This window comes from Colletes latitarsis, chromosome 1 (genome assembly GCF_051014445.1).
Source record: "Colletes latitarsis isolate SP2378_abdomen chromosome 1, iyColLati1, whole genome shotgun sequence".
Lineage (NCBI taxonomy): Eukaryota > Metazoa > Arthropoda > Insecta > Hymenoptera > Colletidae > Colletes > Colletes latitarsis.
This window is the reverse complement of record NC_135134.1, coordinates 51,648,151-51,720,239: the sequence shown is the minus strand read 5'-3', so window position 1 is coordinate 51,720,239 and position 72,089 is coordinate 51,648,151. Positions and strand designations below refer to the sequence as shown.

At 43.2% G+C, this 72,089-nt stretch overlaps 2 protein-coding genes across 2 annotated transcripts; both read left to right on the top strand.

Annotated features, from left to right (window-relative positions):
* Positions 1-36,413: 36,413 nt before the first annotated feature.
* On the top strand, positions 36,414-38,919 carry LOC143345036 (uncharacterized). The gene is made up of 4 exons (XM_076771749.1): positions 36,414-36,706; positions 37,386-37,600; positions 37,752-38,033; positions 38,468-38,919. The coding sequence occupies exons 1-4, from the start codon at positions 36,414-36,416 to the stop codon at positions 38,917-38,919; spliced, it is 1,242 nt and encodes a 413-aa protein (XP_076627864.1).
* Positions 38,920-46,001: 7,082 nt separating this feature from the next.
* Positions 46,002-54,709, top strand: LOC143342457 (fatty acyl-CoA reductase 1). Its single transcript, XM_076766375.1, has 4 exons — positions 46,002-46,224; positions 49,809-50,285; positions 51,596-51,823; positions 53,909-54,709. Exons 1-4 carry the CDS (start codon positions 46,040-46,042, stop codon positions 54,240-54,242), a joined length of 1,224 nt encoding a protein of 407 aa, XP_076622490.1. The 5' UTR covers positions 46,002-46,039; the 3' UTR covers positions 54,243-54,709.
* The last annotated feature ends 17,380 nt before the right edge of the window (positions 54,710-72,089 follow it).

The following is a 72,089-nucleotide window of genomic DNA, read 5'->3' as shown; positions in this document are numbered from 1 at the left end:
ACTCTACTAAAGTTTCAACCGCGCTCTCATATAAATATCTATAGACGGTAGCACGTAACAACAGACCACAGTGAAATTCCATGATCGAGTAATTATGTAATTTGGTCGTCTATAAATTAGCGGTATCGCTGTGTGCATTCCAGCGCAAACCTTGTGGTTAACTATAATTTAGCTAAGGTCATTAGTCAGCCGCGATCCTTGCTCTATGAAATAAACAGCACGTAACGTAGACGTAACTTTTCATTTTTCGACGTGCATAATTACTCTACGGTGCATCGTACCGTCGCGATGCTATCGATACACCCTCACGGTTGAAATCGATGCTTTTGTATCGATTCGTGTTAAGGCACGGTTAGCAAGGGTAGAGGGATCAAAGCGTCTAATCGAGTTCGCTCGAGAAAGTATCGACGATGGTTGACTCACGGCTGATCTCACCGCAACTTTCAGCCTCGTGCAGCCCTCTCGGGGAGTCCTTTACCTTTCGGCAGATTTCGGATGTTTCAAGGGTAAAACGGCGGGGTCCGTGTAATTTTTAACGGACAAGGGTCGATCCCTTCGAAAGCGTTTCAGGACAATTTTCCAGGGAACCACGGGGCTCAAACGAGAGCAATATCTGCACTGAAACCCACCCCCTGGCTTTAATCGTATCCTTTGCCGGGGCGTTTCAAACTTTAAATTAAATGACTACGAAGAGTAATTTTACGTAATTAAACGGGAAATATTGCGTCCTTTTATGCTAAACGCGCAGCTAATAAGTTTCTATGACGACGTGATTGTATCGGTCGCTCGGTGAGTCCCGGAAGTTTGTTGCCGCGAACGATTCTCCGAACGGGAGCACGACCTTTTCTTCCCTTACATTTTTATATTGCGCGCGTCGGTCGTTTGGATTACCGAGGGCCCTTAATACCCGAACATTAACCGACTTTTCCCGGGCTTCTTGTTTAGACGTTTTAAAGGATTTCCGTAACGAATATAACGAATCAAATATTTCTCTACCTGTTTCGCCCCGTTTCTAAAGAAGCGAGAAACAATTTTTAATTCATGGAAAGCCTGTTCGTTTAAATTTCACGCAAGACTAAAAATACCTGCTGACGAAATGGTAGTGCCGAACGATACGTCCGAAGATGGAGAAAATCCGCGGCGGGCATTTTGATAGTGTACCTTGTAAGTAATTCGCATCGAGCGAAGTTGTTCCCGAACAGGGTGAATGTTCGACGGGCGGTCTCTTCCCTCTTAAGCCCTCTCGTTATGAGAAAACGCGATAACGAGTCCTCGAATGGAACTCGATCGATTTATTGGCGTTTAAAGCCGCCTCTGGCTTTGCACGTCAAACGGCTCTATCCGCGAGAGAAGTATTACGAGCCGCATCTTCCCTAGAAAATTACGTCTCGTTAATCGATTGCATCTTAATTCCCGTAATTATCGAACGTTGAAGGGCCATCGGTCAATCCTGACTCGATGGAGATTGTTAAATCTTGGCGGTGATGTAGTTACGACGCGTAATTACCAGGCGTTTCCAGCTTCTGCGTTCAATCCATTTGTGTCGCGGCCGCAACCGCGTTTCCGCGCCCAGCTGCTCGATCCACTGCGTAATTGATTACTGTTTCGCGCTCCCTTTCTTTCTACGCTGTGCCGCACCTTTGTTAAGACGGTCCTTGTTTATTTCACGACTAGCGAGATGCACGCGATCGAGCGATTACACCGGCCGCTCGATCTTTCCTTTCCTTTTCTCCCCGCACGAATACAATTTTATCGATCTATTTATCTTTGCAGTTTCTTTTATCGTTTGTCAAATAATTCCTAACTCGAAACTTTTATAAAATAAATAACGAATTTATCCCTTGGCAAACCGTACAAGTTTTTAGTCGAAACATGTTTTCATACAGCAAATTAGTTGAGTTGGACGAGAGTTATTATACACTTTGCTCGCGCATAAAGGTTGAAACCAGTGGTTTTTAACTTTGTTAATCCAGCGTAAAAATCCAACAGAATACTCGGACTTGCGGTATAAATTTTGTTTCGCGTCGAGAGTTTCTACAGAAAATACGTCGCGAGACGAGAAACATTTTTAACATTGCGATCGTCGCTATAATCTGCACGAAAGAGAAGTTACAAGCGGTCGGCTGAACGAAAGCACGGATAACTAAAAATTATCCTCTGACCAGAGGCATCGAAGCATCTATAGTCAAAGCGCATTATTTCATACAACGTTCGATCGAGTTATCTTCTGCTCGGTACACTCGTTAATAAGCATTACGAAACGTCCGTTCGAACGAACTTATCTCGTCGACGTAACAAGGTCCTCTTACAATTAGTTGATCGCTACGATTTTAGTTCCTAATGATTCGCTCGGCGATAGCCTTTCCCATATTTATCAATAGGAACGTTCCACAAACTGGACGCGTATAAATACTAGATACGGGCTTTGATACAGAACGATTTAAAAATATATCAGAAGCAACTCTGCCGGACTGAGAGATTATCCAAGTATTTAAAGGACCTTTTTAAACGGAGAAAACGATGCTTTGAATAGAAAAATAATTGTATACGTTCGTTCTTAACGAAATTGAAAAATAATGTGTTGATTTGAAAATCCAGTACAACTAAAACTCAATTCTGGCTCACATTGCGACGCGGTCCGTACAATACTGAGAAGTTTCGTGTTGCCAGTTTGGTCTTCTTGTTCTCTGGCTGTTCGTCGGCCAACTCGCTGGATGACGGGTCTTATAGTCGTTACGCAAACAAACAGACGCAAACAGATTAAAATAAGACAACTACAATTCGAGCAAGGCATTTATATAAATACTAATAACAAACTAAATTAAATCGCACGGATTATTCGCCAGATTTTGTTTCGGTATACCCTGCTGCATTTTAAATAATAAATATTAAAGGATGTAGCTCCCGAGGAACGCGCGTTGCGAGGAGTAAGAGGTACATCAAAGTGCTTCGTTACGATCCGAGAAAACTAAGCTCGTTTTTCGTAAAAGAGTCGTTCCACGAAAAACGGACTTCGCGGTTTGCTTTGCAAACGCTCGTGGAATCCACATAAATTCCATCGGTGGAATTTAGGAAATTCCGGCACCGTATCGTCGTACACGTTTTCCCTTCTTGCGTCGCAGACCCGAAGCGCGCCGTATCGATTCACCCTGAGCACGGGGACTCGCGATCGGCTGATCCAAACAATCCAAACCACGAGACCAGGATCGTAAAACAAGACAGAGAGACGTAGGAAGGCGACCGTCGCGAACTTTCAACGTAAGTTAGGGCCTGTCTTAAAAATGTTCCCTGCCAGCGGGCCGAGAAGTTCGGGACGTGACGAGAAATCACGACTGGCTCCGGCGCCATCGATCAACCCGCCGAAAATACCAAAGTGCAATCCTCCGACCAGAGATTCCGCGATAAAGTAAATTGTACGTCGGGATAGACCAATTTCTTCGTCACCGGGAGGAACACCTTTGGTATTCCGGATCACGATTCCGCGCCATTTCTCCATTCAAATTTATTTAGACGCCGTACGTAGCGCGGAAGCTCGAACGACAACGCGCGATACGATTATTTACAAAAATTAGGTACGCTCGCAAAGCGCAATTTTCTTACTCGTGGTCGTTAGGACAATCCCGTCGGACGCTTTGCGGAATTTGTAAGTGTCGCGAGGGCGATTTCGTATTATACTAATCGCCCGAGTTGCTCGGGCTTCGCAACCGCTGTTAGACGTACGGGTGAATAATTTACAGGTAATAAAATAACACGAAACTAATTACGCGTATAGGGAAAGCTCGTTGTCGGCGTTGCGGACGCGTGCAAATGAAAAATGCCTTCCGAGTTTTTCGAAAGGAGGGACGCGCGTTAGCTCCAAGTTCGCCGGTGGCAGTAATTTGCATATAAACCATATTTTACCGTGGCTACAGGCGTCACACGTCGTTCGGTATTGTTTTAATACGGGAGGTGTCATCCAGGGTAGCGCGACATAACGAAACCCGCTCGCGTACAAAACAGATGGCCCGGTCGCGCGCGTTGCAACTGCACCAACTGCAACTGCAACCAAGAAAATAGTACGGTCGGCGGAACGTTTGCCTGCCTCTCTCTGCTCCGATTTAATTTCTTATAGCTTCGCATTACACCAACAGTGGAATAATAACGCGCGAAATTCTACGCCTCTTCCACGCGTTGCAGAACTTAAATAAATGCTTCTATCGGCGGTTGATCGTTCGATCTTTCGAATTTGCGCCGTTAATAAAGGTTCCAAGGACCACCGGAGGTCCCGAGAGTTTGATTTCGCCGTTGATCGTGAATTTTTTCGCGCGTATCGCTTCTCGATACTCGTCGAGGGAAGGAACACACGAGCAACGGATGATAAATCCGCGAAAAAATATGCAACGTACGAACGAAGTCGAGTACCAGGGTGAATCATCGTTTAGACTCCATTACCAACCGGTGTAGATAGTTGGTTGGTAGGTTGGAGAAAGATAGAATTCGCGCAGCGTGTTAGTCGTTGATAAATTGAAGCGGCGCGTAGCGTCTGCCGTGACTGGGCCGGCTCCGGCTCCAGCCCCGGTTCCAGCTCCGGCTCTGGCAGCTTTTATTTATGCAACCCCTTTACACCGAGATGTATTATTTCGCGACAACGTCAACCGTTGAGTTCCTCTTTCTTCTCGCGCGATTTATTCTCTGCTGATGCTAAGAAGCTTGCGACACCGCCGGAACGCCGGATTTCCCGCGGCGATTCTTCCTCGCTAGCAGATACCCAGGCATTCTCGGAATACGCCATTCCGCGCCATCGTTCCATTTACGGTGCTTTCCTCGCTCTTGCCGCGTCGCATTGGCTTCTCCCTATTATCTTGACACGGTCCCGCGATATTCTTCCGCGATGATCGATGCGAATATTTCCGCGCGCGTACGAGCAAATCGCGCTGAATGATAAATTACTTGAGATACAAGTTCACTGTAAAATAGGTACGCTACCAAGGCGTTGGTATTGTTTCAAATTGAAACCAGTTGGCTCTTTTTTTGAAACGCAACGCGGGCCTGACTCTTAAAATAAACGAACCGAAGACCGTACAAGTTGTTAGTGGACAAGGATTCGATTTACTGCTTTTGCAAAGGAATTGTATGGTTTTTATAAGAAAGGGCAGACTCCGGACTTGGAGCAAGTCGAAAAAAATCCATCGAAAGAATATTTCATTGGGTGCTGACGTTTCAATTTACCGAATAGACGGTGTCATCAAATTCCGAGCGGAAAGGCACAGTCATTGCGGTGAAATGCAATGGTGCGACGCATCGACTCGTGGAAATTTCGACAATGCCGACCAATTCCGAGCTGATTAGCGGTTGCACGACCCGTTATCTCTACGCACACCGAACGCTGAACATTCGAACTTTCCCGTTTTCCTACTTTCCCGATAAACTCCCTCTCTCTCTCTCTTTTTATTGCTACCTTTTCACCCGAGCATAACCCGCAATAATACTCGTCGCTTTCGATAAAAGCAATCCCAGCATCTTTAAGAGATACTCATCGCTACCAAAGGAGATATTGGTTCTTTTACCATTTCGGAACGTTCGATCAAGAACTCTTCTACGACTTCGCGTATAGTTCCCTTTTGGTGAGATCCATTTTTCGTACAGGAATAAAAACAGCGCTCGTAACCGTTCATTTTTGTTACATTTTCTCTTCTTTTCACCTCCTATCGAACTTTTCTTTTATATTACCAATAACCTCACTATTATGATTTAATTATAGAACTATGGGACGCGTTATCGCATGCTGTATTATTCCATGTCGATACCACTGTATTGCAATTTTAGTTGTACAACTCGCATTTGTAATATGGAAAGTTTATTCAGCAATAAAATCGATTTATTTTCCGGATCATCGGAGTCATTAATGTGTAATTTTCTCTGTTACTACGATTCTCTTTCCCATGTTACACCTATATGTACCGAAGAGTCATCCTTTGTATATCGAACTTCCGTGTTCGATATTACATGGTTCAAATAAAAATTCTGTACATTTCGTCGACGAAGCACATAAGTATATTGCAAAATGCAACTCTTTTGTATAGCGATCGCTGGAACGAGCCTTTGTGTCGGTATATAAGCGAACAGAACGTACAATGGTGTACGTAACGTGTAACAATGTATTAGTTTCGAAGTAGTGTTGACGCGCGTTGCTGAATTCGAGACTCATTCGGTCTCTTTGCGAAGTAAATTCGAGGCGTGTCGTTAATTAAAAGCGTTCCGCTTTCTACTGGAAATTTCCGCGGCGTGTCTGATTAAAATAATTTGCGGCCTTTTCAGCGGTATTACTCCGGAATTTAATACGATTTTACATCCGCAACCGCACTTGGTGCAGAGACATTACCCTGAATTGATTACGCCCGCGATCGAAACTAACGCTTGGAAAGGAATTTCGCGCGGAAAGACGTCGCAAAGAAATCGATTAACTAAATTTTCTATTTCTTCGAACCGAGAACAAGAAGATACCTCCTTCGGCGTGCTAGCCGTCGCCATGATTCTGCATCGATCGTGTGACGCGGGATTTTTAAAATTTATTATGGCACAGACTGGAGCTCGGTCCTACTTCGCGGAGATTAATGCCTCGAGGATGTAATTGAAGGAGATGTGGAAAATTGAGATTGCACCTTTGACCTCGTCCGACCCGCGGCTACTAATGAATCCGTTCCTTTAAAAGAAAAAAATCCCCAGACCGTTTCGAGATTTCAAACGGGCACCGCAATCGGCAAATTACTACCCTGCTAAAAAGCCGAGTGTTTATTACAGAGAAGCCCCGCTGTAAAGGAATATTAATATGCCTTTGACGTCTTTAATCGCGTTATGCTTGGAAACGAAGGATTATTCTGAATAATGCAAAAACGAAGATTGCTACGTCGATGGTTAATTATGTGGGATTGAAGTAAAATCCGTATAGAACGATAGTATTTCGACGCTATCGATTCCTCGTACCCTTTAAATTGTTCCTTTTATCAAGGGAATTCAAAGTAATACGGGTACACTTTGTACCTGCCGTAACTTTAACGATATAATTGCGGATCGTCGCTACGTTCGCTGTTCCTAAGATGATTAGTTCTTTTATTTTTTATATTGCTTCTTGTTAGGCACAATTATGGCTCCGTCGAAGCAATGAAATTGGCAAGGAAGTTTTTTACACCGATAGTAACAGCGAGATATTAACATTCTATCCGTTTCTCTAAGTACAGAAACCTCCATAAAAAAATCAGTTTCTTTAAGGGAAGCCCATTTGGAAGAATATAGGCACCGACAATTGGGATAATATGGTTTTATGTCAGAAATACTGGGAACCCGGTAACGGGCAGTATAAGCAGCATTATGGCAATTTTACATGAAAAGATGAATAAAAAATATATCGATGCTAGTCAAAGTGAAAGCTTATAAAAAGTTTCGGTGTGAACTGTTGCTATAAACAATGTAACAAGATAGTTGTACTCCCGTTACTCTTTTTTTACTTTGGAGAATAAATTCACCTATGCCCATATTACCTCGAGCTCCTTTCTACGTAAACTATTCGCGTTATCGCACATGTTTTTTATCTTCTATATGGATGAATATTATAATTTTGACAAGGGTCAATATTCTTCGCGGGGCGAAAAGAGTCGACAACGGTTCGAACGAGCGATATTTAAATTAGACTGCGCCTGAAAGAAGCGAAAGAGGGCACGGATGAACGTTATAAAGCGCAGATTTAAATGGGAATTTGAAGAAGGATCGCGTTTTACTTGTCCTAGATAGCTATAAGTCTCGACAAAAGAAGTTTATAACGGGAGATTTATTTTGAACCGAAAAACGGCTCGTAAAGATATTTAACCGACCTTTAAATGTTTTTTACGAATCTACCTTCCAGTTCTTCTATCAAGACACTGGGAATTCCTATTAGAAACTGTTGGACTAAGCGAATTAGTATCTCGGTCGATTCTCTTGTTGTTCAGCTTCTCCCAAAAACAATCCTTAAAGTCGGTGAAAGATTAATGTCCGTATACGTGGCTGCGGCGCTGTATAAAACGAAAATTCCGTGCGAACGATAACGAGTAGTCGACAAAAACCCGCACCTTTTTCTCGTTATTGCTTGAATACAAATGGGAGAGCGTTGTACCATGAAGCATCGATTACTGTCGTTTTTCTACCTCCTCCTTGTCTCGTTGAAATTATGTTTACTCGGTCACTTTTTCTACGTCCGATCATTAGCTCCGCTTAAGGGGTGGTCGTAAAAGGTTTCACCGAACTTTGGCTAACTATTCGTTCGTGATAAGTAAGACGAGGTTATAGAAACGCGTGTTGCAAAATGTTCTCGTTTCGAATTATCATTCCGCGTTGGAATCCATTTCTCAAGCTTCGAGAGTTCTGTGTAATTTTCTTTCTTTTAAAGTGCCAGACACCCCTTGCAGAAGCCGGGTTTCGCTTCTCTGCGATGACTTTGCGAAGTTACATCATCGAATTTCACTAGACCGAGCTTCATCATCCGAGCTTAAATTTCCATTTCGAAATCGCGAGAATCAATATTGAGCATTCCTTATTTTAAAAGTATCCATTTTCCCTACTTTATTGATATTCCCGGTAGCTTGGCTAACGCTTACTATTTTATTAAACTCGAAAACCAGTGAGTTTTACTCAAACTCGGACGTAATTGGCAAATACGGATTGGCTTGTTCACTCCTATACGCTTAAAAAATGAAATAAATCGAAATATAGTTTGATCTACGGATTGCAAGGATCGTGAAGAATCGTTTCGATCGATGGCTGGTAAATAGGCATAGAAGGAATTACGGAAACGAGTGCTTTTAAAATTATTCAAGCCGATTCGTGGCATCTTACGAGGTTTTAGCCTCGAGGGATCTCTACTTATTCCGTCTCGAACGATTCCAATTTGAAGGGTGAATAATTTTCGACACGATCGGAGCTGCTTCGCAATCTTTAACGGAAATACGTCATTTCGTTTTTCCCGCTGCATACGGCGGCGAAAACGTTGGAAAGGCAGCATACATTTTTCAGCCGTGCCCAACCCGCATTATGTCGATCGGAACAAGTCGAGGTCCCTCGGCGATCGTTCGACTGTTCGATCCTCCTTGTCGGTTATATGGATTTTTCAGCCAGACACCCGCTATTTAAAATTGATCTCGCTCAAGGAGTTACCCTGGGAATCCTTTCCGCTTAAAGTTTAAGTGGCACCGACTCAGCACCGAATTAGGAACGGTGATTGATCGAATTTGAATTTAATTCGGATTTAAACATGCGCTTCGACTCGCCGGAACTGGAATTCGAACCGAGGTTATCCAAAAGTTTGCGACTCGCTCGACGTCCCCGCAGTGGGATTTCTTCCCAACTAAACGCTTCCGCAATTCATTCGTTCGTGAAAGAAGACTTAGCAAATCTTCCGTTGAAACGGACTTATCGACGCGCTCGAACTGCAATCGATACGCTCGACCATGCTAGACATTCTTCTCTTAAAAAATTAAACGCATTAGACGTCTCCGCGAAATCCTATCTTTTTACAGATATTCGGGAATATTTAACATACCACGCCATGAACAATGTCGTTTGCAACCGATTCAAATTTTCTACGGACCAGCAACGCAAATTCCTGATGTTTATTCGTGAACGTCGAATCGTTCGTAAACAACACTTTATCGAAAACTGGAACCCCGGTCTGTACTCGTGCAATGTCCACCGACAAAATACTACACAATTATGAAAATCGTTCCTACCAATGTAGCCACATAATTGCGTGCAATTCGATCGAGTCTAATATGTAGATCGTTCGCCACAGAAAACAGTACGCATATTTGCGTTATTGGTTTCGATTTTTGGACGGATTTAAACTGTTAGTCTCTCGAAGTGTTAATTTCCCGTTCGAATATGCAACGCGACGGGTGTTTTTTATCGGGATATCGTTCAGCGTATAACTGCTGTGCCAACACTGAATTACACCCATACTCTTCGTAAATCTAGACCATTTCAATCTTTTCGTCGTTAAACCATACTATACAACGTAAACAAAATTTTCGATCGGTCCACCGACAACAAAATAATCTACATTTTACGTTCATCTAATAAGTTAAAAAGAAAAACGTTCTCAACGGTAACAGTTGGTACTGATTTAACGACATTGTCGAATCGGTATTTCAATTATGGCCATACGCGGTGCATCATGGACGTTCGAATGTTATCGTTGCATTGCTACCAAATACATTCACTTTTATTATTTTACCCGAGGCGTACGAACGACCGGTTACCCGAACTACTACACCCGATTATACGATCCCCGGGAAGATTTTTAACGTTTCTCCGCGCATCACGCTTTATAGACTCTTTTACGACGCCATCTAGCAAAATAAAATTCGGGCAACATGCTGATTTGCAGTTTTCAGACTTATGGCAGTCGCGATCGAAATATCCGTTGAAACTTTTAATATTATGTTCCCTATCGCGTCGAATGATCGTTCCCTTGGCTTGGAAAGTTTCTAAGAGCACCGTTGTTCCTGCTAGAAACGCCGTGTTGAACACTGGCGATCGTTTGCTTACGTATACGTCACATTGCAATTTCTAAATTGCGTATATTGTTCCAGGAGGCTTGTGAAAATATTCAGTCTTCGTTGACTAGACGAAATGAGTTCGTAATTTAAATAGTACAGGTTTCGATAAAACTAATTGCACGTTTCATTTGATCGTTCTTTTATACTTTGATTTGCACGCGCGTTAATTATGCATTTATAGGCATAGCAATTGATGGGTATTTTGCTCGTGAAAGCTTCGAATCCGTAGCGACGTGACATTCGCGAACCGCGCGCAATACTCAAAGAGGCCAGTAGACGCGATGATTTTAAAACGCCGTCGAGTTCGGCAATATACATACGTAGGTACATACGTATGTAGGATGTGCAATCGACTGATCGGTCACCGAGCAAACGGCCGAAACAGTAAACACTCGCGATCACCTGTTCAGCCAAAGTCCCTCGCTAGTGTTTGCGACAAAAAAACGACGTCGACGGCCCGGATGTATGACTGTTGAACCAACACACATCCGGTGAGAGTTGCGAAGGCTCTCTTTTATGACATGGTTTATAATACGATCGCAGAGAGCATCCTCAACCTTTTATTCTTTTTACTTGGACACGTTGTTCGAACAGACCCTGTATAATATTAAAGCGTCGAATAAATCAAAGTGCGTTTTTCGCTACCCGAGGCTATCGTTTTACTAGACACCTTCTATCTCCCGAGAAATTTATTCATAATTATTCTACCGCGGTCCGTTAATAAATTTACAGCTACGAAATGACTAGAATTCTTTAATTTATGAGCGCGGCCAAGCAATTAACGTGCACCGTAGCTCGCCGTGAAATTCTGTAACAAAGATAATTAGAAAATTGGAGTCCCTAAAACGTTCAGAGAGGATTCTGTTAAAGTACATTGACGAAATGTCTAGTAACTCTGGTACGACAATTACTGTCAATTAATTAGTAGCATTAGGCAGCCGATTTTAGTAACGCGAAACATTTTCGTTGAAATAGGATTAACGCAGAGCATTAGCGAGATTACATTAGCTTCGCGCACGACGTTGCCGAGCAGTGTAGTTATTATTACAGCGGCAAGCTTACCGACGCGAAAAAGTGAACGTTTCGGCGTTGGAAAGCCGTTTCGTAGACTCGGGACGAGTGTATCGCCGACTATAGCGAGTCCACGTCGATTCAGTGAAAATTTCAACGCGACTTTGTTCAGAATTTTTAAGCGTCCTTTCGTCCTGGCAATGATTTGGCAATGATTGTTTCGCTGCGGCTCCGGAGTCCGCGAGCGAGCGTCGAGTTAACAATAAACGAGCGTTTGGTGCCGCGCGGTCTCGACATTTGCGCGAACTTTTGGATACCCTCGAGAAGAGGAATCCGTGCATTATTCGTTCCAGTTTACCGGAATGTGTGCGCATGGTATACAAAGATAACCACTCGTACGAGTCCAGTCGCATACATGTGTTACGTGTGTGCGAGCAGGAGAGTTAGGGACGCAGTTGTCTCGGGAGACCCCGCAATGAACAATATCCACCGACAACCTCTATTGGACGAACTGCTGAGACCACAAGTCCGGGAATATTCGTCCAAGTTTTCGCCATCGACCTCGTCCGTCACTTCTCGCGCGATACGAATTTCACCTATTCGGGAAACCTTGGATGGATAACAGAGAAACACCGCGCGATAACAAACGACCACCTACCGCATCGTTCGCAAAACACGTCGACGACTGGCTCGCCTCGATGGACATTCCCCAAATTAAATCTCTGGGAAACGACTTCGCGTTGTCTTCCCAATTCCACATTTTGCGTATGCGGACTCGTTTTATCGTTGCAGACAAACGTACCACTCTCGACGAGATTGTCCGAGCAAATGTTTGTACGACCGTTGTGTACTTAGGTAAACAACTGTCCTCGAACCTGCGATGTGCAACAATTATGTACGCAAATATGGAACGTTCTCGAGGCAGAACTAAATTCATTATTTCCTAACACCGTAACGATTAATTGGATTCGTCATTTTCTCCGATAATGGTATGTTAGGTAGAAATAATTCTTTACGATCATGTAGACACGAAAGTTTTAGACCCTATCAAAAAGATGCTTAGGGAATATCCATAGAAGACGTCATCGTTTAGTAATCTAGCTTGTAAGAATATAAAAGGGAGATCGATGGAACTTTGATTTGAGACCTGGTAATCGGTGTTACCCACGATGAAAAGTTATTCTTCGTGGGTAACACCGAGCTAATGGCTACGAATTAAAGCTAGTTCCTCAAAATATCGAATAAAATTATTAATAATAGCAACTCTGTAAAGGAAGAAAAACTTATTCTACGTTTGCTAGCTCGACCGATTTCAGTAGTTTAGTTAGCTACAATTCTTTAAACGAAAATATTGGTCCGAAACCACTGATATTTTGAACGTTAAGTACGCAAGATGCACCAGCTGCCGGGATATGGATTTTTGGAATAAGCTTCTTTTCTTGTACTGCGGAACATAACCCGAGGGCATCGGTGCTCGAGACATTCCGGACATATTCCAATGTCTCTGCGCACCCTCTTCTTTTCCGTGATTCTTTCGAAATACAGTAGTGCCTCGATAAATGCAACCACGATGTTTGCGTTACATCGACAAGTCGAAGAGATGTTCGATCACCTCGATTAGTGCAAGAATTTCAATACTCGTAAAAATATTCAGTCCTATTTCTCTCTAATTATCGATGTCCTACTGTACCGAAAATTAATTATATAACGCGTATTCAATGTTAATTATTTTGCTCAAAACGATGTCCAGCGGAACCACTTTGTTTTAATAACTTCGTAATGCAATTCTATTTTCATTTTCCACAGTCGTGGTCGCGGAATTCTATTTCGAGCTTCTTCCTCGTTCGTTACGAATCTCGACTTATCGTTAATTTGGCAGAAAGCATTCAATATCACGTTTATCACTTTCGCGTGATATCGATTGCTTATTTTTTGCTTCCCCCACCGCGCTCGGACGCTTCTGCCTCGAATGGTTTATTTTAGAGTATCCAATCATGATAACGTATGTACCGTAAAATATGAGTAAAACAAGCGACAAATATAGGTCGAGCTTCAAATGGATACGACATCGGTAAGATTCTTAATTAACCCGACGTAAATAAGACTGTAATTACTTTTACGCTAACGACGTCGAACAGTGAAATCGGATTTAACGTCTACTTTCTTTTATTGCGTTAAAATATTCTTGTAATTCCAACCTTTCGTTGAAATATAATCCCCTTTGTCCCCTACACTTTTGCTTCTATCGTAAAAACCTTCAAAGTCCTGATCACTCGGGGACAAATTATTCGTTTAACAATGGATACGCTTATACGGAATAAGACGATCGTAGTTTCCGTCTCGATTTAAGAGATTCTATGCGTTTCAGCCTTGTTACGTCCTATTGGAACCAAATAACTTATCCATTTTCTATTTCATAATTGAATCCTCTATCCTCTACCATCATAGATCACGAATGAAAGTTTATTCTCTTATAATTATCCTTTACCCACAAATTTCCGCGCGTTACTCGCACGTCGTAGGGTTTCAAACGTTCGCAACGCGACGTAGCCTGTTCTTTTTTGAAAGCGTGACTTAATAAACGTAAGTTGAGTCTCTAAGGTGACTGAGAAGGTTGCTGGAGCTGCAGTTTCGACTATACGTACACGATGACCGTATAAATCACGTCCATACACGAGATGAAGCTCAGCGGCCCGACTGACCGTCCCGTTTTCTGATTTACGACCCGAACTTCGTCCCTGGTCTTATCTTCGTAGATATTTTCGCCTGCGAAAAACCGTCCACGCTAGGTATATAACGTCCGATAGCGGCGACAAAGAATTTATAGTCCTGATTAACATTTTAACGATCTATCTTTCGCGACTCGTCCTTCCGTGGCATACATCATTTGCCTTCAGAGATTGCACGTTGCCCGTTTATTGGATGTAATTTTCGCTCCCAGCAGCCCTCCCGTGTTGCTTACCAGAGTTATTTACCGACACAACTTGTTGGGATTATTGATTCTACAGAATCGTTGGCGTATCTTCGTAATTACTTCTACATTACAAAACTAACGTTCACGATCAATGCATCGCTATCGCTCGTTTCACCGAACGTGTTCGTTTTATCGAAGGCAACAGAGAAATTTAACCGATTCGCCATACCTCGCTCAGTATATTTTGCGGGTTTCTGAATTGCTTCTCCGCGCGCGTTTCCATTCCCAAGTTTTCGCGCTCGACTCGTACGTTTCCAAGCTCGAAATCGCGAAAGCTAGCCGTCGAGTGGCACTTCATCTTTTATATTCGTAGGCTGCCGTGTGCTCGGTCCCGAATATTAGCAAATGATTGAGCGCAGTATGTCAGCGGCACGCAGGTGTGCCCACTCGCTCGTTGGTTATGTTACGTTCGATCCAATTTAAACGCAGAAACTATGGTCCGTGGATCCCGCGGTACACGCCAAGATTAATGAAAATCTTAATCATCCGGAGCCCGTTCACGACGAAACGACAACTTGGCGGAAACGTTTTCCACGACAATGCCCCGTCGCGGCCATCTATGCCCTCGTAATTTCCACGGTTATTGCGTTAATACGCGTACGCCGGTATAGATAGCAAAACGCCGGAGACGCAGGTGCATTATATTACGCGCAAGGCGACGACGAAGAAGCTGTACGTCACGGGTTTACGTTGTTTCTCTACCGCGATGACTCCTGAAATCGATTTTACGGACGGCCATGGTACTCCGGATTAATGCGCCGCCCGCCTTGACTAATCGTTCGTAATTTAATTACAGAACTGAATATATTTTGAGACCCCACGAACCACCGCGAACAGCTGCGCCTTCCTCGTCCAACGAATCTTATAAAATCTTTTCCGACTACTAGCATAATTCTGAATTTGTTCTCAGATTGGTTTCACGTAACTTTTCCTTCGAACAATGTAAGAATTGCGAAGTATCCGAACGTTAAAGATCGGCGAATAGTTTCCACAATTTCTCGAAACGTTGACACCATGTGTGGAGAGCATAAATTTCCATGAACGTGAAACGGATAATGTTATAGAGCCCCGTAAACGACAATTTGTACTTCGGTGCCCGTAGTCCCTTCTTATCTGGGAATTGACCCAGCCGTATAACAGAAATTACTTCGGGGGTAGTTCAAAATCAATGTATCGAATAGTTTTACTGCGAATGTAGGGTCGCCCGGGAATACGGAGAATGGTGATGGTAATGATGCGCGCTTTATGTACGGTGTATTCGAAGATTACGATGGAATAGGATACAAAATGATCCCTTTCGAGAAAGTAAATAGAAATAGTGAGATAAATCTTTCCCTCTGGGGGCTATTTTCAGGGAAACGATTTTCGAAATCAATCTAGTACGATGCATTCGATTAAGACAGTACATAAAAACAACAGGCTTTATGGCGGGTCAGGAATCGCTGTAGAGTAGAAAATTGGACGACCTTTGCGAAAGTGGAGGCTTATAGCAAAAGAAAACAATAGAGTGACTTAAATCGTGATATTTTCCTAAGGAAAAAGTAGCTGCTCGAAAAGAACTTACGCTTGTTATTCTTCGAAGACGCGGAAGAATATGTTACGATTTTATCTCATTTTCGGAGGTAGGATCGTTCGACTGTTTTATTCGGATTTTCCGTCCATGCTGTGCAACAAAGAAAGATTCAAAGCAGAGACCACTCGACGGTAAACATCAAACTAAATCTCTAGCGAAACATTCTGGTTTTATGGTGGCGGACTCCTTTTAAAGGCGATCGAAACGTTTCGAGACTCGCTACTTCGACAAATTCCTACACATGAAATTCTTAGATTTATGTAACCGAGTCGATCTTTGTTCGTACGCTTGTCTAAAGTTTCTTTTTACCTCAAACTAGCTACGCGGACTACGTATTTATCTGTGAAATTAGTTTGTGCGAGTCGGTTGTTAATTGTTCGCTGTAACATTTAATCTGCGAATTACGTTAGTAGAGCGTTGTACGTGTAATCATGAAATACAGAGTCCAACGCTCGAAGAAATTGCCTGGAGAAGGAAGTAGAACTGTCCAAAGTACAATACCGGGAAAGACAAAGAGAAACGCTATTCCTACAGAGCGTCAAAGTACACAAACGAACCTGTGATTTGCAACAACTATTATTTGGTTTGTACGCGTAACACGTTGTTCCTTCCAATGAACTTGTAATAGGGACATGTAATGTTCTTGCAACTTCGCGCTTTAATGGAAATACAGGATGCGCCGGGAATCGTAGCGCAACCAACGAGGAGGTGGTTCTTCCTGTGAAAATAAATTGAAAATTTGCAATACAAATTTTTCGCGCGGGGCTTCGTTTTCGAGAAAATCAATTTCAAAAACTGTTGCGCTTATTTACATGTAGACAACCGTGTTTGTTCGCGCGAATACGATTTCGTAATTAAGGCGTGGATGAATCAATGAACGTAATTGCATACGTATAAACAACCACAACAATATTTTCAACGCAACCTGAATTTTTCTAGTCTAAATGCAAGCGACTCTCGTCGCAAATTCTACAATTGGACAATTTCTCTGGAAAATATTTCCACCAAAATTCTTTTGTCAGTTTTAAGAACCTATTGCGAAAAATCCTACATGCGGCTATCGTTACTTCTTTTTCGAACGGAGCGATTTGATTTCAACATGCACTTTGCCCATTCTTCTTCGTTCAGCCATTGTCCCAATGACTTCCGATTATCGTATAAAACCTATTTTTCATTGCAAGCGACGATTCCTTTCAAAAAATGAATTTCGATTGTTTCCATACGGGAAGCGAAGCGATTATTTCCATTGGTTTAAAATGTTTGAAGTAGTTGAAATCGCACGGAGCCTACTTGTTCGTCTATTTCGTTTTGTCAGTGTTTCCAAAGTGGCCGTATCGTACAAGTATAATTATATTCAGAAGCCTTTCAAAGTTCATTGTTTACAGTTCCCTCCGTTCTTCTTGTTCGCTCAATTTCGTTCGCTTCTTGCGCGTAAAAGAATCCTTTCGTTTAACCGATGTTTAAATTAAATTATGAGTTAAAATTAATTTAAGTTTGGCTCTAAAACAACTTTATCCCTGAATATGAAACGGAGAGTTTATTCTCTTTCTCGCATTACACCTACAAGTACTAATGACTCCCAGAAAATAAATAACAATTTGCTCAAAAGTCTCGAATATTTACGATGCGTTTTCTAATGAAAGACTGAAAATGTTTCTACAGTACAGACACGCTATTGAATCTGAAAATTTATACTTCGAAAGAACATTGTTCGTATACTCGCTCTCGCGAAAGAAAAATATGCTTCCCAAGAGTATAAAATAGACGAACGAATTGCGTTGCGTTCGGTGCTATGTAATACACGTTCGAAATCCGATTTGGTATCTCGCGAACGATACGATATTCGCCTAGATTTACCTCTTGATACTGCAACGTGAAATTGCTCAAATAACGTTAGTTTTTAATATTCTTGACACCTTTAAGGACGCGGAATTTGCTTTTACCATGAAAATTGTTGTTTCAGGGGGAAATGAGATTGCTCGAGTAACGAAAACTAAGAGGACCATCAGAGTCTGATCATGCATTTGCCCGAAAATCCTACACGAAACTGTATCAGCTGCAATAAAACGTACGATATCTCCTAAGAGGGTCGAGTAACGTGTAACATCTCCAGCAACCCTAGTATACGGGACTCATGAATATTTAATCCCTGATAGTGGCGAATCGAATGTTAACAGCCTGCGAATAATCGACGGAATACTCGTGTTAATGCATAAACAAATTCCACGTTGGTCCGTCGCTGAGAAAAGATCGAAAGTGCTTATTTTCAAATTACGCTACGAATTTTTCGAACTACTCAATATTTAACGATAACGAACAAAGTGGTTTGTTGTCGTGCATGCGTATCGTTTGCAATCGGAATCAACGAGACACCCTTTGTTGGCACAACTTTGGGACAAAGTCCGCGAGGCAATCTGATATTCTGTTAATTATTAATGTTGGAGCGATATCCTTGCGTTTTATGAAACGCGATGTCGCAACGTTCCGGACGATACGTCGATGCAGAAGCGTGACGCGACGCGGCGGTACGACTGAAAAGGGCGGACACATTTCGTTGTTCCCCAAAATTGATTTCCCAGCGTGGTCTATGCGGTCGTTCCTTTCAGAGGTACAGAGAAAGGGAGAAAGAGCGAGACGGCGAGCGGGTGGAGAAACGGGGGAAAAAGATGGAAAATCGGTTGCCGGGTGGCACGTCGAAGCGAAATGGTGAAAGCACGGGAGCGAAAGGGAAGAGCGGAGTTACCTCGTTCCCCATAAATAACAAACAGATTGGACATTATCCAAAATCAATGCCGGCGAACAACCCGGTCACGAAAATCGAGGAGAAACGAGAGTGCTATTATTTCCGGATTCCGTACGGTCCAGCACGGTCCAGCGCGGCTGAACGCGTTGTTCGACGACGAACGACCCGAAAGAAAATAAGGGACCGAGCATAAGGAAGAATATAATTGGTTCGTCTATAAAGTCAAGGACCCGTTGCTCGAACGTCAATCGACTCGAAACTTAATTTCGACCTCGATCTGTTCGAGTTACCTTTGACTCGTCGCCTTTCATCGAGATTGGCCCGAATTGAACGGTCAGGAAACTTCTGTCGAGCTGCTTCCGATACCAAAGAGGAGCCATCCGATCATTTAATCGACTACAACGATACACGCTCTCAACTTTTAACTTTACGATGCCCTGCAATCTTCGATTCTTCTTTCCCGACTTTCGGGAAACGAGGGAACTGACGTTTCTTCTGTCCGTCTCTATGGTGACAAATAAGCGGACAAAATAAAATATAATTTTTTAGTTCGAGATCTTGTTTACCCGAAAAACGACCGAATTCATCGGGTACGCGAGAGCATCGAAATACGACTCGAGTATCAATCTAAGTAGAAAGAGTGATTACTGGTCAGACGCGTCGGACCAATTGTCGATACGTTCTACTGGTATCCGACAAATTTTTAAATTTAGTTACACCGAAAACGAAGGCTCGATCGAAAAAATATTATTCTTTCTTTTCGACTCACTTTTACATGTAGATTCATCCCCTACCCAGTTGTATAACGTTTGATCCAATATCTTACTTACGATACTTTGATTAAAATATTTCTGTGCTTTTTCAATTCGAATCAAGTATCGAATCTTATCGACAAGCGTCTGAACTATCCTGTATACCAATACAAAGATATCAGCAAAGACACAGTGAGTCGGTGCCCCTGTTTCCCGCAATCTAATTACTTGCTCATCGCATCGCATAGTTCGACTAGGAACTAATTAACGAACAATTAAAATTAATTTCACGCTAAAGCGGGTCAGAGTTATTCGCGTGATCGTCGAGGAAGACCAGACGTTACCGTTCTACGTCGACGGACGATTATCGTGGAACGTAAATCAAGCAAAAACGAGGAATTTGAGAAGACAATAACGTCGTTAAAAATGCTATAAGATCCTTACGATGGATAACAGTTATCAAACTTGAATAGATGAACAAATTTTGACGCTGTATCAAAATATAATTTGTTCGGTGAAGGGTCCTTCTCGAAGATAATCAAACGAAGCAAAGTCAATTTTCGGGTTCCCTTCGCGACACTCGACGTTAATAGAATTCGTCCGATTATACATCGGAGGGCACTTAAACGAGAACGATAAAGCAAATTATTTCGTGGTGCCATCAACGCCCGTCTTCTTGAAATACCGCTCGAATATTATTATGTTAATCACTTTTATGAGCCTCTCAACCCCGTAAACATTATTGCCCGTTTCCGTCCTCCGTTGGAACGCCCTCGGAACCTTCAAAAGATATTAGCTTGTTATACTTCCTGGCAATATCTACAACATTTACTGCCCCCAAGATAAAACTTAAATCTATAGATTGTTTAATTAGTATTTAATTATCGAGGAATTAACAATTTTGTGTAGGAATTTTCGAGACTGCAAATGGATATTAAATTATGAACAATTCGGGGGTGATTAAAGTCTCTCGGAGTGTTGCGTTTTCAAGAAATAATCGCGCCTAAGCCGCGAAAATCCGGATAACAGAATAATTCCGAGGCTTTCATAATAAGTTCGACGATGTTAAGTTACTAAAATGCGTTTCCCAAATTGTGTATCGCGGTATATAAACTCGAAACATTTCTTTGTTTTTTAAAACCGAGAAACGTTTCTTTTCCGATTAACTACTCGATAGTAACTACGGGATGACAATTTTCGCACATTCCTGCCATTAATTCTAAACGGAGATATCGAAATTCTAACATCCTTTGTCCCGGCAAAGCCGTGGATATCGTACTAGAATTTCAATGCTCGACAATGGTCGATACTTCCGACAGAGTATAGTAGAAACTGTTGGACAAAGTGCAACGAGTAGAAGCACCGTCCAGCGGTCGCGTGCGTACTGTTTCCTAAGTGGTCACGTGGATGACAATAATCATCCGCTATAAATTTCGTCGTATCGTGGGCAATAAAGCCTCCGCGATACCTTTCCTGTAGTAATTTCGTTACGGCTGTTCTATCGTCGCGGACGTGCGGGGACTCTCCAACGCAGCGTGTATCGGTTCACGACATTTTTTAAAACGATCTCGCGAAATCGAACACCCTGTTTGTTGCTCGCTAAGATTTCCATTACCCGAAAACTGCCTGGTGCTCGCTCAAATGTTCATCTTTTGACTTTTTCAACGGATCCTCGGGGTTTCGTGCTTCGTCGCGCCACGTCCGCAACCAGTGGCTTATGGTTGCACCCTGGGAAGTTCCGCGGGGGCGAGAAGGTTGCCGTTCGCAAATGCGCTCGTGCCCGGCGCGATATCTTTGTTCGACAAAAAGTGGTCAGGGAAAGACAAATAGCCACGAAGCGACGAAGATTGCGCGGTGACTGAGCACTAGGCTCGGGCAGGGAGAGCAAGGGACGAAGGAGAAAAAGATGAGAAGAGGAAACGACGCGAATGTTCGCCGCGAGCAATCGTATTACTCGGTTAACCCGTATGCGCATACGGGCGAATTTATTGGACGCGCGACAAATTTCGCGTGCCGAGCGAAATGGGCGGGAGACAGAGTCGGCGGAGCTCGAGGCGACCGAGCCAATGAGACGAACGAAGGTAAACGCCGAAAACCGGAATAAAACGAACGGGGATGAAAGACAATCTCTCAAAAAGAGGGTCACGAAAGTATTTCAACGCTCGTAATAAAAAATTTTAAGAGATACGATGCATTACAAACTTATTCCACGACTCCACGTAACTTGGATATCTTCAATGCCAGCGGCGCGAGTCGTGCTTCGTACCGAATCGCTGGATTCTCTTTAAATCGTGATAACTACGCGTAAAAAAAAATAATAGGCTGAATAAAACACGGGATTCAGGGCGGGTCGTTGATCGAAATAAGGAACGAATATTAATTCTTCGGTGTAATGAGAGGTGGAAAGAATACGTTGAGCGAGTCGAGTAGAAGAATAAGCGTCAGAGCGCAGAGAAGCAGGTAGGAAAGTAGGATGGAAAAAAGGTATAGGAAGCGCAGGGACGCAGGGTGACGAAGTCTGTCGCAATATCCTGTAACGAAAGCCAATAAATAAAGGACGGCTTTGCCGCGGAATTAAAACACATACATCACGATGTTGGCTGGTAGGCGTCTCCGCGTTTCCGGTTCTCGTCAGTTCTCGCTCTCTCCGCTTTGTTCGACGACGCTTCCTCTGTTTTCATGGCTGCTGGTGGGTGTAGTTCGGGGCTGCGGTCGAACCCGAAGCTCGAATTAATCTTCGGTCGGGCACTGATTGCGAAATAATTTCGCGATCGAACCGCCCGCACCAACGGCTTCCGGTCGTTACAAATGACGCAAGACGCGAACGCTCGCGAACATCGCACGGTTATATATGTCTTTAAGCGCTCGATACTTCCCCATGGAATCTTGCTACAAGTAAATCTCTTGATTTACGAAGGTAATTCGTAACCGATCATTTTCGCGTTTAACTCTGCATCCTATTCGGGATATCGCGCCACCGGCGAATTCTATGTCTTAATAACGAATTTGCCGCGCTCTGTTAGCCGTTTGCTGATTCGTCGATGCACGTCTATCCGAACAAGACAATTTTCTTTCAAAAACTCTTCCTTTCTGAATCACAGTTTTTCGATGGCGCGTGAAACGGTACAAGGCGAGGCGTTTTAGATTTATTCATGAAATGCGCGACGCACTATTCAATCTGGAAATATTTCGCGTTTGAATTGTACACTTATTCATAGTTCGGTTGGTGCGCATAACATCCAGGCAAATATAGAAGTTTCGAGGGTTAAATTTACTCAAGATACTTCGGTAATTTGCACATACCCAAGTTTTCAGATAAAGTTCCGTAGACCAAGAACCATTTACGTTTTCTCATTAACACGTGACGTACAATTTAACGCGAATTAAGCTTCGTGGCGTGCAACAATTTTCCGGGACTTTCTTCTGCCTTGTGTATCGCTGGATTCGTTAATTCTATCGCTCGACGCATCGAACCGTTTCGGCGAAATTTTGACATCTGGGTTTAACCATGGATTACACGTGAATTCATTTTAGCTTAAGCCAGCCGAAATTTGTACATGTATATTTGTATGTAATCCCTGCGCCTAGAACGGATATGAGTCAGGTTTACCTAGATTCCAGCGGGCATTCTATGTATTACGTTCGTCTAGGTGACATATGGGTTAGGTCTATCTAGGTTTACCCAGACCTTCTATGTATTCTGGACGTTCTGTGTTTCCCTGATCCGGGCTAGGGATCGGTCGAATGCGGTCAAACGCTGGGTTAACCTTGCCTTATATTTTCGAGTTCTTTCGTCTCGTTCGGCGATCAATAAAGCACAGGTTGACCCAGGTTTTGCAGCGAGCAGATTAATTTTAACGACCACGACGGAAATATTTAAGAATCGGTCAACGTAGCAGCACGTAATTTTTTACGATAAGAGTATGTTGACGCGTCGTGCATCGTTCGAATCGTGGTTGGTCCCGAGACGCCATTAGCAGCCAAGCAGTCTGCGAGTTCTCTCGCACCCCACGCGCAAACGACGAAAGAAAAGGAGACCCGTGCTATTTGTTCCCATTCTTTTCGAGGCTTTTTGGGGGCAAAAGGGGGTCGGTACTCCGTTTCGCGCCCACCCATTTCGTGCTCACGGTTTCCGGGTGGCCGCAGGGTCACCTCCGGTTCGTGTTCCTCGCTTGTTTCCGAAGAAAGGAGTCTTCTTGTCCTCGATTCCTAGCAGGATTACTACGGGGAGTCGAGCATCCTTTCAGCAATTTCTTGTCACATTCTAGCGATGTTGCTCCGCGTCGGGTCGTTTGATTCCATTGCTCTTTTTACGACGTCTCGGGCGGGAGAAAAATGTACCAAAGAGTGATTAATACGCGCAAGAACACGACCGGTACTATTGTTCAAACAACCGCGTCCGTTGATAAGAGTGTGTCTAACGAGTGACCATTGAAAATTCGGCTCGAGAGTGTGGTTGCCCTTGGAGGGTTAAGAAAATACGAGAGCACGTTTTCGGGGGTCTGTTGGCCTACTGTTCGGCATCGGGAAGGCAAACACGGTAGGAAACGACTCGAGTTGCCAATCGCGGTCGGTGTTCCGCGAGTAGTATAATAGTTGGGCCGGAGGGTACACCGAATAGAACGCAGGGGAGGATCGTAGGGGGAGACGTTTCCGCAGCCATCAAAGGCGCGACGGGGCGAAGCGTGCAGTTGCCAGCGCGAGAAGGTGGAGGAGATGTAAATGGCGCGCTTCATTAACGTGAGTTACCGTCACATCCATTATTCGCGGTAACCGAGCTGACAAGCACGATTCCAGCTTGTCCAGGGTATTACTGCGCCGCGCTCCTTCCTGGACAGCCAAATTGGAGCGGGCTGATGCCCCGTTGTCCCCGAGAACGATCCTCGCGACAACCTCGTATAATCGCGCGATCCTGCTTAATAGGAGCGTTCCTTTCCGCCGCAAAAGACTAGCAAGAACAACCGAGAAGACTTTCGTTAATCTTGTCGAGTCGCGTTTTCCTTTCCCCAGGACGAACGTGTTACTTTGGCTCTGGAAGCAACAACGCGTCGTCTAAACGCGACACCTGCCTCCGCGAGACGTGACTTCGCCAACGAAGCGACGATTTTCTGCGCCTTTCGAGAAACTAACGCTCTAACCAACGTCGGTTTCCTTTCAACGACGCAAGTAGACGTTTGGCTCGTAATGAGATTTTGTCGCTGCGCGTACGAGACACCGAATACCGCGGCACGTCGTTCTTAGATCTTATACGAAACGATTCTCACCTGTGACAAGCTGTCAAACAGGAGAATTTCGTGAAACGAAACTGAATTATATTTCAGTAAAATTTTCGTTTATTTCGATGGCTACCAAATCGTCTAAATTTCCGAAGCTGTTATACGTTACATTACCTTGCACAAACTGAAATTACCGAGAAGTCGACGCAATCAGAAGAGAAGATTTCCGATACATGATCGTCTCTGGAGGAACAAAGGAGACGCTCGTCATATTGGAATTTCGAAATTGTTAAGCGCGGTATTCCGTAGATATTAATTGGAGTTGGAATTAATTCTCCTGCCCTACCCTTCCCATTACGAACCACCTGAAAACTTGATTAGTATTCCCCGGAGCTGCGCCAACACGCTGACGGTGAATTTCTGCGAATAGTTGGAAATCGTAGTAGATATAGCGAACTTGGTCGCCGTCTACGAACCCCGCCGGTGCAACGGAGATTCCTCTCTCCAACTTGTATTTGTTGTACGTCTAGCAAATGAAACGAACGTTTCGTCGAGGCTTATTTTATACATACTTGATTACGAGCAACAGCCCCGACCATCGTTCGATTTCTCGGATGTGCCGCGCAAAGCTCTTAATCGTCGATCGGTAAGCCCGGCCATCGTACGTTCGTTTCTCCGAAACTCGTAATTAAACCAAAACAACTGCCATCCTTTGACTCCCTCTCGTTCAAACGATACAATATTATACTCCAATTACAGTGACAGAGCCGTTGTATTCGGGTCATGAATGTTATGTTAAATTCGAAATTAACAGTGCCTGACGTCATTCATTCATTGAACAGTCGGGATATGGTAATTAAATCCATAGGGACGAAACTCGCGAGGGAGTTCACTGAAGAGGCGTTAATGATGCTCAGGGGTTTGATGCAACTTCTACCATAGCAATTATTAAATCAGGGAAATCAAATTGCAATAGCGATTTGCATTTGTTTGCCCTCATCAGGGTCATTTGCAATGATCATGATACGAGAGAGAGTTGAGGTTAGTTTGGAAAGCAGCCCTTGACTGTCGCGTATCGCCTTTAACCCTTTGAAGCGTCCTCGAACGTTTCGGCGTCGAACTCAACTTTGATATCCACTAAAATATTTAAAACATTTAGACATCGTTTTGGTACTAGAACTAGATCAGTGCCCCGTGGCTGAGATAAACCAACATCGTTATCGATGTTATTGGAATAAGTATTAGCGCCGCTGGAGTTTTAATTTTATTACCACCGCGTCAAGATGTCCCTAAACGATTCTATTGGATTTTTTCGCGGTCCGAGAAGAATTTAAGCGAAGCAACGGATTTCGCGTCGTGCCGGTGTGAAAAGGTTCGATTTATCATTTGAATATCGATCGTAGCTAACGATGTAGTTTCGGCCACTTGAAAATTAATACTGCATGGTGTGACGGGTGTGTGGTACGCGACGCGGAAAGGTGATTATATCGTTAATCATCCCCGTCATCGGTGTAGCTAACGGATCTGTCTCTTTGCTTTTATTCTATCCGAGCGATCGGTTCATCGAGTCGACGGAAAAATTGTTGAAAACGCGCCGTTAATTATCGACATTCCGTATCGACGGTTCGACGTCGATGAGACGCCACGATTAACATGCAAATCGACTTTCCCTCCACGGCGGAGATTGTACGAAGAATCGCCAATTGATAATTAACGATTAAAATTCGTCGCGACGACGGTTACAGACCCCGGATAATTTCGTTTTAATATCGGAGAACCGATTGTCGTTTCGTCGGGGCATTAATTAATGCGATCGCGCAAAAAGTCGAGCGAGTCGGGAAAACGTTCGAGGATATCGGTCTTCTTCGTCTCGTCGTCCTTTCGTCCCGGTTTTCTTTTCTGCATCGTTGTTGTTCGCCGCTCCCTTGAATCGAGCAGAGAAACTCTGAGGAAATCGACTACATATTCGTCGAGTTCGTCTCGTTAATTCAGAATTTCTCTGTAATTCGAATCGATAAACGGGTTTGTCTCGTTACTCGATACGCGCGTAATTAGTTCGTCCGGACGGTATGCGCGTTTCGCGATGCATATGTCGCGCATCTACGTCAATTTCTATTACAGTTGCAGTACGTGCGCGAGTTTTCGATCGAAATAAGCGGAAGAGACTCCGTGAATGCGAATATCGAAGCTACAATTTAACTTGTATTTTTCACTGGTTCATACTTCTCGATATACAGAGTGTTCGGCCACAAAACGTTATAGAAACATTTCCGGCCACACAGTATATTTTCGGTAAAGAATTTTTTTTCTCGAAAGTACTTAGAATTTTAGGGGTATGTGTATTCACCAAAAATGATTGTAATTGACCCTTGCAACCGAAAATAATTTTTCCAGGACGATTTAAAATTTTTTAATTTAATTTTTCAATAACGTTTTAACGAAGCCTCAATCAAGAAATTGATATTCTTGATTTTCGTTTTCTTTTGACCTCTAGAATCTCCCATTAAAATTTTCCCCAGGGGTGGCTGAACACCCTGTATGTTTTTTTTTTCTTTTTACATTTTTCACGCGATGTTTATTCCTCTGGATCGCAAGTTTCGTGCAAAATATAGTTTTGTCTCGTGAATTATTGGAATGGCGTGAAAGTTAATGAACTTCTCGCGTGTTAGGTATGAATGATAATAATAATGTCTTTATTATACCGGATAAAAAGTACTTATACAGAGTAGAGCAAATGCGACGCTCAGCTTGGTAGCTATTAAGGCCAACTTACTTGGGCTGACGGAATAAATTAAATTCGCGAAGGAGAAAATAACATTAATGATGGTCGTGCAACGAAGAAGACGAAAAGCAGACAAATAGAAACGACGTCGGAAATTACGAGCATTACGGAGTTTTGCCTACAGGTAAATACCGAAAGATTAAATTGAACAGAGATCGATGGTTTGGGATAAAGAGGTTCGTTGCTTCTTCCAAGGGAAAGAAACCGGGGTGCAGAGAAATATTATCGGGTGAAAGATTGAAATAATGATGGGCAACGTACAGGGAAGGAACATAAATGGCAAATATTTGAGAGAACGTAGAAAAGGTCTACTTATTTTCTTAGAAGGATCCACAGCCGCAGCCATCCTCATCGAGAGTCTACAAGGTACCCTGCTCGTACGGAAATGTGTATACATTGGGGAAACTGGAAAGAACGCAAGCACACGGTACAAGGAACACGAAAGGTGCGCCAGATTAGGCTATATACAATCGGCTGTAACAGAACATAGAAAGACTACGAGACGCAGAATATTTTTCGAGACATCCAAAGGAATAACTACTACAAAGGATACCAGACAATACGGGAAAACGTTGGAAGTAACGAAGCAATTTCACAAAAATAGCAAAATCTTGATCGAACTCCAAGCCACACTAATTTCGATTCTATATATTCACCGATTAAATAAGATTCCTCTCAACTACAGACATATAGAGTGTCCGTATCTTGGTTATTGAACAAGCTTGAGTATTTTAGTTATTGGCGTAAAGATTAAATATTTTTATGAGCCTGATATTTTGTTATAGTCATGAAATTCATGCATACGCGTGTCTTTAAAGATAAATGCACGGGCAAATCCCACTGCTGCAGCGCAAGGGGCGGTCAGAAAAGATGAAAATACTTGTCACTTTAAATCCCCCGGTTTAAGTATTTCGAATGCATGCGACGTTAGGGATAAAGCGTCTGCTACATGGCTTGACTGGGACGCGTATACTTCTTACGCTAGTCATAAATTTTTTACCGCCCGACAAATCGCGCAAAAGAGTTACCATAAAGACTGCTTTCCTTTCGCGGTTGCAACCCATTGCCTGCTCTCGTTTATGATTACATTTGGGATACAGCACAATTTTTCTTTTGCCGAAACGCTGGTCTGAGTTAGGTGAAACACGGTAATGGCGTTTCTCGACGCGTTATCGCGGTCTTTTTCTCTGTAAATCGTCGCGTAATATAATTCCCATCTCCTGTGAAATCTGTTTGTTATGATTGGATAATTTACATTATTCGCGCGAATATGTCCAGTGCTGCATCGAAATTGAAGTAATTGTAAAATAATCCGAACGAAAAATGCACTAAAAGCTCATAGATGATTATAATATTAGCAAGATCGTGTCAAACATGCTGAAAAACGATATTATTTAATAACCGACGGTACGTAATCGAAGGCTAACGATCAAAAACTATAAAAATACCAAAGTATAAATAAAATAGGTACGACCATGCGGGAAAAATATCAAAAGTTAGCGAACGTGAAATGTGAGTGAATATTTTTGCGATGGTATTTATTCTCGAGCTGACGCTCGTACAGAATTAAATAAATGGGCCGGTGAATGGAAAAATATTGAACGACGCGGTTCTATAACGGATCGAAATGAACTTTCGAACGATCCATTCAGTGGACAATTATTCTCGAGCAACGAACACGCAAATTTCACGGCTGCCAATTATTTGATGCGTTTCTCGAATGTCGCTTGAAATATGTGCGTATTGACACCCTGCATCATTGATCGCAACTGCATACGTCGGAGTATAAAATGCACATGTGAACGTAAATGCAGCGAATTTGTAAAGAAATTGAATTTCGTTTCGAAAAGCAGTTTTTTCTCCCGTTTGTTACAGGCGCTCGGAATATTTTGGTCCCTGATTTATCGATCTCTTAAGAATTATTTCTCTCTAAATCTATCGAACGTTTCGACGCTGGGACCGTATGATACGGTTTCACTTAATAGCCGATAAGTCGTTGGAGCACGTTTATCCGTTAAAACGATCATATCGGCGAATCACGGATTCCCAGGTGCGCCCAGAAAATCCGTGATTTATCCAACACCCGTTAGCCAGGGTGGTAGGGTGACAGGAGAGGAGGGCAGCAGACTGGCTTTTCTCTTTAAAGCCTGGAGGCGGTAGTCGTGGAACGAAGGGAGTCCAGAGAGTCTCCCCTATCTTTTCGCGTGCCTCCCACGGCCAGCTCATTTATCAAGCCGGCTTCCATTAATATCCGACAAAATAGTACAGCGACGCGCGACATCCCATAGAAGTCATGGCTGTCCGGCGAGTGGTTCCTAGCTACGGCTGGCTTCTGCATCTCACGCGCTACATCTGGCTGCTCGCGTGCGTTACAAGTTTTCGGTTCACCGCTCACATCCCTCGAGCGTTTACTGCGTGACGCGATTAGAAATGGACATCCAATTCTCTTTTTCTTTCTCTCTCTCTCTCTCAAACACACACACACATTTCCGAGCAATATTCTCAAGCAGAAGAACGTCGATGTCTTGGAACGTTAAATTGAACTATAAATAAGTAAGAAGGTGCATCGACTCGTTTACTTGAACTCTGATTATTGCGTAGAAGGCAGAATTGCGTTAATAAAGACTGCTAATTTGCGATTTGTAAGTTGAGAAACTGTAAAGTGCAAAGTTGCAATATGATCGTGTGAAAACGGCGTTTCTTTATCTAAGAAGTTGCGATGAAACTTTGCACAAAATTATAGCGTACATGAAGTAATCTTTGCACTTCTATTACCTAGTGGAAAATTATAAGACAAAGCTTGGATCACGAGAATAAATTGCGCCGCATAGAAAGTTATGAATCGCACGTTTTCTGAATTTCATTTTGAACATTCCGATTTTTCAAAATAAATTCAATATCCGTCGTACCACTGTTATTTCGCTTCGTTCAATTTTTCAAACACGTTCCCACAACATCATTGTACGATAAATTTCCACAGGCGAGATCGTTTCGGATTTTCAATTCGATTTCAATTGTATAAATTACTTTGCTCGACCATCATGAGCACGTCAGTTACATCGGGAAAAGGAAGCGAAGGAAATAAATCGCGACAATGGCGTACGCTTCGATTGTCCCTCGAGCGATTATATAATGTATAGGAAAAACACGCTCTCCGCGCAACTTCTTTCAAAGCATTGTGAATTATAAATTTGAGAAACTTGCTCTGCACTCTCTCTTCCTAAGACTTCCTAATCTGAATATTAGAAAATTAGAGCACGATATAATATTTATAAAACTCTGAGATCGAAATGTTAAAAATGTCAAGGAGTTAAAAATGATCGTTTGGAAAAGTCATCGGAAACGCGTTCTGCGCAGAGCGGCGCGCATATTGGTAATGGCTTAAACTGGATCGTCTGAATACCTTGTTTACCACACTTTCAACGGGATGGGTAAACGATAAATTCGAAGTAAAAGCGATACCCTGGTTGCGCGCTAGATTAACTTCTTCTAAAGTAACATCATTATTTCACGAGAAACAGGAAGAAAATTGCTGATTCATCCTTGTGGAACTAATTCGACGATTTGTTGCTATCGATTGCGGAAAGGGTTGTACAAAATTTCTTATCGTCGAACCGAAGGTAATTCGAACGAAGAATGTTTAGAATTGAAATGTAAGTTTTTCTTGAAACCAAGCCACGCGAAATGAATTATGTCCCGTTCTGTGCACGAAGGAGATCGGGGCTCGCCGGTGCTTTTTCTGCCTTATCCGCGGATCTCTCGTACGATTTGGTCGAAACCAAAGAGCTTTGCTCGCTCGAAAGCGTCGCGACGTGAATTCCATTGGGAAGCTTAGCCAACGCTTCTTGACTATTTAGTCCGCACGGTGTTTTCTTTTGGCGGAACGTTGAAAAACTTTTGAAGGCTGCTTAACCGGGGCCGGAGAGATCTAGATTTACGGTGATTTATTACGGAAGTCAACCGAACAAAAACACTCAACGGCTAGGAAAGATCTTATTTTTATCGAAAAGTGGTCGAAAGTGATATTTACAGATGAATCTAATTTATTACTCTTTGCGCCGTGAAAGGGGCAGCTTCGTGTCGCCCGACGAAGACGAGAACAATTTTTCTGCTGGAATAGAAACGTCGATAAAGCTTGTAGATAATTTTTTTCGAATCGACGGAATAACCTGAGCGGCTTTTAACGATTTAAAGCGAAATACGGGTAGTTTGGTGCGCGCTGCGGCTACGCGCCTCGTTTTTCAGCATTAAGATCGTTAAAGTGTGCATTTTTCGAGGTGCAAATAAAGGGACCAAGGTGTTGGTGGCTCACGGTGTGAAAAAAAGCCGTGAAAAGGCGCGCGGTTGCAGGATTGTTCGACGTGTGATAAGTTTTTCCAATAATGGGACTATCGTCGTTCCTTGTTTTTCGTCGGCTACGCCTGCGGCAGCTTCGGCAATATCGTCGACAACGACATCCGGCTTCGCCATCCGCGTCACCGATGAAAAAAATTACTACAGGTGCGATGCCAAAAAATGCCAACGAAACGCTAGTTAATAATAATAATTGTCGGAAACAGAAAATGTTACGAGACGCCGACAATAATATTCCCAGGGTGAAAGAAAGGGCAGTTTCGATTTAACGCCGTTTCCAACGTCCATTTCTCATCTTCCGTGACGATATAAACGCCAGACGGGGATTAAACGAGCGCTTTTACGCCACTCGTAAGTAGAGAAACTACAAATTGCACTCTGGACTTGGAACCCTTGGTGTTCTTCCGGCTTTTGAATAGAAATTGACGTATCGCGAACCCACGCTTAGGACACGCTCGCGATTCGAGGCTGGCGCCACGGCAAAACCTCCAGTCGGCTTTGTCGAAGGACGCTGACCTGGCATCGTTCCATTGTTATGCTTGCATAGCCCACCTTTTGTAGGGTTGCCGGGAACATTAGGACGTTCACGAAACCGCTTAACCGATGTCATTTTCCTGCTCGATTGGTTTTCCAAATTCTCCCACCTTGAGCTATCTAGTCAAGTGTACGCGATACGTCGTACGACTATTTTCCAAGCGAGAAATATGCAATGCTTATGTACACCTATATCGAACTCGAGTAAATAATATTGGTCGTTGCTCGCGCCTTTCGAGTTTCAACGATTGACTTTCAAATTAAAGGACGTCTCGCGACACTCGTCGATATTCGAAAGCAATTAAACTTCTCCTTTCGAGCTTTTTGTGCAGCCGCTTTTTACGTCTTTATTCTTCTCCGTGGCTTTCTTCATTACTTATCGACGGTCTTTACGAAGAGTTCGCTTTAAAGTAGTCCTTACCCGTAACTCTCCCCGACTAATTCGGTCCATCGCGACAAGGTCGAGAATTCTATTCGTTTATACAACGGACCGTCTCCGTCTACATTTTTATCGGATCATCCTTTAATCTAATATGCGTCGGGCCTTTTTACCGCTCGCTTCGAAAGATTCTCTGTATTTTCCTGTTACGTTTGTCTTTCGTAAAAATTCATGCGCATCGTTCTAAAAGCATTGGGTTCGCGGAAACTTTAATTGCTCGTCGAATCGATCAGAGGGCAACAAATTTTTCTAATTTATTATCTTCGGTGAACGAGAAGATTCTGTTAAGAGCAATATCTTGTCGTGACATAGGTAGAGGAAAGGAACGCTGAGCGAACGAGGAGCTTCGCTGAACATCGTCGATGCTCGAGAGACGAGGATATCCGAGAGGGCATTATGCACGACCTACCACTCTGGTACACAATGCATAATCGTGTATACGATCTTGGAAGCATATGCGTGTAAGTATGAAAAATACAGCAGACCTGAGCGAATATACAACGCGATCCGTGTAAAATAATCGATGCAGATTTTTAGAATATACAAACACCTACCGTGCAACGGGTAGGAAATATAGAACTGGTTATCCAGGTAATTACCAATATAACGATAGTTTTGAAGAACCATTTCGCAGAAAAAGAATCGTCCAACACACATGAAATTCAAGTTATGCTTTGTTTCAAACACTGTTTCGTTAAAACGTACTTTCTTTAACCGTCTTTCTATTTTCATGTTGCCCGACCGCAGAGCGTCGCGAGTTCGGATATTTAAAAAGTTCTCGAAATACCATCGGAAAAAGTGAAGTCGTGTTTACCGGGGAAGCTCTCCGAATTTTCAGCGACCGATTTGAAAGTCAATGGCTGGCATACTGCTACGGGGGATCCTTTAAAACGGATTAGAGTTGAAGCGCGTTCGGAAATTTCCGCTCGGAGTCGTCTCGACTACGCGCGAGCCGCAGTTCCCGAATCTAAATACCAGCTTGATCCGTGTGATTTTCTTCCGAAGTGTGTCACACGAACGATCGCTGAAGCAATCGAAAGTAGGGCTGCCGCTATTTGTCGGATCGTTCCCTGTTCGAATATTCCAGCGGTGAATACGATTCGGAAACTTTACGCGGGGTTCAAGAAGAGATTCGCAAATCAAGCGTCGAATTTCAAATTGCTGACAAAATATTCGCGCGAATTTCCTGGCTGTCTCGACACCTTGCGTACAATTATATGTATAAACGTTGACAACGCGGAGAAAACGCTTCGCGCTTCTGTTCATTGTCGAAGCAAACAGCCGTTGACGTCGGAGAATGAACATTTTCCACGTTGGTTAATCGCGACTCGACTCGAAAGGAATCAAAGATACAAAAGCATTCGATAACTCTGTTCTCCGGGGTTATACGCGCGCGTCATCTCCCAAATGGATTTCGCCATTGTTGCCCGAGGCTGTACGGCACGTTTTATTCCCTCCCTCTTGCACAGAGTATCAGCCGAACCCCGAGACTCGGAATTGTCTCGAACTGTTGCAGCTTTCTTCGGGATCGTTACAGCCCATTAATTTCGAAATTTCCCAAGCGACAGGACCATAATTCGCATAAGAACGTGCTCGACGATTCCCCAGGCCATCCCCGTCTTTCCGGTTTTTGTTTTATTCTGGTCCCCGTTCGAAATTTCCACGAGAGGAACATGCCCTCCCGTCCAGGGCCAGCTTAAATAGTACAGTCTTTAAACGGGAGGTCTGTTCTTCCAACAACGAGAGCTTCCGGGGAGGATCCTTGGCTGCGCGGCTCGTACGAGCTTACATTTGACGAAAATGGTGCACTCTTCATTATGGTTCATCGTTTCGCAGGACGAAGTGGATCAAAGGTGCGCGAAAGCTTCCAATCGTCAAATGGATTTCGCTGCAGCGACGGTCGGTTATACATACACTTCTGCTACCTTTCGCTTTTATTTCCGCGAGACACTCGAGGAACCATGTCATTCGTGCTTTGCTTTCCTTTTCGATATTATTCTCGACAGTGATCGATTTTCTTCCTTCGTTTCTCTTGCTGCTCGTCTATTCGCGTTACGCGTTCAACTTGGAATCTACGTATTTCGCCGACTCACATATATTTCAGATATATATCAAAGGTTAACGTTAAATAATTTATGATTTCTCCATGGAAATTTAATTATTTTCGTTCGCGTGGAGTTTGGAAATATATTTCGTTAGAACCGTAGAGCCGCTGGGTGGAAATTGGAAAATACAAATACGGAAAATGTCTTCGGGGATCGCAAAAAGCTCCGAAACGTGTAACGTAGCAATTTTATTTTCACGTACGCGGCCGAGCGAGGGGCGTTTAAGAAACGTACTTTGTTTGCACACGCGATTCCTATCGAAAGCGCGGATAGTTTTACGCGACAATAAACCGTTTCTCTCGTTTTAGTTTATTGTACCGCGGCACGAATAGAACCGGCGGTATCGAATTTTCGGTGTGGTTTTGCACAGTCCCATTAGATTGGTTTCGACGTTACCGAGATAGCGCTTCCTTTCGCATCGATCGCGCGCTGTATTTCAATCTTATCTCAAATTGCCAATTAAAGAGCGATTCGACCCATTGCGAGCGCTCGAAAGCGCCACGTTTCTCCCTAACACTTTGTACACAAACGCGTCCTTCTATACGTTCTTGCGTTGATAATCAAGATTTTCAGTTTCAACTGTGGAGTTTCCCTCTCTTCCAAGTTGAATGAGAAAACCGCGAACGATCCGAACAACGTATAGATCGATTTTAATATCCACTATAGTTTCGATCGCGACTTGAACGCCAGTTTCCCCCGAAATCCATAGATCGAGCTATCGCCAACAAGTTGACTCGATTATTTGTCGGTTTTATTTCGCGCACGAAACCGAAGACGATAAAAAATGAACTTGCCGGGGAAAGCATTTGGGGTAGGAGAATTGTATTTCCAGCATGAATTCGGGTGGTCGATGGTCCTCTCGTGGGAGAAAGACGGCGTAACAACCATCCTAACTTCTCGCTCATCGCGTATTCTAGTCAGCAGTTTCGGAAGAGCGAGTAACGTCCAATCCAAAGCTGAAACTGGGTCAACATTTGCTCGCCAATCTGAGAAAAGAACGAAATACGTCCGCAAGAGCCGACCGCCTCCGCGATGTCGAACGAAACTCGACCAGATGGGCTCCTGCTGTCGATCCGGAAATTCGATATTTTCGATCTGTTTTAGAAACCGAGCCTCGAAACGGCCACTTGTTTTCGTACAGAGTGGATGCTCCCTGATTCCATGCTTTCCGAAAATTATCTTCGGTTACGTTAATAGTTTCGATCGTCTTTTTCTTCGAAACACGATCGAAAACGTTGCGATATGGAAGTTGTGTCCGATGAGACTAGCATTATACGCGTTTTTCCATTTGTACGTGAACTGTGCGACTCCTTGGACGGAGAACACGACGTTGCCGATTACAGCGTCGACGGCAGAGATCGCAGTGATGAAAACGCCGAGAGAAGAGGTGGGGGAGATCGAACCCGTGCCAATGATGGTACAGGTTATGGATCCCAACATAAAAATAACCGACGTGCCCGACATGGACGAAGACACCGAGGCCTGGGACGCGAACTGGGACAAGAACAAGGCCATACGAGACGTCGCGTATTACATTCGAGCACACAAATTTCAGGACTTCGACCGACGTTATTACAGAAGACTCGAAGATTCACCAAGCAGATTTTACGAGGAATTCCCGAAACCACCTTTGAGGTCTTTGCATTGGGAAGTGCGCAGGTATTGAATCGACGTCGTGCTTGATTCGAGTGCTTTGATAGCACGCGGCTGATTATTCGATAATTACATTGTTGACTTGTGTTCGATGATTTCCCGGTATAATTAGCAGGTTTCGTCAATGTTTTGACGAGGCACGAAACATGGCATTACCATAACAAAGCGAAACCTAATGTACATTCTATTCACGGATCTGCCCTTCAATTATTTCGTTTCCAATAGACTGTTTAGTATAGATTTTGAAACGAACCATCTGTTTCGATTTCAAGTATTCACGAATCGTATCGTATTTATTTACCAATCGCGGTAGATCTAATCTAAATAAGATTTGTTTCTCCGAAAGTTTATTTCCGTTCACCGTTCAACCATTATTTATAACGCGAGACATAGAAATATTTGATAACTCAATGTACAGAATTAATTCTAAGCGAAAGACGTAGTATGTTGGATTCTCAATAGTATCGCGAACGATATTATCTGTCTCTTACAATGTTACGTCTCTCAAGTTGTCAAAGTTCTTGTTCGATACTCGCACGAAATTGTAATCGCCATTGATTCAGGCATTTTCCCGTTAATTTCGCTTCGTATTGTTCGCTGTCGATGCCTGTCAAACGGTTTCAATTGCCGCGGACACAGAAATCGCAAGAATTCTATTATCGACGAGGCGCGTTATTATGTGCAGACATTGCGATGCGAGCTTCGTCGGATGCCTGAAATATCTCGAAAGGACTATTAAGCTCACTGCCCTACGGCGAGAAGACGACACCGTCACGATCATGAAAGAACAGAAATGGAATCTTGTGAACAATACCAAACAGCTCTTGTCCGTTCAAAGGGACTGTCAGATGGCCCAGAGGCGTGACAATCTAACCATGGTTCCTTTTCAAGGTCCAATAGGCAAGTGTCAGGGCCTCCCTCGGGACCTTTCTAATCAAAAAGGGACGATTACGATCGGTACCTGGGGGGTTGTTTGCTCCCCTAAACAATTTTTCGACGTTCGATTAAAGTCCCATTTTTTCTTATTTATCATCGTTTTAATTTGACTTAGAACGATTCCAGTGGCGCACTACCGCGAGTTATTACATGTGTTGGTACACGATGCTCGGTGTGCCAGAGTTGAGCATTTTCGGGGAGTCTTGTGGCAATCACGCAAACTGCCAGATCGAATACGAAGCCGACAATGGGGATCCCCGAGCCGACGACACGAAGCCGTATGCCTGCGCGCTTTATAGTTTCTGCCCCGATCATTGTTGTCCCATGAGGCATATCCGGTACATCACGGATTGCTACCACACGCCGTTCAATCCTTGCTACGCTGGGAACTCTCCATGTGCGTACAAATCATCTTGCACCTATATCGTAAGAGGATTGCTACCGTTTCGGGACTGAATACCTCCGCTAATTTCACTCCTAGGATATTGCGTTACTTCGCCCGTGTACCTCGTTATTGCAGTCATTAACGTTCTGGATGATGTGTACCTCATTAATTAATTCTCCTACGAGTTTCAAACATTCGCGTTCGATTTTAATATCGTGCATTACGCTTCGGTTGCATCGTCGACGCTGAAAAATTTTTCACGGAAATTCTTTCGCGCGCTCCGTGGACCGTTTTATTCTTTATTTCACGGAGGGATCCGGAAAATAATTAATTTTACAGTTGTTGTCGACGGCGATGTTTATTAAATCTCTTTCCTAGTTTTTGCGGGGAAACTTTTTTATCGTTGATCCAACGCTTCGCTGGCTGACCTATCGACTTTTTTGCAGCGCACAGAACATGCACGTTGGATCGACGGGAGAATCAAGATTTCCTTAGTTTGATAGCCAATCGGATAAACATCAGCTGTTACTGTCGCGAAACTGGCTACGAATGGTCCTCCAAATTCGGTATTTGCGTCGACGTAAACGAGTGCACGCGAGGAGAACACGATTGCGTGTCAGAAAACGAAGTGTGCATCAATATGCCGGGTGGTTATCAGTGCGTTTGCAAATTCGGATACGTTTACGATCCAGAACAGAGATCGTGCATCCTGAATTCTGCTATGGAAGAACTGTTCTCAGCGAGTAAGACCGAGGATAACGCTACGAAGACAAAGCCCATCATCGAGACGATCATTAAAACGATTACGAGGTCGACTGGCAATCGTCTCGCGAACGATCATGTTATTCTTCTTACGACAATTTTCACGCTCTTCCGCACGTTAGCAGGAACACAATAAGTAATTAAACTTTTTCTCGCAATGTTTGTATCCAATAGTTCTTACGTATCACCGTCAATATTTTATAATTATTACTAATGAGAGAACGCTTTAGTGAAACTACGTAATAAAAAGTACAAAACATAGAATAAGAAAATAACAGATGATAAGTGATACATTCTACGTAACATGAAAGCTAGATTGCTAGTTTATAATGCTATCTATTAACTGTTTTAGCTTGGAAAATAAATAAACAGAACAGGAAACATAAATGTTTCCAAGTCTCGTGCAGTCTGATGTAATCGGCCATATAAGGCCACTAGAACTTTCTACTTTTACAGTTGGATTTCATCGATATCTTTACTTAACGGATCTCGTTTGAACACAAAGGCAACGCGGAACTGCTGACACAGTTTTTAAAATTATTACCACGTAGAACATCGATTATCGAAACGGACTTGCTTCCGCGTTAATTCGCGTAATCGACGTTCGATTACTGTTCGTTGCAACAGGACTCTGACCGTAATATTACTCGAAGCTGTGCTTGTTACCCGAGAAAGCTGTTCCGTACTGATAGAATAAAGGATTTAGCGAGATCTGATATAACAAAGTTTGAAACGCACGAAAGGAGCCTTCGTTTTCTGTTGACGCTATTTAATTAAAAGCGATAATTCAAACCCTCGTTAATGTTCAATTAGTAAGGAAGAGAAATTAGCGCTGTTTGCAACGAATGGATTAACCATTGTTTAGCGTCAGCGTGTACACGATAACGCGTTCCGGTTCCGTAAACTGCATTATTGCCGGTTGGAAAGTGCCGGATACTTAGAGCGGAGCGCAACGTTGAAATTTGTATCCGTAACAATTCAAATTTTAATCTTGCCGCATAATAGTGCGATTCCATGTGTTTCGTACGCTATCGCGAATGGGCCATCTCGACGGTTATTTGCACTACCAAGGGAAAAACGATGCTCTACCACGGTTCACGGTATTTAGTATAATAGGCGCGGATAGGAATGCTACGAAGTAAACAAAAACCCTTAATGCATCTTTTGATTCATGAACATTCGCGTTATACAAATCCTCCTGTAATCGATGTCAACCAACTTTTAACAAATATCTTCGTACAAAAATAATAAGCGCGTCGTAATAGTACTCGAAGCACTAAAAAATGAAATATTACTAAATATTTTAAATAATTTTCGCGTGGCGGGCAGCGCGTCGCTGATATTGTATTATTAATTTTTGGCTCGTGGTCGCAAAAAGAATCGCTCCGCCCGGTTTAATGTGTTCTCGGGTAAAATGTGATAAATTTTATCGAGGCAAAAATGTAGCAAGAAATATCTTTTCGCTTGCGTCATCCTGTGACGCGATTTAAATTTTGAAAAAACGATACGCGGATGAAAAGTCCAGAACGTACGAATGAACTGTAATTTTTCTTTTATTAGCTCGAAGGAGCTCTGAAGTCGTTCTAGAGACGTACGGTTTGTCGCGATTAGAAAAACGGTCTGGAGTTAGAAGGGTCGCGAATGGCGGTTGTGCGGAAACACTAATGGTTCGGAAGAGCGATCTTTCAGCGGTGACTATTATATTGCGTTTTAACCATTGAGATTGTATTCCACGCTCGGGAAAGGATCGTACGCCGCGCCGTGTGATAAAGCGATTTAACCCAGCGAGAGAGAGTACTTTAAGGAATTAGGTTGGCGATGCGTAGACCGGGTATAAAGATGTCGTTACTTTTGTACGCTATTAGCTCTTTTCCGGCCTTTGAGCACTCATGCCAAGAGCAGCTTAAGAAACGTCTAGCCATTTTATACGTAAACCGTTTTTCATTCGAGAATTCATCCGAAACCGAATCAAGGTGCTCGCTCGTTTTCGAGAAATTCACGAAACCCTTCTTTATTCGTTTCAAACACGACGCAATACTTTTCCCCTCTTAACTTTGCCTACAGTTTATTCTTCGAAAAATTCTTGAACTCGTGGGCAATTTGTTCCTTCCCGTCCCGCGCGGATCTGCCTTTAGAAAAAGATTTAATCTAAGTAAAGAGCTTTCCAGCTTCTTACAACTTGAATCTCACCCGACATTAGTTTTTTTCTAAAAGCTCCTTTTTACGTGTAATCCACGGAACTTTTATGTATCCGTTTCTTTCGAATCGTTAAAAGTTTAATTATTTTCCCCGGCCTGCTCAACGAGTGGAAAGTTATTAAAGGAATTACCGTGGAATATGTTGTCATTTAATCTCGATTTTATAAATACTCAATAGTATAGTACAAAGGTACAGACACGTGTTTGTAGACAACATTCTACCTAATTTGTATGCATTAAATGAGTTTAAAACGAGAAGCTTTCATATTTTGTTTGTTACGTGCAAGATGTAAAAACGGTCCAGGTTTTAAATGTTAACATAATCGAGGAGTAATTCCACCGAGATAGAAGTAATTCGTTTTAACTAATTTTAGCGTAAAATAATCCGTGTGTTACCTGCTCGATCATACGGAATTTCCGCTTCCGCATACATAATGACCCTGTTACACTTCCGACATAACTTTACGCACATGCCTGGTTGCACTTTCATAAATCATTTCTCGTATCGCTAATCGACTTTCATCTTCCACAATTTCATTTTGGTTATTAGATTATCTTCTCAACGTCCAATTTTCTCTTTTCCCCGCTGTAATAGTTCCCTCAAAAATCGTTGCGGACATAAATTCTATTTTCCCATTTTCACGCATATAATAATCCACAAAATTGCTCCGCTTTTATTTTATCTTTAATAATTTAGTAAAAACGTAAAAACTCTACTGATCCCTGAATATTTTCCTCGCTGACTGTATATGCCAGCAAGCGAACGCTTTGTTGGCGCAACGGGTCATACTTTTCATTCGACCTGAAAGCACTTACGTAATCGAAAGTAATACACGCCGGGAAAAGCAGATCGCTTCCGTTAAATCAGAACGCGATCTGTTTCCAATTGTTTGTTATTACACAATCTGGTAATTGCACCTTCGCGCGGTTAACATGCGACACCAACGTATCGAGGTAATAATTTCTAAAAGTTTCCGTACAAAACATCTACACGTTGAGCAAATTTAAAATTCTAATCTTGCGTGCAACTCGGTGTGTCTCCATGCGTTGCTACATCGTCGTCTCATGCAATCCGCTACACTTGCATTAAGAAGAACGCGGAGTCGCTTTTTTATCAAGCTATGCACTTCTATTTCGTTCTTCCCTCACAGCGGAGACGAGCTTCCTTTAACGAGCTTCCTTAATGAAAAATGTAAACGACCGTGTAATGAAATGTTTAAACGTTCATCGTGGAACGTTTCAACCCTTCCTGGGATTAAGTAGTACGCTAACATAGAATATGAAATATCTTTTAATGCACTGTGTTCTCAATAATTATAACTTAATACTTTCTTAATACTTATAACAAATTTTTCTATGAATTTTTTTGCGTCTATCGAATTACTATGGTAATTATCAATTAGCGGAGATACGATAAAAATGAATCGATTTGTATTATTCGTATAAATTAATAGGCGCACATTCTACGCGCGTCTCTTCGAAAATTGTAGGCGGAATAGCAATGCGCATTGTTTCGACCCAGAACGCAATCACAGACAAATTGCAGCTAAAAATGTTCGCTCGCACACGGTTCTAAATCAATTGTTTCGCCTTTGTTGCGAATTAACAGTACTCTGTACAGTCCGGTCACGATATTTTCTCTGTTACGTCGTTTGTTCGGTAATTTCGCGTCGCATCAAAACAATTATTAATTCACGATAATTTACTCGCGGTGAAGAAAATCCACAAAAACCCGTCGTTCGTAGCTTTCGGCGTTACTTCCGTGTTTCTAAATGTCCCTAATGCAACGCGAACGCGTCACGTAATTTCTACATTACGCTCGCGCGTTTCGTAATCGATAATGGTTCAAAATACCATGGTACATATTCGTTCTTATTTACTACAAGCCACAGCGTTAATTGGTGAGTAGCGTTAATTCATAGTATACGAACTGCACTGACGCGTAATTAGTATTTCTCTTCTATCGGTACATTCGAGGTTTCTCTCTTGGCTGAGAAGTTTGCCTATTCAATCTGTTCGCGTCGAAATTCTCGATATGCTCCTGGTCTTCGCAATCCACATTCTTTTCTGTAATGCCATACGTGCCGGTTATTACGAAAGTGACCTGTCACATATTTAATCGTGTTTAAAATTTATACGTCAGTATGATATGAAAATTTATAGATTAGAACGAGTGACCCCTGTAGACTCGATAGGTCGTAGAGATTGAATTCAGGTTTCATCGAGCATCGCTTGAATAAATCGAACAAGCGTAGATCGAAGTCGACCTCCTCTCTCAACCTAAAAATGGAAAAAACGGAAATAAGTTTCCACTTGAGGCTGAGAGTAGTCGACATATTTAAAATATTTCTATTCGACTGGCTATTCCATCGACGATATTTTTACACGATATAATTATGTTATTATCAAGTACTCGTTGCTTATTTTCGTGTTTCCTGCTTCCTCTATTTAAATCGTCGAGCAGCCAGAGCCCGAACTCTACCGTTTATTTCAACCGACGATTTTCTAATCTTGTTCGCTCGACGTTCGAAGAGCAGTGTTCTATTAAGTAGCAATCGATAGCGACTTGGACCCACCATCGGAATTGCAAATCCAGAAACCGCTTACGGTAATTGCAACAGCGATCCTAGGACGAGTCGTACGCCCGGTAACGAACATCGTTCTATTCATAATTTGCCATGTGCGCGATCGGGAATTATTTGACGCAATTAATAATAAAGTCTGGTGCACGTTCGCGGGCGAAATTAGTTTGAAAAAGGCGTTGACGCCAATATCCTTAATCACTAGCGATAACGCAGCGAACGAAAAAATCAACGGTTCACGGCCCAAAACGCGTTGATATCGAAAAAGACGTCAGTCAAGCGAGCGCTACAACGGACTCGTGACGGGGAGTAAACATTGGCATGGATAGAGAGATGGATATTGACGGTTCTTGATAACGAACGTCCATCAGAGCGTCGGCGCGTCTTCCGTGCCGGCGACTGCACGGTTTCTTTCGAATTGGGCCGATTTTGTATTCGTAAACAACGCGTGTACGAGTGGCATGCCACGAAACAACGCGAGAGCAGCTTGCTGCGTGGCGAAACATGCGCCCGCGGAAAATAATGCACATATTCATGAATGGAAATAAAACAAGAGGGAACGGGGGGAGGAGACGACTGACGGGGGAGCGTTATGAGAAAATCGCGGGTAGGCCGGCTGGAAAGGTGAAAAAACTAACTACCGGACTACCGATGCTCCTGCTTATAATTATTCAGCCTCGCAACAATGATTCGCCGAGCATAGTAACGGTACCTGACCAGTACGGAATCGGGCACGGACCATTTTGTTGTTTAAATGCAAATTAATGATCGTTTCGTTATCCTGGGATTATTCCGCGAGGATTGGTAAACAAATTTCGGCACGTGTCGTTTAATATTTATACGAAAGGGGAACCCGTAGCCGTTGCTCACGCGAAACCCACCATTAACGGCTCCTTTTTTCACGCGAGCTACCTGCTTTGAACGATTTCACGAGCCACGATGCGCGATTCGAATCGAAACGCGAAAGCGTCGGGGACCTCTAGCTGTCCGCTATTTAAAATAGAATCCCCGTTTAATTCTCTCTCCGTTTAGACGAACTCAATGGACGCACTCGAATATTCAGTTTTTAAATATTCGCCTCTATTATGGAAAAGAGAAGGGAGAATCGGTGTGTTATTCGAACTAAACCGCGGGATTTTTACCGCGTTTGCCGCGAAACGAAAACGCGATTAATCCAAATTTAAGACAGATTGTTTATAATCCTTCGGGGCTCGTCGTTAGATACACGTTGGAGACGTAACATTCGAATTCTTCGTACGAAACAACAAGCGCAGAGAGCTCGATTTCATGGAAATTCTGCGTTGCTCGAGCCTTGGTAAGCGTACCGGTAGTCTCATTTACATGGAGATGTCCCGAACGTCTGTGAAGCGTCTGTGTACGATCAAGGACCGTCCGTTCCTCGTTCGTCGTCGTTGGTCCTGGACTGTAACAACGACCGCGACACATCGCATTAGAGGGAAACCTGTGGCGGGAACATCTTAAGCCCCACATTGAATTAAATTGTTATATGAAACGACTGTAGAGTGACAGAGTTTACCGACCCTGACACGCGGATATTGCTATAATTAATACGGTCACACGAGAATGGTCTATTGACTCGAGAGACTCTGATTCCTGCGAGAGATTCGAAACTTTCGAGACCGCGCAGATTCCGATCGCTTCGAACATTCTTCGACACCAGACTCGAATGTCTTGATCGATCTCGAGCATCATTTTACGACTGCGTTACGACTGCCGTGTTTGTTAGCTGATCTCGGGCATGAGCTATAAGCGTACTTAAAGAAAACTTGCTATGATTATTACTCGTTAACCTCGATCTCGGGAGCAATTGATACTGTGTCCTTTTAGAAGAATCTTTCCATGTTTCACAAGCATCGCAACTAAATACAACGGTTGTATACACTGATGTTGGTGTCGTGTGATTTAAATCTATTTACGGAGCCTGTACTTGTCTCATGAATCGCTGGTTATCAATTAACGAGTTCTCGTTACCGGTCACTGAACATTAATCGTAGCTGTTTTTCACAGTCGAGCCTCTAAGAAACTGGGAGAAGCGTGTTCCGGATAGAGTTTAAACGTATCGAAGATTCGATAAAAATATTGGTAAACTGAATTTTTGAAAGGTTCGCTTTCTTACTAAAATAATGAATTATATATTACGTTCAGTTCTGTACGACCTAATATGTCGGTGTTTCCAGTCTGTTGGCCTGAAACTGTTAGCTTCTGAATCTCCGGAATCAGAGTTGCCGAGTAAGAGAAAGCGGCTCTGTGAAGGAGCAGTTTGTTCGCGCGTCAGCGGAGCATCGACCTCGAATAATCAATTGCCTCCTTTTCGCCAGATACTCGTCCTATCGGCTCGGTGGATCTAGGAGGTGGTGGAATGGCAAGGGGTTAGGCCGAGAGCATAACCGGCGGTAAGTGGGCTGCCGCGTGTACGGTGGTACTCCTTTCTTTTCGCATCGGTCAGTCGATCAGCATGACTCTGAGCGACTGGTACGCGAAACGCGAGCTACTCGTAACGGGAGTCACCAGTGATGTGGGACGAGCTCTCCTCGACAAGATCCTACGTTCGTTCCCCGACGTGAAGGTCTACGCCGTGATCAGATCCCAGAACGATTTCAACAAAGACGAAAGGATCAAGAAGATTTTCCTCTCGACGCGGTATGATCACCCAGTTTTTTCCCATCGAACTACTTTCCTATTCGTTCGCTGCCCTCGAAACGTCCTTTCGTTCTGTCGAACGTCAAAGACACGCTTCTTTCAACTATCGTGTGTTTCAGTGGAATAGATTTCGTGCGACGTAATTACCCTAGAGCCTCGATCCAGTTTGATAACGATCCGAAGCAATAAAAATGCTAATACGGCTTAGATCACGGTTATAACGCGTTCCTTAATGTTTATACTTGTCGCTTCTAGGGTGTTTATTAGCAACAAGTTGCTCTTGTTTCAAACTTTAAAAGTTTCGTGCTTTAAATCGAGTCCACGCGCGTGTACCGAAAGCTTTTCGCGAGAGTAAACAGATGTTGCGTGTAATTTGTCACAGGACGTTTCGAGAAACGTTCGAACTTGCAGAACTTTAATTCTGTTGCAGGAAAATTCGTTTCCGTTGGTGGTGTGCGCGTATGTAAATTTGAGGAGAGTTTCAGATTCCCTCAAAGGCTTGTTTATTACGTGTATAATATCGGTAGTGCCGAAACGTGGCGCGGTAAATGATTTCAAAGCGCCCGTAAGTTTCCCGTGAAACTCGTGTATTTGTCCGATTAATTATTACATTCGGTCGTGATCAAAAGAACCACATGATACTACGATACATGTTCGTTCCTATTATTTGCTCTAAACAGTCGTTAAACCGTACGATAGAAATCAGAAAACGCTTTCTAAAGTTGCTTGTGCAATAAAATTACGCATAACGAGATCGTTGGATGCAATAAATTCGTGAAACGAAAAAAAGAAAGTTTGCTGTGATTTAATACACGCGGAGATTATTTTATTTTTAATTGTGGCTCGATAACGCTGTTCTCGTTATTTACATTTTATTGAAACAGTAGTAATTGTAAGTAAATGTAATTAGTTCAATTATCATCTTGTTGTTCTGCCTCTTTTCCCCCAGAGAAACATTTAAAAGCTTCGTTTGTAAGGTTGCCTGCTCACTCTACAATAACCATATTCGTTCTATTTTCAACATAGATTTACGTACACGCGCTTGCGAAATAGAAGAAAATTAGAGTTCGAGTTACTGCGTGTGTAATGCGAATATAATCCTTTAGATAATGAGCAGGGTTATTTCTTCCCTGATGAGTTCATCTACGTTTCTCTTCCATTTCATCCTTCGTTGCAGAGAATATTGTACCGGAGTAATCAGCATTGCATATTACGTTACATATTCGTTAGACATCGCGTCTGAGTTTAATCAGCCATTCGTTAGATGGTGTGGTGTTCCATTCTAATCAAGGGTTCATTAGACGCAGCGGCGCGTGCGGATTAGCTTTTCATTAGAGATTCAGTGTTTGCGGCGGGATTCGTGTCAATTTATTTAGCCCTTTCGAATGTACGATCGAAAATGAATAAAATTATTCGCCACGCGGGAATTGAAACGAAATGTACCGGAACGAGGATAGAGATGACTCTTGATTCACCGTGCTAAATGTCAGTGGAATTGAATCGTTACGCGGTCAAGTGATCTGAAAATAAAGAGAAGCGTAAAAAATTCCATCGCGAATTAATTACATTTCCTCGGCGACGCGTGAATCTCCCTCGAGGCACGGTTTCGCGAGCGGTACTTGGCCAAATAATTACCCATTTCCTCCGTAGCGAATTATCTCCCGGATAATCGTGCTATCCAAAAGGGTAAAAAGGAAACAGGAAGTCTGTTTATCTTGCGCACAGAGTTAATACGAAATTTCTGCGAGAACGCTACTGTTTCGAACAGAAAAGGTCAAACGTTCCCATAATATACCGAAACGATAATTTAAACAATTCGTAGGTAATTTTGAATACGAAATATAAGTGGAAACTTCCGTAATACGAAACATTTTTCCTTTCTCTTCAACTTCGAGTTACCGAGATCCAACTTTCAACGAACAGCCTCGAAACAGCAGTAGCCGATTTTGAAACTTAAAAATTCGAGGACTCGCTCAACTTGTACGGTTACGATCGTTTGCCGATACAAACGAATACTTTTCGAAAAGTTTTCCAAGAACTCTGGTCGAGCAAAAGTTTCGTCGATCGTCGGTCGGTGTGGTCATTTTGCACAGGATGTATTGTTTAACCGATAATGTTACTCGAGCGACTATCTGTCGAAAGGGCATCGCGTATGTATGCGCGAAAACGTATAAATTGGATTGCCGCGTTACGTGATCGTCCACCGTAACGATCCCGGGTTTCATCGTAAGACACGCGAGGCAAAACTCACTCGACCGCGATTACGAGGGGGGTGAGTATTTTCAGCGGCGGGGAAATTTATTTTCATTAGCACGCTTTCCTCGTCGGCGTCCTTTCGGCGCGATTATAAAGCCGTCGGCGAGAAATCTTCCGTTTACAAGCTCCGCGAGAATTCGTCGACGCGCTTGAAATTTCGCGAAATTAAAATCCAACGGTTCCCGGAGAAATCTCTCTGCCGGTCTCGTCCTAACGATCGTAAGACACAACGTTATTAATGGAAAAGGTTCAATACAGAGAGACGAACGAACGTGCAATTAGACTTACGGTGGAAACTTCTAATACAAAATTCAGCGCAAACTTCTGGGATGGCCGAACAAATGCTTTCGAAAAGACCAGTATCGAATAAGAAAAAATTATACATGTATAGAATGTCACTCCATTCTGCGTCCTTTGCATTGTATTTTGTAAACATGGCGAGTAACTCTTGCGTAACAGACTGTATATGTAATAGTTAAAGCACGAACTGCAGCGAATGTATACATTTGCTAGAGAATGTACATATTTACTTGCGGTTTTGGTGAAAGCGTACACTGAAACGTATAAAGCACACTATAATTAGGAAATCTGTGAAATTACTTGTAAATGTATGTAAACGTTTCGAAATGCGTGCCAGATGCCTGTAACGAGAATAGTATACTATGTGTGCAGTTGCATAGAAATGTATTTACTTTTATATGGGCAGTACGAAACAATTTTTTGGAATTTATTCGGAATGAAAACAATAACTAAACTAATCAAGAAAATGGTATCACGGCCACGTACTTGGGTAGACTCGCTAATACGGTGCATGGACAAAATTCGGTTCCCTTATTCGAAACTCGAGTTCAAAAGTTATCCGTTTCAGAGTCGGTTGGTTACCGCGATAAACTACCGATAGAATAGCAAACTGGTTATGATATCTGTGCATAGTTGTGCAATAATAGTGCCTTGGTAGTTAGGGGCGCGGATGAGTGTCTGTGACGTTGTTAGCCACCGTCGTTACAAATGGCGTCAACGCATAGTTTGCCGCTGTTCGGCGAATCGAAGGAACAACGTATCGAATATCAAGAATTAATTAGCAAACGGCAGACGTCTAGAAATTTCGCAAATTAAATACGAGAATAGTTTAGAATATATTAGAGACTGATTTGGCGGAACCTTGCCGACGATACAGGTCTTGGTGAATTTTGAACGTTCCTATCGAAGCGATACGAGTCGAGATCGCCGCGTATGTAATTCGCAGCGTTCACGAATTTGATACTCGAGTTGAAGCTGGCCGCGGTCCAATTCGACCAACAACGAAATCTTCTATTCGTCTGCTACAGATTCGAGAGGCTGAGGCAGGAGCAGCCAACTGCGATTTCTCGCGTGAGGGCGTTGGAGGGTAATTTGATATACAATGGACTGGGCATGAGCAAGGAGGACAAGGAACTGTTGCTGAACGTCAGCGTGGTGTTTCACGCGGGCGGTCCGCACGACGCGGTGTTCGAGTTTTGCCAGACGCTGCCTCGTCTGGAGGCAGTGGCCGCCGTTTCGAGCATCTTCCGGCACAAGGGTCAAATCTCCGAGACGTTGCAGAACGAACGCGTGCCCGATATACCGTTGGCTTTGGTACGAGTGCCGTTGATCGGGCCACCGTATCGCGAACCCATGCCCGGCTTCGTCGACGTTTTGAAAGGATCGACAGCTTTCATGGTAGGGTCGGGCATCGCCCTGGGAAAGTCTGAGTTTCCAGCGGAAATCATACCAATCGACCTGACGGTCAACACCCTCATCGCCGTTGCTTGGGAACGAGGCATCGGGTAAGCACGCCTACACACATTCTTCTCCAGTCTGTGATCGAACCTTCTCTGTCCCTTGCCACGCGCGTTTATACCTTTCAGGTAAGTAAACGTATATGATTCATAAAAAAAAATGGACACGTCCTAACTACGAGCCTAACGCTAGGTTGATTACAAAGGCAATCGGGCAATCTAAAGTGTTTAAGAATTTAACGCGAAACGATTAAAGAGTCGCGCGTACATTGCGAGTCTTGGCATGCATAGGCATTACGTTTTCCGCTGGTAAAAGCATAAAGCTTTGCAATTAAAGTTTACGTTGAACGAACGCGGTTTCGTTTCACGAGAGCATTCGAATCTCTTTTGAGCGGACCGGCTAAGGGTAGCAATTCGAGCGCGCAACGTTTGGGGCATCGAGGAGCAGCGGTGGGAAGTCGCATTAAGGCGGTTTACCGGTTCAAATAGCCTCGAATATCGTTCTACGAGGTATTACGCATGAAAACTGATGCCATTCTGCAGATTATGTGGTAACAGAGGAAGATAAAGCGTGTTTATAGTTATGCCTTCGACCCTTTACGAGAAAGCTTGAATTTCGTCCACCCATTTAGATTACGTCTTACAAAATACCAGCGATTTTTACTTCGAAAATGCGAATGATTGTCCAAGAGATAAGAGATTCGAAACGATTAAAAATGTGTAAAAGGGTACCCTAGAACGCGGTTATTGACAAAAGGGTCGAAGGAGGTCCGCGCGTAATTACTTAGAATTACTCGTCGGTCCGTTGTACGATGATCCAGAAAAGAAATCCAGCCGTGGCAGAGGCTGTTCCCGCGAAAAAAAGGAAATGCAAATTGTTTCGTTCGTGCGGCAGAGCATTTGAAATGTATGACCTGTTTTATACCTGGGTAAAACGGAAGCCGACAATAATATGGCGGTAATAATGAAAGAACGAATCGTTGTTCCGCTGCTTTGCGTCAGCGACAGGTCCGTTTTTCAAAGGACCACTGTGGCAGGAGGTAGAATATAACGGCCGCAGTTTAATCCTCCGCATCGGAATGGAGTTTTAAATTCGTCACGTTTTCCGCACTCTAGGGGCGTTCGTGTTGGAAAGCATACCCTTTAAGCGGCCGGGACTTTTATTTACGTCAACGATGAAACGATCGAACGATACGCACGACATGCTTTATCGAATTCCCAGTAATACCTTCGCGTTTCTGCCTATTCTTCCGCGGTGAAATTTACACCCCCTAATTTGCAAAAATTTTAATAACAAGGTCCAACGAGTTTCAACGCAATTCCAATTTTACAGACTCATGGTCCTCCTTCTGTCGTAGGAAAAACGTACAGAGAACGATGGTGTATAACGCAGCACCGATCGGATGCACGTGGAACGACCTGGTTAAGAAAGGAGCGCGAGGCAACCGACATTTTACATACCCGACTTTTGGATTTCGTGGAATGACGTCCATAGCAGCCTTGTATTGGGTTCTGGTGCTTACTTTCGAATGGTTGCCATCCGCATTCTGCGACACGGTTCTCGGTCTATTCGGAGCGAAGAAAAGGTATAACGAACTAGAGATCTAAGATATTCGTGTCGCCAACAACCTTAGAAATTGTAAAGTTCAACGATCGACACCGATTTCGGGGAACGATGCAAATTTTAAGGTGCCTCGATACCATCGCGACGACCGATTCTAATTCGCGGTTCTCCAGCCAATTTTCGAAGCTCCGCGAGGCTATCCGAAAGCAATTCTCGGTGAAAGAATTCGCGTGGGCGGGAGAGCCGAGTTATCCGAGGCGAGCCAGCGTTGGGAGGGGCAAATCCGCGGGCCAAGTTCCCGGAAAGAACCATCGAAGAAGATTTTCAGAAAAGTTTGATCACAGTGTTCGCGGAGGCGCATAGGATGCACTTCGCGGAAGCCGACGCGACGGTGGAAACGGGCCGCGGCACACTTGGCAAATGCGATGCAATCGTAAAAAAGTAAAAGTTATCTCAAACTACGATTTAGCCGAATACCAAAGTAAACACGCTTCCCGCGGCACTCGACCAGACAGACGGAGAGAGGAAAAGAACGCCGAAGGCCGAGGAGATGAGAAGCAAAACGACCAACAGCCGAAAAGAAACTCGTTTTTCCCGCGGGAGACTCGCGGATTCGTTTTCCTATTGCTTTTAAAAATCGCAACTTTTGTTCAGCGACGAGGAAACTTCCCAAAAAATCTTGACGACTTCCTCTCATTGAAATACGTTTCACCGGCGTTCCGCGCGCGATTATAACTTTTCCCCTCGCGCGATTCTTGGAGCAGCCGGCGGTTCGCGCATAAACTACAGACCATTTTTACCAGGACCGTCCATTTCGTCTCTTACGTTGCACGCTTTTCCTATTTCCCTTGAAATTATTTAATGGCGGAGCGCTAAAAGTTCATAAAGAACGAGTTACTCGCGTAATGCAGATTTTGTTTGAGAATCTACGACGTATCCGGTATCGCACTTTGGGTCTCTTCCCTCAGAGAGTTACTAAATGAAAAATAGACGAAAAGAAAGACCTACGAGACGATCAAGTACTCTTGGTGTTATAAAGAATCGTTCAAATTCCCTTCCTCTGCGATTCAGAAAGGTGAAAAGGCTGCTTGTGTTGTTCACATTACTTATGTAGGAATCGTAGTTCCAAACGGAAACACAGAGCGCGAAGAATTCAACGACAGATATTTTTCCATTAGTTTGTTCAACTTTCGCTCTATCGTCTGATGCAGTACGTTAACGTTCGTGCTCTCGATGGAGCAATCGCAGTGTTATATTAGTATTTTAACAGGATACGTGCGGAGTTTTAAACAAATATTTCCTAGCAAATTCAGTTTCGTATTCCTTCGGAAAATTGTAAATCCGTTGAAGTTCACCGAGGTTGCGCACACAACTTCCTCGCCTTTCCTAGTTGGAAAAGTCAAACGTCACTCGATAACTTACGCAATTACGCTCCGCGCTCGAGAAGGAATATTTAATACGTCGCATCGTATCGATCTACACACTTGTTTGCGTACGTGTTGTTTATAACATGCAAAACCATTTACGCGTCAACGCGAAAAAGTTACCGTATCACGATGTATATTATAAAACGAACGTTGTTATTTCCCCGTGCATTACCGATTTTTTCGTCCAGATCTAATAACTTTCGATACCGGTTTACCGTGTACCGTAACGATAATGTCAACGAGAGATCTTTTCTTCTATTTTATGAAATTAAAAGAGAATAATAGAAAATACGAAGGGAAAGTCTCCAGAGAAACGCGAGAGTCGCGCTAACGAAGGCTAAAAGATTAAATTCCAAACGATCGCAACTCAATGACCGCAATTTCCCTGCACTTTCGAGCGACGTCTCGTTTCACCTGTCGAGAGTTAACGTCTCGTAGCCACGGTGGACGTTCGCGGGATAAATTAAAAGCAAAAGGGGTAGGGGGTGAAATAATTTCCACGTAATACGGAATCGATGGGGAGAAAGAATCGACCGGGGAAAAGCGCGCTCGAAAGAAATAGATGCGAATCGAAAAGTTGGGAGTAACAGAAGCTCCGAGCAAGTGAGGCATTAGGGCTGCGAACGGCCGAGTGGAGGAGAGACTGAGTCGTGGTGGTAAAAACCTTTGCTTCTCCGCAGGCTTCTACGAGAGCACGAGAGAGTTCGTAATGCACTTCGATCCCTCGAGTCAATTTCATCGAGGCCGTGGTCAGCAGAGAGGAATCGTGTGCACCTGCTCCAACGACGTCTCTCCCCAGAAGACCAAGATGCATTTCCGGTTACCGCGGAAATCGACATTGAGAGTTACGTTCTCTGCACGGCCGCTGCCACCAAGAAGCATTGCATCGACGAAACCAACGTCAAACTCGTAAGAATCTTTCGACAGCTTTTCTTCTTCGTCATCGCGGCTGCCTTTCTCTACGTTTACTACTCCTATAGGCATCACGCACCCGTTAAACAACACGGACTCTAACTCGGTATCGTTTATTCGTACCTTTACACGTTAAGACTCGTGAACTATGAACTTATCGTCCTGCAAAATAATATACAGTACGTATTCGCGAATATAGAAATGCACTTCTTCGACCTTGGATCTTTGTACGCGTTTGACAACGCTCAATTAGAAGATAAGAAGAGAAAAATATTGTAATTAGACAGATAAAATTGCCTTCCGTATCTCCATTGTTGGGTTTCAAAACTCGTATATGTTCCTGAATATTATTAGACTGTGTATATATTTTGCTTCGTACGATTCGTACCATATTTTTTTATTGTTCGAATGAGTTTGTGTGTATGCGTGAAAGAGGATTTTTGTAAGTCTAGTAATATAAAGAAACGCAAATAATAGTTATAGATAAATCCACAAAACTAAGATTGTTTAACACCTATCTGACAATCGTCGAATTATTCTATTGAAATATAAAGTAATTTCTCGATAAAGTTCCGTTTGTTTTTTTTCTTTTCTTTAAAGAAGACATTGTTTACAAACGGAAGTCCGATTACTTTTCCTTTCCTCGTTTTAATTCAAACCCTACTGCAAACGTAAACGTACAATAACACTAGGATCTAACGAGTTAATTTGAATGCTGCTCTTGCCGAGCACAGTCAACAGTATTGCTCAAACTGCTGGTCGAATAATTGGAGGAAAAGTTCGCATACGGGGAGATAGGAGGAAGTCGTTCCATTTTCTCTCTTTCTATTTCTCCTTTCCTCTATCAATTATACATTTTAAAAAGAAGATTCAAACGCGCTGCTTTAATTCGTTCCGGTTGACCAATACGTCGATCTACCATTCGAGCAAGAAGAATAATCAAGAATGGAAATGTAGAACAAGATATTATCTCGAGAGAAACTACAATTACTGGAATTTCAGGATGGAAATTAGGCGAATCCGAAAATACCCGGTAGCCGATTTGACAATCGATGACAAAAGGTCGTACGGTAATGTATAAATATGACTGCAGTCGAGCGGAGTGCATGGCAAATATTCGTGAGAATCGTGCAATCCGCCTATACACGAGAGAATGCTATTCTGGTGAAAGTTTGTCGGAGTACATCCACTTGCCTTCGCACAGAACCAAGGAACACATATCTCTCGCGTGTTTCTTCTTACGTAACGCGTCGCATCGAGCTGCGTTTATCGAACCCGGCGATCCGATCCGTCTACAAAAATGCCAAACGAACTGTCATGGCTTGGCAAATGAGTTTCGAACGCTCTCGATGGAAATATCGATGACTTTGCGACGCCCGGAAAAGCCTGCCTCGCGAACTTTCGCCTTTGACAGCATTTACCTTTTTCATGCCGCTGCTACGAAAGTTCCAGCGTCGCGATATGGAACAGAAAGTACTTCTTCCGTCTCGATTATTATTAAACGCCAGAAATAGAATTCTTCTAAAAACCGTTTCGACGATTGAAACCGTAATTCTCGTGAAATAATCGAGGTATTTTATTCGAGTCTCTAATTGTCACGTTTTACATTATATAAACTGTGAAAAAGGTTCGCTCTCCCGGAGTCTCGATACGATCGGATACTGTATAATCGTGCAACGGTACATATTAATCATACAAGATGGCAGTTCTTAATATTCCCATCAACGTAAGGAAGAAGCAATAACCCCGGATGGTTCCGCGCGCCCCTTTTCCCAACAGAAACTTGGTTTGCGTGACTGCATATAGCGGAAGGCGCGGCAGTGAGTTATGCTTTTAAAATCCTGTTACCAGTTGCGAGCGCGAAATTTAACAAAGAAACTTACAGATTAGTTCCACGAGATATAATTGGACGTGGTGGCAGGAACTGTGGCTCTGTAATAATAATTGGGGGACGTCTGTTCCACGGAACGAACTTTGGCGAGCCGGGGCTGGCTGCGTAACAGAGGAACGGAGAACAGCGCGGGACAAAGAGAAGGAGACCAAGATACCGAGAGGAATAAAGAAAACGAGGGGTAGAGAATGACGAGGAAGACGGATGATCAAAAGGTACGAAAAGCTTGAAAGAGAGAAACGACGGAATGAAAGGGACGCGGGTGAAAGTACGTATTCAATTTCATTGCAACTGGAATGAATAAGATGTATATATATTTACGTATACGAATTGCCTCTCCGGAAAAGTGGCTTACGCTGGCTCGCTTGCCACGACAAAATCCCACGTTTCAGCAAAGGAACATCAAAGCAGCCCCGGCAAATCCATTCAACGCGCTTTATTTCCATAGAAATATTTTAGCGAGCGTAGCGAGGGTTAAGTGCGTCCGTTTTCTCGAATCATGAGCACCCTGTCGATCAACTCGCCCCGCGTTTCCCGGATCGACACGCCGCTTATTCAATTTCTCTCTCACGGGCTTTTGCGTAGGAATAACGCGCGCGGACACGGTGATTCGATGAAAAACGATTTTTACTCCCGCGCGCGCAGCCTTATCTTCGACCCCGTGACTTTCGATCGCTCGCCCGTCCCCGTTTGCCGGATCGAGGGTAAAAATTATCATAACTCGACATCTTTACGGAGGGAGTCTCTCCTTTAAAAGTGTCTCTCGATTCGAGATATTCGCCCCAAAGCGAACCTCGATACGAGTCACCGTCCCGCGGACCGCTGCCTGGCGAATTTTCCCAGGCTTTTATTCGTTTCTGAAGATTCAATACTTTGCCGTGTTACCATTTTTATGCCATACCTCGGGCGACCTTCGAGATTAAGGCCGTCCTAACACCTAAGCGACGCGACGGTGACACTATCGAAAAATTGAATCCGTCGCTGGATGCGGTGCGAATACAACGTCGAATGTTTGATGCATATGCATACGGACGATCCTCGATCGATCATTTTTCCGATCGAGTGACCGCACGACGGGCCAGAATCGAACGTTGGCTGACCAGAAAAGTTAACAGCCGAAAATGACTGTTACGCCAAGACCAAATAAAAGTTTTGACGTTGATTTAACAGATACGCGAAATTCGATTGTTTGAAAATTCAAACATTAAAGGAACATCGAGCAGTAGTTTGATGGATTCTTTTAACGGTATTCAAACAGTCGAGAGTACCGCCAGTTTCGAAGTTCGAAACCTTCGATCAACCGGAGTTAGCCCAATCGATTCCAAGATGTTCTTGAAAAATAGCGGACGAAGGCACCGATGCGAAAAAACTAACGAGAATTTTTACGTTCCACCCGTAAATTTGCACGAGCCTTCCGCGAGTTTGCAGATACACCCAAGTAAGTCTGAAAAAACAGACGTTACCGTGTCATTTTCTCAAATTTACTGCCAACTTTATTAGAAAAGACAAGTCATAAAACGAGTCGAGGAAACATTTTCCTGAGTTTATTTTAGAAATGTCTTTAATTAACGCGGTAAAGGGTACACGATGTAACGTAAAATATGGCCCAACAAAATTGCAAAGGCGATTTTAACACCGGCACGACATAATTAATGCTTTCGAGCACGGTTTGATGCCGTAACGCGCTGTACGCAACAAAGAAACTCGTGCCTATAAAGAAGCATAATAAAAAACGTTGACTCTATAGAACGTTGAAAATGTTTCGAGCCGAGTCTGTTGGTTGATAAATAACCTTACTTTTTTAAAATAATTTCAAACATCGTTTAAACGATTTCCATTAATACTTGGAGCTACGTTTGGCGCGATAAAGTGGAAATAATTAGATGATTAATGAACTCGGCACCGATTTCATTTTCCCCAAAATTGATACGTAACTCTGGTAATACAAATTTCGCCATCAAACGATTTTCGCGTAAATTGCAACGTTAAAATGTTCGATTAATTTGCAACAAATACATACGTATATACGTATAAACGTGCAATATTAATCGTATACCGTATCCTATAGCCTTTGCGATATAACGAGCTCGTAAATTCCTTCCGATATTAAAATAGACATCGTCTGTCGAAAGAAACTAAGTGACGTAAACAGATGGAGATAAGAACTCGAGCCTACAGAAAGAAATCTTTCATCCGGTGTCAATGTATCTATTTACTATATGGTACGTGAAATCCATGTTTCGATGTCCGAAGGAATTTACGACCTCTGTATATCGTGAAGGCTATAGTTCTTTTACTGTGAGAGGAATATGTCTAGAAGAGGCACCGGACAGTACCGTTATCCCAGGACTTTAAAAGATACAATGGAGACCAAAAGGAGATTTACTAAGAGTCGACGGGAACCGAAGAATAAGAACTCGGCCTTTTTGTCGTCGTTTCGCCGACAAGGCTTTTCCATTGGTTGCCTGGTTTCGGTATCTCCGGGAGAACGCAACGCGCTTTGCACACGCCGGATCTAATTGAACGAAGAAGAAGCTACTTGTCTCTATTGTTCGCGATCTTCGTTCCGCGCGATCCCACGACACTGCACGCCACTTTGTTTCCTCTTCCGCTGTTTCTACAATCCCGTGCCCGTAGAAACAGAATCGTCACTGACACGATTAATCTACCAATTACAATGGAACAACCAGCCAATTCTGTGTGGCGTCGTGTTTGGTAATCGTTTCCCCGTAGTTCGCAAGAAAATGGATCCGAAACGAATCGAGGGAACAATCGCGTCGACCATAATTCACCGAGTATTCGGGGAGCGTCTCGTAATGCACGGTACAGCCCGAAAGGAAAGGGATCTTCTCGGAAAAATAAGTTGAAATTTCGGAGTGGAGATTTTTTGGTACGAGCTTCTATTTCCCAGAAAATCGATTCTACTCCGAGTCCTGATACAAATATCTAAATACATTTTCTCCAAGTTCTTTCAACAAGTCTGTTGATTTTGACTTTAATCGCTACTAAATCTCCCGTTTCCCGAGATCTCGGGGACAGAAACAAAAACAACGGTATCCGATAGTGAGACTTCGCCGCGAGTTTCCTTGACAACATACTCCAAGGATCCGCGTAATCTTGCCGATCTGCCGGATTAATAGCGGACAAGATCTTATCGAAACGAACGATCGCAACGAGCTTGTCAACTTCAAAGGCCCTGTTAATGTTTTCACCATGGAACTACCTTCTCTCGGTTTCGCCCCTTTCGTGAAATCGTTTCCGAGATTCCCGATACCTTTGGCGACTCGAGACTCCCGGATGGAGAGTTTCGCGTTTCCGTTTAATTAAGATCCGCAAACTGTGAAACATGCTAGAAAGAGAATAGAGACTGCTACTTGGAACGTATGGCACATGGAGGTTAACAATTGCAAGAGAACGAGTTAATAAGTACTTCCGTATCTTAAATCTTCGGATGAAACAAAGTTATTTTAACGTAAAGTAAATATTTTCTGAAGCGTACCATGGTAATATTGCGTGAAAAATTTTATTACACGCCACTTTTCGCGTAAGCTTCTCCGCGTTCTCTGTATAACAACGAGGGAAACGAAGATGGACGTAATGAAGAAATGCAGCTGCAAAGGAGGATGGGGCAAGAAAATGGAGCATGATCCCCCATGTAGAAGCAAAAGAAGACAAAGCGGATAAAAAGCTCCTATGAATACGAATGGAAGAACTGCTACGGAAAAAGCAATGCGTTTGCAACCGCACGCCTTCGCCTAAGGGTTATGTTGTCAATCGGGACGCGCATACATGGATAGTTTCGCTGGAACAGGGTTTCCCAACTTAGGACACAAGTTTTGAAAAACTTTAACTTCTGAAAAATTCAATTTACCGTCGCGATTTGCCGCCTTCCATGATCTTGAAACTCGAATCACGAGAAGCGACAAGTTCTGAATAAATAAAACGTTGCGGACAAACGAAATAGTACCGGATACGAAAGTTTCCACGTTTAGACTAAACTAGAATTTGTTTCTACGTCGATTATTCGTCCGAGACCTTAGTTGTCCATCAATTTGCATAATTCGCGTGCTAGAAAATAATAATCTCGAATCTAAAGGCTGAAAGTCGTTCTTGCTCGGAGAGAAATCTTTGGAAAAAGTTTCCCGATGGCTGATATCGTCCGACAGGTTGAACGAATTTTCAAGGAGCAAATTTCCGTTTGAGACAGCTTGGGAAACGCTGTCATTGAAAGAGTTGGTACTCGTCGCGCGGGAAAAGCGAATAGACACGGTCCCGGCGAAGGCACGCGAGCGTGTATGCAAAGGTAAACCGCGAGAGGGTTGAGTCGTATGAAAGAGTAATGCAGCCACTGCTCTCGACCGAAGGAGGGAAAATGGGGGCGGAGGACGGGTAGGGTGACTGAAGAGGGGAAGAGAGGGTGGCGCATAAGTTATAGTTGGCATTGTGCAAGACCCTCGGGCAAAGTTGCGCGAATCCGAAGAGGGTGCAGGCTGCAGACTCCTCCAGCAGCTAAGCAGCTTTTCCCATTCCCGAGCGAGCCGCGTGCGAGCCACGGACGCGTCAGTTAATCTACACCCTCGCCGCGTTAAGCTAAGCTTTTTTACCGCTCTCTTTTTCTCTTTCGCTATCCGGACGACGACTGTCGACGAGAACACCGCTAGCACTCGATCTCTTTCCCTCTCTACGCCGAGTCGCTCGGAAACCGCTATACCTTAATTGAAAATCCTCCTTTACGTGTCTGGGCTCGATGGCCAAGTCGGAGTTTCGCTCCTCGTGCCTTTTGCCTCTTGAATTTCTGCCAGAGCGATAGCGTTAGTGTATCGCGTCAATTATCTCACGGTGTGTGTTTTTTTTTCTCCGCCGCGGAAAGTAAATCCCGTTCGTAAGAGTGACTCGAATCCGCGACCATGGTATCGTCGCACGCGCGAAGGGACGAGTGATATATAAAATTAATAATCGTGGGTAAAAGCTATTCGCTCGTCGGGGAAATAACATCTATCCGTCGAAAGATATATGGTGAAATTACGGGCTCGGAATTGCCAGGTGTTCGGAAACTTATGGACGCGGAGGTGTACGAAACGTTATTTTCCGTGCACAGAATATTGGAAAACTTAAAGTCACGTGCGATCCGTTCGATAAAAGTATTTGCATTTAATGTAAATGATTTCGGCACCGAGAAATCTGGAGTAATAATTCGCTCGGTTGGCCAAACTCTCTCACGCAGTGGCTTCGAATTCTGGTATGCTCAGCGTTAGGCAGACGATCGTGGGCGAATAAACAGAACTCGACTTTGGTAGAACTTACGAAGTAGCGGTAGGTATGCTGCTCAGATTTCGAATAATCCAAGGTTCAGGGACGACGATCTCTTAGACACCAAAGCGTACTAGCAACGTTTGCTGCATAATTAATACGAGTGTATAAACTTTGATTCCGCGATGTAATTAACGGTTCTCGTTGCAAATACTTTCAGCGTAACGTTACTCGGGAAACGATCTTCCAACCGTAAACACCGTTGAAACTTCCACAAACGATACGAAATACGTAATTTTAAGCAACGAAATCGAACTGCTCGTTCCAATAAAAATATGTCAATTTTCAAAGAGAAAGCGTAACGTACTTGAAACACAAATTATAGAAAGCAGTCCGGAAAAAGCACTTAGCTTTAACAAATCGAAGAGAAATTTGGTTTCGCTGTGAATCTATTCCAATAATGAAACTAAATGGCAGGTGACTGCAACGGTGACAATTGGAAACGACTAAAAATCGGATGTGTAATGAATGAAAGTCCAATTTTAGAACGTCAATTAACTCTGAACAATTATTTCAAAAATAATTCTCGTTGCAAAAGTGCAACAAATATTGAATGAAGAATGTTTGACCGAAATTACATCAATTAAAAACGATTGAACGTAATATGAAATTTTGCATTTACTCTGTAAAAGGAATCAAGCAGGTTTTAATAACGTCCAATTCCAAAATATCAATTACATTCCGAATAATTAATTAAAACGTTCGAAAAGCATATAATTTGAAGAATTTCTCACTCGACTAAGAATTATTGAATACGAGAAACGAGTTATATTATTTATCTAATACGAGTGGTAAGTATTTATCTTATATTTATAAAGTGTGCTATATTTTCGTTCAGTCTTGTTTCGCAAGTGGTTGGAAAATATAATCTCGCACAAAGTACGAGTACTCGAGCTAGCATAACGTATTCCTCGAACCATGATTGATCGATCCACTACCTGTTCCTCTCTTCGCGCAAACGAAAGCAACTCGAATGGACAAATGTTATCTTTGGGATCTCGTTTAAATTCAGTTTTCAGAATTAAACCGTCCAGTTGAACGTTTGAGAACACGAAGACTTTGAAAAAGGATACCCAAAAATTATACGGAAGTAGCCGAACCATCGACTTAATTAACTTTTCCAACGATGGAACAATTTACTTTCAATGAAATTGCAAACGTCGATTGCTCGACAACTTCATCGACTTTTACTAATAAATAATTATAATAAAGAATAAATAATTCGCGCTTGCATACCGTTGCGCAACTTTCTCCGTTATTCGTAGATGGAAAACGAGCATAAACGGAGAATCTCCTTGCCACGTCCACGATAATCGAGGAACGAAACAAAGACGAGAGCACGATAGTGTCGCGTTTCCAACGATAAGTATGCATCTGAGAGGGTCTAATGGCTGTCGGGGGTGCTAGTATCGCAAAGATAATTGCACCGAATAATTCGGGAAAACGAAAACGTCCGATTATTCGTATACGGAGTCGTTTGATAGAAATTAATTTATCTGTAACTTGTGAACGGGGTCAGAAAGGGAGCGCACGGAATAACCGCATTACGGAGGAAGTTTCTCTGCTCGCGGCGTACACCGGGAAACTTCGTACATGCGGCGGACATCGTGGAATCACGAGTTACACCCGGTAATTACGAGCACCGCGAGCCGAATAATTATTATTATTGTCTGCCGCATTATCCTTACGGGTCGTCGAGAGGCTGGAGAACGTTGCGTCACTTCTAACACCCCTTGTTCCGTATAACTGCAAGCTGCTTTGCTAAACGCGACGTCCTCCTCTTAGTTGACGAAAAACCTACGGTCTCTGACTAAAAGACAAGTTCGTTACCTTTTACCCTACTATTCGTTAGAAACAACCGTGACGAGAAGACGTCTTTTCCGTGAGAAGAAGAATACTTTTCCGGACTCCAGGTGTAACGAACGCCTAGCGAGATTGCGGAACGCGTGTTCGTGGAAGACGTTCGATGGTACATTATTCGAAAAACGAACAAGAACCGCCATCTTTTCCCAGCAGAATAATATTAATTTGAGTGTTTAAAATGCGACTAAATGTTCTCGACAGGAAGGACGATGGAAGAACGGAAAAGGGGACAGCCGTGTTAATTCGGTCGAAAGTAGAAAAGTCGAAGAACAAGAAGGAGGGGGTATCTGCGTTAATTCAGCAGAAGGAAGAGTTAGGGGAGGCGCGAAAGTAGGCTCGAATTTCTATATGTGTTTGCCCAGCTTCGCGGGAGCGTCTCGTTACGCGAAACAGCGCCTGGCTTCGCGCTTTTCGCGCTTATGTACACACTTACAAGCCAGTGTTTATGTATCATTTATGCGGCGCACCAGCCGTGGAAAAGCCGTCTTTTCGCGTAGGCGAGAACACGGTCCCCGGCGACGCGACGAGTGCGCGTGTCCCCTTCTGATAACGTTTGAATTATCAACTAACCCTGCCTCGTCACAACCATCTCGAAAACCACCCCTGAAATCGACGCCCTCGAGTTCGCATTCAAATTCCATTCCAGACCCGAGAACAGACACTCGTCTCTGTCTTTTCAATAGTTAAACGCGACTTGGAAACCATATTGGTCCGAAGATCGAAAACGACTATTCCAAAAACTATCTTTAAAAAGTTGCTGCTACCTCTGACTAAAGAAAAGATTGAAATTATTCGGTGGGATCGAAATGGTTACCGCGCTACGCAAAAATGGGGGTTTTCCGTTTACCTATTATCCCGTCGAGTAATTGGCTGTCCGCGTGCCGCGCATTCTTCGATTACACGGAAATCGATATGTCACGCGTAGAGAATCCAGGCTGAATAAAATGTTACTCGCTCGAGAACGAATTATGAATGGCGAACGCTTCACAACGCTGGAGGAAATTGAACTGCGCAGATTACTCTAAAAGCCATCGATTCGATTGTTTCGTACCTTTACAATCTGTTTTTTTTTTTTTACTAAAAAACATTTTGCCTCGCACCTCCGTTTAATCGTTTGCCGTCTGTCGATACTTTAACCAATTACTATGAATTCTGAATATCGAATAGTAAAATGAATAGTAATTTCACCCGTTTACAATTAATTTTACTTAAAATGTATGAAACGCGAATGCCTGAGACGATGTTTCAGCAGTACAAAGTTATGTTATGGAGTGTGAAACGGTTTCGCCGCTTCGATCAGAGAACTTCCACGCCTCGTATCCTCTCGTCGGTACTCCTTTCGCGCAGAAATCCTGCGACGGAGGTGCAAGGATGGCAGGTTTTCATGAGATGCAAGTTCCAATACATTTGGCAACTTGAGGATTTTCCCCACCTCGTGCTCGAACTTCTGCTTGGTGGTTTGTTACGGCTGCGAAGAGACCGTCGAGATACCTGCTTCTTTCATTCCTCCATTTTTATGCCTTATTGTTAGATTTACAAAAAGGAAATTCCTATTTACGATCACTAGTATTAGAACGCGCCTGTTATATTCGTACCAAATTACATATTTATTAGTCAAAATGTTCGCCTTTGTTCGACTTTCAAATTATGTGTAAAATTGATTGAAGTGGTTCTTTTACTATTGCATACGTAACGCGCATATGCATTTATAATTTCGATTAGAATTATTTTACAAGGTATCGCGATTCGTGCATGTCTCTCATAAAATGAGATTCACGCGGTACGTTGCATTATGCAGCGAAACTTTCCAGGCTCCAGGTGGATAGTTACAGTCGTCGTGTTATCTTTATGTTCTATCTTCCAGGATATATTTCCTACAAGATGTCTTTGTACCTTATAAATTGTTACCTTCTCCCTAGACATCGAGCGTACAATTTCACCTACTCGCAAATGCGTTCCTATTATTATGCTAATTAATCCTACGCTGTGTCTGAATCTAACTTCTATCTATTCCTTATCTCTCATGATCCATTGTTCCTCTTACTTTATACGTATTTCTCTTTATTCAACACTAATACCTCGTAAACGGTCACAGCCTTTACACACCTGGGATTGTAATAACAAGAGATTTTAATTAATACTCTCTCCACGAATTTTACAATCGCCCGTTTCGGTAATTGCGTGTAACAGAAATTATTTATTTAATCGATTCTGTTCTCTTCTAATCCAAGATACATACCAATAGTTCAACAGTACTCGCTTAATCTGAACTATTTGCTTTAATTAACCGATTAATCGGATCGATTTGATTCGATATCGCTACGCATATTTGCTCGAAATTTCACTATCCACGCCTGAAATTCCTGTACGTACATTCAGCCTTATCGTTGAAACACTATTTGTAGTTATAGATTATCTATACTAATAGCGAGACGAAGAATTCAAGTGCGAATTAAGACAAAATTTAACGAAGGAAACCCAGCAAACCGATTTAATTGAAAATACGGAACGTTGCGAACTCGTCCGAAATGCAATATTACGATAAAGGAAAACAGAAAGGTACGTGACCGTTAACAGATCCAGTCTCAAAATGCAAATTCAAACGGAGGGCGTCCTTCGTTACCGTTAATCTGTCGAGGAGAAACGTATAACGGAACGTGGCGTTCTCGTTAAAATGCGCTCAATCCGTAGTCAGGTTGGCAGGTAGCGAGGTGGGCGAAATTAATTTCCGCTCAGAGATGAAACAGGCGCCGTCGTTTAATTCGCACCTTAGTATCAATGCCGCTATTAACGCTTCATCGGACCTGACATTTCAGCCGTGACCAATCCAGTCCGTACCGTTACGTCGCGACGCACGTTCTTCAAGCGGACTCCTTTTATTTCACCATCATTTCGCTCGTGTTCCCTCTCGACGTTACAACACTTTGTTACACAAAGGTCCGAGTCGAAATTCTCAATTAACCTTTCCAAACTAATATCTCATCATTTATTCCCGACTCAGATTGTTTTAGGTAGGTTTGGAATTCCAGCGAAACGAGTAAAAAATAAAATATCCTACACCCATATTAACTATTTTGTACTTGGCTTATTACACTCTGTAACTCGTTTCCGGTCTGATGGGGGAGCTATAGCCGTTCTCGACCAGGAAGCCAAGGGTACTTATCCTAAATAAATGGAACCGGTTCTGACTTTAACAGATTATAATTTCGAACAGGAACGCACCGCCCGGGGCACATTTTAGTTACAGCGGGACACACGGATGTGTCTGCACAATTAACTATGCATAACTAACTTTCGCCTAAGAACGCGTAATTAACCAGCCTAAGCGAGCTCGATCGAAAATTTTTTTTTTACAGTGACTGGACAATTTCGTTCGTTCCTCGATGTCCGCGTTCTCATTAACGACCCGAGGATATTTCAGTTATCCTGATTGCTGTCCATCTATCCTCATTCGCATCGAGCATCCTTCCCCGTTTTTTAACGAGATCGTTTCGCTTCATAGGGATCGCGTTGAAGGTACGGTCTTGCATCGCGTGCTTTGAATTTCGATACGCTAATATTCCCGCCACCGAATGCAGCTCGTTAAGGAGTCGCTTAGTAATTCAACGGAGGTGGAAGAAGCGAAAAGGAAACGTTACGCCTACTTTCCCCGACGCGATACTCGAAATTGAACCACTCAATTCGTTGCTATTTTCCCTCCATATCTCTCTTTCTCTTCTAAAGAGGCTTCTAAAGAGGTTGTACGCCGTTCGACCGTCCTAGGAATCACACTTGAAATTCCTTTCCTAGGACGGCCGTTGTTTAAGGGCGTCGCGTATCACTGACAACAGAGAATCGGCCTAAAGTTTAGATCTTTGCGCCAGTGTTTATATTATACGGCGCTGTGCCCGTTGCACCGGCCGCCACAAAGCTAATCTCGCATGCTTCGCTTTTCTTCCTTTATTACCACGTAAATTTCAGTTACGTTAATTATTTCATAGGTAAGTAAACTTCGTACCAAAATAAACAAGTATCTCTGAAGCATCGTTAACGGTTTTCAAGTGAAACTTTGAAAGCAACATCCGGATCGTTCGGAAAAGTGCAGCAAAGTTACTTTTCCGTCGTTGACTCGCTCGAAATCTGTTCACCGTTAGAATTAACCGAGGGCTCATATTTCACTGTTCGTTTGCTTTTCAAAGTGGCGTTTAGAAGAAGTTACTTCAACAGCTCCGGAATCAGCTCTCCTCCCCAAACTGACTCCTGAGAAGTTGCTTCATTTATAACTGGCGCAAGTTAAACAGCCTGTGTAACACGGTTCACGCTGTAATCCATTAACCGTAACATTTTCTTCTCGAATATTCTTGGATACTTGTGTCCCTGCGCTGACAAATATTTCTATTATCCTTCCATTAATCCCCCGCTTGTTCTTCCTTCGAGAACATTTTTAACTTACGCAAACTTAATAGAAACATTTTCTTTAACGATATTCTATAACCGTAAAAATGATTTCTGATATCCCTGACTATGTACTCTGTATCGCAGCAGCAACTAACACGATCATAGCTGTTAATTGGATGCAAAAGTTCTAAGCTCGATGAATTTTAATACGGCAATCAAAACTTTCACTTCTGGTCTAGCCACTTTCCGCAAGCCGAGAGCTTCTTGCGTAAAGGGTTTATCGTCGCTAGAACATCAAACGCTATAATCAATTCGAAATTTCGTCGGTTACATCCCTTCTGAATATCGTTATTACCACCCTAACGAACATGACTCAAATTTCCTCGCGAATGTTGAAGTTACTGCTCACCGATCGATAGTTTTGGTACATTGTGCATCAAATAGTAATTAAACAAGCTTGCTGAAATCCTCGTTATTCCGTCATTAATATATTTACTCGAGCATCAACTATAATAAAATTGTATTTTGTATCGATCGGTGCTAATAATCTATACTAGTAGGTGCGGCTTATCGAAGCGTTACTGTGTCGCAGACTGTCCCGTTCACCGATAAGTAAATATAAATCCTCTCAAGTCGCATTAAAAATAAAAGGAACAAATATCGATCTTTGCCCGGAATAAATAATCTGTCGCAAAGTTCAGGAAATATAGTGTTTTTTCCCCCGAGCATCCTGGAACGACAACGTAAGCGCATTATTTCAACGAACGTCGCGTCGCGTGATTCCAGTCGAAGCGTCTTCCCCCGAATGCGCATAGAGAGTACAATGACTCCAAAAATACAGTCTTTGCCCGGCGATACTCTCGCGTAAACAAGATGGCTCGGTATTTACATAGGAAAGGCGAGCGCGCGACGCTGGTAGAGCAGGCGCATAAATCTGCGACCATCCCGAAGCTCTGCTCGCAACGAGACCGCAAAGTATAGCATCAAGACCCTGTTCGACGCTGGCTCTACGCTCCGAACGTTCAGACCTCGCTACTTTTCAGCGAAACGAACGCTTCTACGCGCTGCACAAGATAGCAGTGAACCGTGTAACACAATTTGAGAAACACTGCTGTCGAGAATGGCTCTTATTCTTGGAGTATGTATTCGACATTACGCCGACAAACCGTTACAAAGGCTCGAATTCTTGCAATTGACACTGTTCTGGTTGAAATATAAACACCTATCAGAATACAATATCTTCCGCTCGGAAAAGAACGTAAATGTGACAACTCCCTTTCATACGTCCGTAGAAAATAGTGTCGCACGTCCAAGAAAAGAACTTCCATGGAGTTGTAGATACTGAAATGCTACATCGCCAAGAAATGTAGGACGCTCCGAGAAAACGACTTTCTACGTATATGTATTTATATCGAGGCGTACTAAAAAAGTAACATATTTGATAGGATTTCTTTTTGCGTCCTGTGCGTCTGTTTCCTTTTGTACGGGGACAGAAGTTCGTAAGGTATCGCGCATCCTTGGCGTTTTAAATGCACGACGGCCCGATGCAACAAACCGTGTATCATTACGGTAAAGTGGAATTGCGGAGCTTTTGGCGTGCAAACGGCACACGCAAAGGAGGGAGTCTTAATGCCAGGAAGAGTCGATCCCGGAGTCGGCGGGGTCGTTAAAGATTCAGACGTATTTTCGCGTTGGATCGAGGAAACAGAGTACCGGTGCTCGGATGCAGTCGGCCTCTCGGTTCACCGGTTTCGATTTCTGGCCCCGCGAACGTTGCCACGTCGTGTCGCGTTCAAATATTTACCGGGCGACGCCTTAGATACGGAAACTGAAATTACACCGTTCGGCCGGCTACGAGGTTGTTAATGGCCCCCACGACCAATGTCTGCACATTGCCGTGAGATTTCACGACTTCCAATTATCATAGAACACAACGACGAAACGATGGATCGCGCGATTTTTAAATAATAGCGGCAAAGAAAGAAAACGTTTCGCGTTTGAAGTTTCGAATCAGTCCGGTATGCAATTTCTATGCAAACAGCGTTCTTTTCTAAACGACTATATCGAGAAGTTACGCAATCGAAGTTTACCATTTCACCTCGTAACTGACGTTGAAATCGATTAAGAGTTCAACGCTTCTGTACGTTTCGCCGCAGCTAACAAAGAAACCGTTTTCTTGCTTTTCTTGGAGCCCTCATTCTTCGGTTAAATTTTTTCTTCTAACTCACAATCGAGTCGTTCGTCACGAGAGAGGTACAAGTCCAGTTATTAAAGTTCATTAGCCAGTATGCTTTTAAAGTAAATGGAATTTGCTCGGATAAGCCACTTTCATCGATTGCCCAAACCACTGTCGTTCGCTGTACGACATTAATTAAAGTAGGTTTTATCCAACATTAATTTCGCTCTTCGCAAGCTATTGGACGGTTTCAGGTTTCTGTCTTATCGCGTTGCGATATTCTCTTTTTACGTTTCGAAAAATGCACGAAGAAAGTCGAAAGGAGGGAGAGTTTGAAAAGATAACGAAATGGAGCGAATGGGGCATGAATTTACGGAAGCGTCTATCCGAGTAGAAACGAGAAGAAGATGAAATCGGATGCATCCAGCCGCACATCCGTTAGATGTACTATATAACATGCTTTACACATGCACCGTACGTAAGTGCATACGGTGTAAGCGTATCTGCATCGTGAAGAGACGTCTCTAGTTATTTGCATAAAAACGTAATTAAGTAGCGCGTCGTCTCCTTTCTAGTTGGAACGACACAGTTTCAAATATACTTTAAAATATAATTTAAAGCTCCCTCCTGTCTCTTTTGCATCCTAATCTCGTGCAAAATGTATCTATTTTATCGATCAAGACAAACACAGTAACTTGCAGAATTTTGTTTTAAGTTTTCCACGAATATCGTAACGCATTGGCCCAGCGATTTTTCTCGTATCGATCGAGCGTAGGTGTCTGCATTGTTTCTTCGAGCGGGAGCTTCTTTAACGATAAATCACAACGCTGCCTGTTCTCGTTTCGCGGAAGACCAAACGTAATCGTCAAAACAGAAACGGTTTCTCCCAACAAGATCCGCGACGATGCACACGCGCGAACACACTCGTTCGATCGAGAAACCTACACCGAGCCGGAGATCTCATCTAATTCCATAGAACGGCCACGTCGAGGGATCGAACAGACTCGATGTATTATTCTTTTCGCAAAGGTAGCTCCGATACGAAGTCGAAACCGCCTCTTCGCTATTCTGATACCATATCTACGCTACCACTCAAAGGTCTCGAACCATCTACTATTTTTCACTAATTGTTATGGTAACCGATAGATCATTGCATCGATGGTCGTAAAATTAGTACAGTGACGCGCGAAAAACGTATTTGCGAAAAAGATTTCATGCGTGGAGCTTACGAAACGTTTCTTACCATCGCGAATTCCGAGTTGATTCTTGCAAAATTTTCCCAAGCAAAGTAGGTGAAACTAGTTTCGTGCCTGTCTGCTGGATTGTTCCGGCGATTCTGTTTTGAACTTTGCACCGACTTTCCGGCGCTTTAAACTCCGAATATGGGTAACGTACATTAAATATTTTCGTAACAGCGTTTAATCGGCACGCAAGACGATCGATCGAACGGACGACGATAGACGAATCGTTTCGAAGCGAAGTAGGACGAAGACTGTTATATAAACAAATTTAAAAAGTATCGATTAATCGTCCGGAAACTAATTTTGAAACGTCACGATTCGAATGTTGAAAAGTTATGAAATTTCCATTAAGAGCGTCTTTATGCGAGGAAGGAAGTTACTTCGAGTCTGTCGAATCATTTAACTTGCAACGAAAAAGTACGGAAGCGTTTTCTCTTACGGTCGTGGATATTAGAACGGAAGTTTGTAAAGAGGTTAGAGCACACAGCACGCGTACCTTCGACCGTGCCCTCGGTTCTCGAGCAAAGCAAATCGAGCGTCAGCTATTTTCGGATGGCACACCGTGGAGATGGTTAATTTAACACCCACGCGAGCTCGAACGTTCGACTAGCCTGGGATTTCGGCGATAAATCAGCAACTCGCGATTTGTCTCGCGTTCAAAAACCAGAAACGTGGACTCAAGCGGAAAGCAGATAAAAAGGTAACGAGGCACATGGATTCTTTCGGCAGATTTTAAACGACCATTCGTCGCTCTCGTTTCGCTATCTTCTGACCACTAATGTCAGTTACTATTGTTACGATTCGCGGTAAAAACACTGGCGTAACAAGTTTTTTTTAACGATCGAAACCTATCGCGTTTCAAATAACGCGATACGGTATAGAAAGGAACGCCTCTAGTCGTAAGTGCGAGTTCGTGAGTGCATCGTGTGCTTGCGATTCGTCGGAAGATGAAAGAACGCCTGCAAAGAACCAAGGAACAAGACCCCGGCGCGATAGACTTTTGATCGTTAAAACTCGCAACTGAACCATAAAAGGGATGATAGTGCGTTTAATCCAGAGAAAAAGCGAACCTTTGATCACTTTGCCGACTG

Excerpts from the sequence above, each read along its gene's own strand:
- LOC143345036 (XM_076771749.1), top strand. The coding sequence starts at position 36,414 with ATGAAAACGCCGAGAGAAGAGGTGGGGGAGATCGAACCCGTGCCAATG. Across the intron at positions 36,707-37,385 it reads TTGCATTGGGAAGTGCGCAG|ACATTGCGATGCGAGCTTCG; the intron begins GTATTGAATCGA and ends TATTATGTGCAG. Across the intron at positions 38,034-38,467 it reads CTACGCTGGGAACTCTCCAT|CGCACAGAACATGCACGTTG; the intron begins GTGCGTACAAAT and ends ACTTTTTTGCAG.
- LOC143342457 (XM_076766375.1), top strand. The coding sequence starts at position 46,040 with ATGACTCTGAGCGACTGGTACGCGAAACGCGAGCTACTCGTAACGGGA. Across the intron at positions 46,225-49,808 it reads AAGATTTTCCTCTCGACGCG|ATTCGAGAGGCTGAGGCAGG; the intron begins GTATGATCACCC and ends CGTCTGCTACAG. Across the intron at positions 51,824-53,908 it reads CTATTCGGAGCGAAGAAAAG|GCTTCTACGAGAGCACGAGA; the intron begins GTATAACGAACT and ends GCTTCTCCGCAG.